This window comes from Gymnodraco acuticeps, unplaced genomic scaffold, assembly GCF_902827175.1.
Source record: "Gymnodraco acuticeps unplaced genomic scaffold, fGymAcu1.1, whole genome shotgun sequence".
NCBI lineage: Eukaryota > Metazoa > Chordata > Actinopteri > Perciformes > Bathydraconidae > Gymnodraco > Gymnodraco acuticeps.
In genome coordinates this window covers 82025-143164 of record NW_022990743.1, presented here as the reverse complement: position 1 = coordinate 143164, position 61140 = coordinate 82025, and the positions used below count along the sequence as shown (strand labels likewise).

Sequence of the window (61140 nt, the reverse complement as noted above, 5' to 3'; positions counted from 1 at the left end):
ACACAATGTCTGCACTTTGACTTGGGTGTGGTACAGTGGGAGAAGTCTCTTTTTCAATGTTGGAGGAGAGGGGTATTGTGTGGGAGAAAATAACACAGGTGCAAGGAAGTTCAGCACTCGACATTTCAACTTCTTTAGGTTAGTTTTTTTTCTCCAAATCCTTCTCATATGGCGTGGTTTCCCAAGGAGATGCTGATTCAGGCTCTCCAAGCCCTGCTACCCTCGCACTGACCCAGCCGTATCCGCAAGGAAACCCCCCTGCTTCGCTCAAGGCCTCAGGATATGGATATACCACAAGAGAGGAGCATCAAGAACCCCCCCCCCCCAACACACACACACACACACACACACACACACACACACACACACACACACACACACACACACACACACACACACACACACACACACACACCTCCTGTAGTCTGTTAATGAAGTATCACACAACTTAATGCTTGTTTTTTCTGTCTCTCTACCATCGCAACAAGTCACATCTGGTTTCCATAAGCACATACATGTCATCGCAAAGAAGAAGGGGGGGAGAGGGGAGGACTAAGCGAGGAGGGGGGAAGGGTGTGTATGAGAGTTTTGAACTTCAAGGAGTGGTAACACTGACAGTCAAGATATGCAGTCTTTCATCATCTTTCCGAACACGACGCAGGCCAGTTTTAAGTCAGTCAGAGATTCAAAGAAAAGATAAGTATCCATGTGTGAGAGCAAGTGGTGGACTCTTTGGTAAATAGGATTGAAAAAAAAACCTTCAAGTCAGTAAGAGCAACGTCAGTGAGCCATGCGGAGATCAGAAAGGCCACATCAGAGGTTGCCTTTGAAAGTGGAGCTCTGTGGGCCTCTGTGCTCAGTTCCTCGCAAGGCTGGACACAAAGACCTATGTGGTTACACCGAGGAGGGGAGGAGAGGAGGAGGAGGCGGACTGCTTACAGAGCGAAAACATATTGTTTTTACTGCCCACCCGTCAGCACGAGAGTGGACATGCTCAGCTGTTCACGGAGGCATTAACAAACGACCTGAACTCTGCACCTGGTCCACTGAGGTATTCCAGCTGGTACTGGCGGTACTACAAAACACCCTCACATGCGGAAACATTGTTTGTAGTCATCTCTTCATCTGCGCTATCTTTCTTGTCATGAGCTGACCAGAGAGAATCCTGGGTAAAGCTGCAGTAGGAGTTTTTCAGCTTTAGTGGAATTAGCTAAATACAAGTATTTTAAAGCTACTCTCTCACTCTATCAGAAAACCTGCTTTTATCCTCAGTAGAAAATGTTAAAATTGACATTCATGCCCGGAACAAACGTGTCTACATTAGTCGCAGGTTTTTATTAGCGATTGAAACACAACACCCGGATGGACACGCACATTTTCGGCCCTTTTGTCATGCGATGCTATGACTTGCATTAGCTTTGAAGTGAATATATAATGAAAATGCCAACAGGGATTTGGACAATAACTTATAACGTATAAGTTATTGAAGGCATAACTTAAGCATGCTCTTTTAAAGCCACCAGGATCCATTGACGGAAACAGTAACTTCATAGTAAAATAAACTTGATTTAAAGAAAAACAAAGTAAAAGTTATCAAAAATAACTTTGTAAGTATTTTTGCTGTTCCACAAATCACAGGCTCTGTTTTAAGAGTTTGTTAGAATGAGTGAATAAGCAACATGTGGAAGAAGCAAACACTATGGATAGACACTTTGGGGTTTCGATGAAGTCACTTCCTGTAAGGCAGGGATACATCGTATGAAAGCAGAGACAAATATGAATTTGATTCAAGTGTAAACAGATGGGGTCATGTGGGACAGGGTGTTTCAGTCTGAATCATTGGTGTTTACAGTCAACAGACAATGTAGTGTGCAATCTGTCAAGAATATCATCTTGGATCTCTTGATCCAGTTGCTGCCAGTCGCAAACTATAAGATTTAATTCATTTTGTTCAGAAATACATTTGATATTCGCAACCAACGTCACTTCTGTCCAAGGTAGACATACCAGTAATGGCTAGCAAAAGGTATTGTATTAGATGGCACTGGACTAACACCACAACGTTTCTGACCATTGGTTCAGTGTACTCAGTCTATTCTTTTAAAAACACAAAGAATCTGTTAAAGTTGGTGGAAATAACCGTAACATTCGGTCCAGGCAGCGGTTTTGGGTGGAAAAATACATGATAAACCAACTTTGCTCTACCTGGCCAGTGCTAAAGGGCAGACAAAGTTATCTAGATAAAAGTGCAGAGGGAATATTGTACTGGAATTTGTCAGGTTACCAGTTTTATGAGAAATAGTTAACGGTCTGCTGAATTTGGAAAAATGGGCAGTCGTTTGCTAAACAACTTTGTATATGTGAATGTTTCAGCTTGTTTCACTGGGAAGAACAAATCAGCAACAAATCAGGTGTGGCTGGGTTGTAGCAGAACTTTTAACCTACATTTTCCAATATTGCAGACTTTCAGTCAACTTGCTCCCTTTTACTGCAGTCCTGCTTTATAACCCTAACACACTGTCCTGTCTCACCACAATCTCTTCTGACTTTCAATTTGGCCAACACATCATCACTTTGCCCTAAACTTCAACCTCTAACTCCCCAGCACACGCAGACACGTGTATGCTTTTCTCCGCATGATTGCTTGATAAAACATTCATTAGCAGATGAAAGACAGAATCTTTCTCCGTGTTCTCATTCCACCTCCTCAGTTAGAAAATGTTCTTGTTGCCAGAGAGATGGCAGGGTGAAGGATTCACTTGTCCTCCCAGAGTCCAGACATCAGTTGCATCAGGGCAGAAAAATGTTCTGCTCAGCGACCATAGGGCTGTAATTACAGAGGAGCACTGCTGAGCTCTGCAGGATCAACGTCAAGCCCGGAGAGATGGAACAGAAGAGGGCGAATACAAGATGCTTCTCCTCCCCTATGGTATTTACAGCCGAGTGAAGGAAGGGAAGGTATCACTCCTGACTTGGAGGAAACCACAACAGTGCTAATGCACAAGGCTAATCACCTAGACATGACATTTAGGGGAAAGTTCTCCAATATAGGGATAGTGGAATGTTCTGCTGTATCCTGAATAAAGCATTATTTCCCTTAAAGTCCTAGTTTGTACTTGACTGGATAAAGTCATTCCGCTCTGGCCCCGGTCATGTGGTGTGACTGACATCTTGTGGATTATAAGTGTTACCGCAGATCTAAATGTGCTTGAACTTAAAACCCAGTAATTAGTTAGAAATTCAAATGTTTGCAACCAGACCAAATGAATAATTTCACTACAAATCTAATTAACAGGGAGAATGGGGGGGGGGGGGGGGGGGGGGGGGGGTAAAAAACGTCACAGTAATTTCAAATTTCAATTTTTATTATTTGTACATTCACCACTGATAGGCGTACTCAAAGAAGAAATAAAAAACAAAAACATTTTTACTAACATGATAAAATAAAGATTAAAAAAACAATATTAAAACCATTGTTGAGAAAACTCATAATGAACATCCCCCCTTGACGCTATAGGGAGGAGGAAGAGGAGGAAGAAGAGAAGCAATGATACGTACATAATCATAACTTGTGACAGGCGTGACAAACAGAGAATTGTCTCATCTCTTAACTAAACAGAGGGAGAGCGGAGCACTGTATTAGAAGTAATTCCACACCTGTCCAAATATACCCCAGAGCTGCCTCATTTAAAAGACTTGATTTTGAATTAATCTTATATGTCTGTACAAAATGTCAAACACACCTATTCCAATATTTTCAGATTTATGCAAGCCTCTGCACGGAGGACAGTTTTCTCTTTAGGCAGGGCTGGCAAGAAGAGCCTTGGACTACATGCAGCAACAAAAGGATTCCTCATCCAGATTTCAGAGCTGTTCAAAACACAGAGGCAACGACAAGTGATTGCAAATCATAATTGGCATCTACACTTTGGGGGCGAATGGGGAACATATGGCGGGAAATTATTAAAATAACCCAGCGTGTCATACTGCGAAACCGTCAAGACAAAAAACTTAAGAAGAAGAGAGGCAAACGTATAAAGAAAATATATCGAATCTTGACAGAAGCGCCACGCACGGCACTCTGGGAAACAACACTGCAAAAAAACCATGATCCCTTTTAAGCCCGACTGCGTGTAGGTGTGGATGTGCTTGTTTAAAAAAGGTGACAATTTGAGAGATGGTGGCGACATCAGTTGGTCCTCTATTGGATCTTAGTTGTAACAAAGTACATGTAGTGAAAGGCAAATGGAAGAGGGTGTGGTCTCAGTCCCGTCAGTTGATTGGCCGTTAACGCCGCCTGTCTCGAGGGTCGCTGCGGCTGCGGGAGCGTCGGCCCCCGCCAGCCCCGCGGCCTTCTGGCCTACGGTAACCATCCCTCCGTTTGTCGTTCTCCCTACCTCTGTCTCTCTCTCTGTCCCTGCTCTTCTCCTTCTCCTTCTCTTTCTCCTTCTCTTTCTCCTTCTCTTTCTCACCCTCGCTCCGCTCTGCGGTTTGGCCGCCTGCAGGTTTCACCCTCTCCTTGCGCTCCTCTTCCCTTTTTTTCAACTCCTCCTCCTCATCTCGCTCCTTCCTCCGTGTCTCGCGCACCTTCATCCGTTCTGCCCTGGCAGCTTCCCGTTGAGCGATCTGCAACGAAGAAGAATGCACAGATGAATAATTGAAGTCTTGATTAGATATCTAGGCCGTGTAATAATAGTTGAGCATTAAAAGAGTATTAACTTCTGTGTGCCTCACATTGTCGTCTGTAAGTGGAAGCCAGTATATGCAAGGAGCTGCTTTAGTTTTGCGGAAAAGATCATCAAGCAGCTTTGCAGGGGGATCCTCAGCTGTTTTATCTGCAAAGAAACATCAACGTTAGAGCTCCAACTGCTTATTTATCAGCCATTATATCTGAATTAAATGTTTGTTTTATAAACTAGTGACACTATCAAAAAGCTCACAGTGGTGTCTTCAACTCTCAATGAGCAGGTGGAAACAATTAACAGTTTAGCTTGGAATTTTTATTTGAATGAATTGAATTAAGCATCAAAAATAATTAAAGATTCATTTTCTGTTAATGGCCGAATAACTGCTTCTGTTAAACAAAAGTTTTTACATAATGTAGCAAATAGTCTTGTCTCTCACCTTTCTTCTCAGACTTCTTTTCCTTGCCCTCTGCCCTCTCTTTGCGGCGTTTCTCTTTGGAGAGTGACCTCTGGGGGTCTCCCTCCTTCTCCTCGCCGGGTTTCCCGAAGTCTCGGACCTTGTCGCGGTCCCACTCCCGCTCCGCCCTGGCCTTCTCTCGGCGCTCCATCTCTCGCTCGCGCTCGGCCCACTGTTCTCGCTCGGGGAAGAGAGAGGGCAGGCCGGACGCTCGGCCGCGCTCCTCTGCTCCGGGTCGGTTGGCCAAGCCTTTTTGGAAGTCCAACTACAAAGCAGAGATACGCTCAGGCTACAGATGGCTTAGCATTGTGGGAGTAAGATAAAATAAAGACAAATAACAATAAGGTCCTACCTCATCCTGCTGGCAGAAGTCTACACTAAGGACTTTTGGGTTGCTCTGAGGCCATTTCACCCCGTGGAGAGCTGCACGAGTAGCGACGGCCTCCTCTGAGCTGCAGTACTAAACACAGAAAAAGACGTTAAGACAGAGAAAAACTTCGGGGGGCCAAAAGCAGTCCGACGCAGATCTACCAGTAGCAACAACTCACGGTGACGAAGCAGTGAGACTTGATTTTGTCGATCCAGAAGCCCTCTTCCACCAGGGTGCCGGTTCTGCTGAGCAGCTCCTTCAGCTGCCCCAGAGTGAATGGCCTCACCTAAACAAATGATAACAGAGCACTTATCACAACACGTATGTTGTAAACAGCATAAAGATGAACATGAATAAAAACTGTACATTGAACCGGGGTTCAAGGAAATTGTGAGGTTATAAGAACAGGTGCTTGATAGGTGATCCGGATCAAATCTGTCCTGAACGACGTCACTGTTCTTGAGGTGCATTTTAGGGACAATCATGGCATCATTGAATTATTCTTAGATAAAAAGGACAAATCCTTATAACCTGCCAAAGCCTCAAACATATCATATGCTTCAATGCCACAGAAGTCTTTTATGCATTTCATTGTGGCTTTACAGAAAAATATAACATGTCTGTATTTGATTAGGTCTTCCGACATTATTGGTTGATACTAAAAGTATATAATAGAAATTTAGACCTTTAGAAACAAATAAGCTTGCACCTATATAAAAAGGAGGTCAATAAGCGTCTTCAGTAAAAAACCATAGCGGGTCTGGCTGTTGCATTCTGGACTATTTAGGCCAGTTTTCTCTTACCAGGTTGCTGATGTGAACGATGCTGGAGACTTTGCCGCGGGGTGGTGAGGGCTGCCGGGCCGTGCGAACAGGGTCATCGATTGTGATGGAAACACCCGTTTTCTGCTGGCTGATGGAGCGACGGATGAGGGTGTCGCCTGGGGTCACTGGAACCAAGAACATACAATAATCAACAAAATGTCAGAAAAATACAACTGGATGTCAACGCAGCATGAAAGGTAGTGTGCTGACTTTTACATTTTTCTGAGTTTAATGCTAGATGAAGAACATCTTTTAACGTTTCCATTACCAGTGTTCATTTCTACGTCACGGCTGGTGTGTGATGGAGACTGGGTTTCCATCACGTTCCTGTCCTTCTCCTCGTGCGCTCTTGTCCTCTCTTTGTCTCCCTGCACATCCTCCTCCTCCGAGTCCTCGTGTTTGCTCCTCTTCACCTCCTTCTGTCCATTCTCCTGGCTCTCCGGGTGCACCACCTGCAAAATGTTTATATACAAAAAAAGCTCTTGATGAGGAAATTCATGTTCAAATAGTGCTTTGCATTTGAAACAGTGGTATACCGACCTGTGTGACGGTTCGTCTGATCTGTAGGTCCTGGTCAGAGCGCTCCCTCTCTTCTTCCTCAGCACCGGAGAGGGCGGCTTCCTCTGGGTGCAGGTCCACTACGGCCTCCTGACCGAGGCACGGACGAATGTCTGGGATCAGAGACTGAAGGGGAAAGAACGGAGAAAAATCACAAGATGAATGTGTGCCTATATTCAACAAATAAGACAGAGACCTGGCAAGTGCCTCATCGTGCATGTATCCGTCTAAAAAGCATTACTAGCAACTACAACGCAATATAAGTGCTGTCTACACCAAGAACTACATATTTCAAGTAGGGCTGCTTTGGAAAAAATGATAATAAAACGACCACGCAAGGCAAAATAGTTATTAGTGATAGAATAAATGTTTAAAGACCAAATCCGACTTCCAGCGTTGAACAAGAACACCTATTATACTATAGAAGTATTTTTTTGTGTATATCGTTCATCATATTGCTCTTAAAGTGAGTCATACGATATTGTTTGCTACTTTTGTTTAAGATGTAGCAGGGGCTCTGACATTTCACTTGAGTTTGAATAACCAACTTTATAGTTCTTGGTGCGAACAGCCCTACTAAGATGCAAATACCTTCAGTGACTCCGTGGTGATGCTGAAGGAAGGTTTCTTGGCGGTGACGGCTGTGCTGGATCCCCACCTCCTCTTGCGCCCGGCTGCAGCCCCAGAGTCCTGCTCGCCCTCTGCACCGCCGGTGCCCGGGGACGATTTACTGCCTGGTAAGACGAGAAAAAAACAAAACCAATTTAATCCTTTGGCACATGTTGTATACAGCCTTAGCTTGCAAATCAGCGTTGTAGCAACGGTTTCTTTAAACTATGGATGTTCATGCGATCGACGTTCAAGATTTTTTAGAATTTCCTTTACGAATATTGCCCTTTAACACTTACAATATACATAATAAAAAAAGATGCACAAAACCAAACGATCAGTTATAAAGAGGCATGGCACGAAAACTAAGGGACCAAGTTGGTGTAATTATTCTGAAAATGTGGCAGTCGTTTTTCGCTCATACACTGCGAAATGGTTTACATTTAGACTGCTTTTATTGGCTCCTTAAGCAAAGTCTGGCTATGCGTCCTGGACCACAGATTTTCTCCAGCCCTTTTTTTTTTCCAGCTCTTCTCACAATACCGTGTCCAGGAGACTTTACATGTTTCCCATGTTAATGTTGTGTTGGGTTCAAATCAGCAGGAATACAGCTAGTGAATGTTAGTGGTTATAATTGGAACTAGCAGTGCTACTGACTTGTATTAAGGTGCATTGAAGCACTATTTAGTACAATTCTGTAATGTGGTCGTCAATTATAATGTTACTATGTGTTCAAATGTAATGTTGTCTTTGGCAAAAATCCATTCCAGTTTCTCTGGAATGGATTTACTGTTTGAAGAGAATTTTCTTAATAGCAACAGTACTCAAACAATAAAGATGGAGTTCATTTTGAAGCACGTGGGATGATTTTGGGTATTGACTAGTCATCGAGAATTGTGGTATTTCACTAGTGCTGGTTTAGACCACTAAATGTGAAGTTATAAATACACTACACATCCCTAATTATAATCGTTGGTAAAGAGAGCAAGTAGGGAGGGTGTACTTACTGCTGATGGAGATCTTACGAGTTGAGAAGGCCTTTGGTGTCTGTAACACAAGAAGATAAAAACAACCCCAAACATGGGTGAGGTGAGAAGCTGCTACCAAGTGGTCAAGGACAGGTTAGAAGAAAGGTGGAACAATAACAGGAAGCTGGGGCTGAGAGTGGAGACAGAAACTGCTGTGAAATGTATTTTTTAAACTCAAGCCTACTGAATGGCAGCACACGGTTTTTCTACTGTACTGGTAGTTAAGTGCATGCCATTCATAATCATTTCAAAATCTAAATGTAAAGATTATAACTTGCTTGAGGATAAAACTGTTGCAGTCTCCATCATAGAGAAAAAGTAACTGGTTTAAATATTGCAGTTTAGATTCTTGTTATTTCTATAAAACTAGTTTCACAGGAATTGACTATGGTTAAAGATGACAACAATTTTGATTGAACTGCAGAGTCTATAAATAGGATAAGACTTTTCAACGCTGCTACTCGCAGCAAAGACTATATAGTATGACTGGAAACTATGCATTTATTTTCTAAATAACTATGAAATATAACATTGAGTAAACGTCTACTTATTCCCTGGTACCACTGACACCTGATCCTTACTGGTTTGGATATGGCCCAATCACGACTGCATGTACTGTATCTAGGCAACAAGGGTCCAATCAAAGGTGGCTGAGATGTTTGGATGGAAATCTGAAAGCGTGCTTGCTGGCAGGATGAGATCAAGAGTTCATTTGAGTAGGGGCTTTGAAATGCTTTTGGCCGAAGCAGTCATCCTCAGGTGTTTTGGCATTAGTCTTTCAAAGTGTGGCAGGCTCTTGTAACAACGAGTCCAATGAGTTGAAGGCCAGGTGTTGGAGGCGGTTAAATGTCATTGTGCACACAATTCCCAAAACTTGATGTTAGTGTTCAGTTCTTTAAGGCACTGTTCATGGCGTAGAGCACGAAAAGTCGTACGTTTGCAAAAACTCTGCAGAAGGTTGTTGTAGAAACGAACCCAAAACGTTAAGTCCTTCTTCAGTTCAAATCAATCTTATTAAGTCCAGGCAAAAGCTTTGGTCTCTTTAAAAACGCTTTTAGTATCAAAGAGATGTCTTGATTTCGGAATCCCATTCCAAGAGAGTAAACCGAATCCAAAATGTCCTCTGTCAAGCATGTGACAGTTCACCAAGCTTCACAAATCACATGTCCATGATGCCCCATGTTTCTCTGCAAAGGGGTTCAGATTGTACCAAAGTGAAATAGTACAAAAACTACTGACTGTTTCACAGCAACCTTGACTTGATGTGAGAACAAGTCCTTGTTCATCTCGTCTCAAGGCTGATTTTAAGGGCACAAGGCCCAATAAATTGGTAAGGGCAAAGAGAGGTGGGCAACGTTGACTAGCCGACCCCTTCTTTGCATGTTCTAGTCCATTCAATAGCTCTTGCCAGCCATATCCATGAAAATGAGGCAGCCTTTGTTGCCAGGGATGTCCCTCTGAGCCTTGGGGGCTTATCTGTGGCCAACTCTGGATTCTTGGGGACAGTGGAACAGGTGCAGCAGTAGCAGTAGTAGTAGAAGTAGTAGTGGCAGAGGTAGTATGCAGGTACCAATAGGGGCAATGGAAGAGGCATGAGCACCTTTATAACAAAGCAATCATTTGGGGTTTAAATATCAGCCACAGTGAGAACATACCCTTGCTGTTTCAGTAAAAGTTTTTCTTTTCTTTTTACATATAGCCATATCATGAAATTTAATTTCCTAAGCACATTTTACAACTCGTGATTAGGGCTCATAAAGTCATCTAGTGGATATGTATTTTAATTGTAAAGAAAATATTTCTAACAAAAAAATATAGTAAAATGTTCTATACTGTATAATATATCCTGGTTAATAAAAACTTAACTATAAACAACTCAACTATAAAACAAATGAAATGGGTCCTTCCACAAGTCCTGAGCTACAGACAGCTTTGAGGCCCAGGATGATTCATGGTTCTTCAGGAGCCTTACCTCCTCGCTGGTCTCTGGAAGCTTCTCTGGCTCTGCCATGGCAGTCTCCTTCACCTGCCTGAAAAGTGTGAAAGACACATAAAAGAAAGTACATATTTATTTTAAAAACAAGATAGACATTTTTTTTTTTACCAAGGCAGAACAAGTGAAATTACATGTATTAACAGTTTCATAGAGTTCAGATTTATGAAAAATTGTGAGGTACCGTGTTACAAAATTAAAAATATTCAATATTTACAGTCTAAATATTTAAAAGCACAACTTTTATCTTCCTCTAAATCTCATTAAACTACATTTAAGTTACAGTCATGAAACCCTCAACATACATATTGATTTCCCTTATAAGAAACAAAAAACAGCAATTAAAAAAAAAAGGCATACAAATTCTCAGCATATGAATCCACTCTACTGAGATACACACACACAAACAAGATTAAGCTTAACAGTCACTATGTTGTTTCACTGATATGTTAATTGTTGAATGGGGTCAAAGGACAGAGGCGATGAATGCAGAGCACAGCAGACTCCTCGCAGACCGACCGACAGACACGCAATACCTGACAAAAGAGCGCGCGCCTCACGTTCTCATGTCATCCTCATGCGCGTTCATGCGAACATGTCCAGTCATTTCGAGTTAAATGTACTTCGGAGGTAACTACAAATTTAAGACAAACTGCGCCGGGTTAAAACGAAGCGTACAAATGCTACTGTAGCTAATGTGACTGCGTCGCACCGAGCCGCCTCTCCCTCCCTTTCACCGGAGAATACTCCTCTATAACTCATTCATGTCTGAAACCAACCCCTGCGGCACACAAACCCCCTAGTTTTCTGTTCTGCTAAGCCGCTGTATGGAGAACCATAGGCCAGCATCTGTAGCTAAAGCCAGCGTCGGAACACAGCCATGTTGCAACGGATGAAAAAAAGATCGTCTATTAAAAAAAAGAACCCGTATCTCCTCAGCCACACCGGCTTCAAGGCAGTCTCATCACTCGCCTGATGGGAAAGCCATTACGTTTTTTATACGACACCGTTTTATCATCGACGTAGTGTGTTCATAAAGCATACCGATTTTAAGGAAGTGGGATTATGTGATATGCTGGTAATAAACGCGTATGAAGCAGCACGTGTAAACCTACGAAAAATGTGCCACATCATTTTCTATAACAGATACATGGCGTAGTAATCAGCAGCGAACCGCTTCAACACGCGTATTTCGGTGTATTCACGGCATTCATTTTGTTATTCTACAGTATTGTTGTTTTATAGATAGTTATTTGTTAATGTGACACAATTTGTGTTCTTTGCAATCAAAAAGGATATCGCATTGTGTTTGTTACTTTCGTTGCAGTTGTATATGTCTCAAGTGTAATTTGGCTTGACATGCTTTTATTTTGAAGGAGAGGTAGCGCTGTTGACAGGAAGTTGTTGTTGCTTTGGAAACAACGTGAAGGAGATTAACGTGGAAAAAACAAACAAAACGAATATCGACATTGAAACCTGAATAGTACTCCAACGAACAAAAATTCGGATATTCGGGTACAGCCCTAGTATGTAAGGGATAATGTGCAGCAACGCGGTCATTATGGAGAAAAGAACACCGACAGGCTGATCAGGAGCCCGACGCGAAGCGGAGGGATCTAGATCGGCATGAAGGTTAGGGTTAGATCTATTACATGGCCACATTCTCAACAAAGTAACGTTAATTAATCCCAATATTAATTGAAATGCTTTTATGGATTTAGAAAATTATTTTATTGATTTAAAAAATAGTTGTATTGATTTAAATTGACATGCATCCGCTAAGAAAAATAGTCCGTTGTTACCGTTTGAACTAACGTAGCAACGGCAGGAACTGCTTCGATAGCGTTTTTGATTACAGATTTGAAAACATCGCTGCTTGCTTTAAAAGTAGCACAATTCATTATGTCAAACCTTGGAAAGTATCTAGATATCCCTGCCCTAATGCCAAAGTAACTGCACACTGAATATGTGTCGCCGTTTGATGTCCATGTCTGGACCGCTGCGTAAAAAGGAGGGTTTCTGCCCGTTACTTCTCCGCTGTTTTCTTGTCCCTCTTGTCTTTTTCTTTTCTTCACTGGGGACTCATCAGCCACTAACTATTACTCCAAATTACTGTGCTCTCCAAATATATTAAAATTAATGTTAAAATCCTCCATGTTGCTATCACACGACAGCGGAAAACTAAAGACAATCAGACAGTTTGCTTGCTTTTCAAACTGTTACATTTGAAAAACAGTTAGAGCGTCTCTTGTCTTGTCAGTTTGAAAAGCCAACGGTAGGAATAGGCCGCAAGGTGAACCTCGAAAAGTCCTTTAGAAAAGAAATCCCGCTCCACAGAAGTGGAACTACATAATCTTTAGTTCATAAAAAAGAACGAGTCATGCTTATCCACCAAAGAAAAGTTCGTCGCTAAAATTCCTGTCAATTCTTCTAGACACTGGCTGAACTAGTCCCTTCAAAGCGTAATAATATCTTGGTCAAAAGTAGTGCCACGGTTCGTCACGTGATCGTGCTACACCAATTGGGTAGCTACATATTGTCAACAGAAGTGAAAGATGGCCGCCTCCATGGTTACGCTAAACCAGACCAAATGGATTCTAAACAGTGCTGTATGCTTGTTTTATGTCATGTTTTGTCATATGTCTTAATACATCACTAAGTCCGAGGTATTTGCGTTATATACGCGGTATTTGTGAGAGGTTTTACTATCTGGGAACAGAGTTGACCATCGAATCAACATTGGCTAGCAGCGTTTATCAGCCAACTCCAGCTACAACAACATTCCTGGACTACCATGTTCGCATCGCTAGGTTCATTGGCTGAGCTCGTGAATTATTCCATTAGACTGAGGACTTTTTGTCTGTCTGTCTGTTGTTATTGTTACCCTGTACACGTTAAATGCACTCTTAAAATAAACATGACTTGATTTCATACATAGCTGCGTCCAAGAAGAAGGTTAACTTGTTACGTTAAGTAATTTAGATCAATAAAATGCAGTACTTATACCAATGACCATTGATTCATTTATTTACTCATTCATCATATAATAATTTGATGAATTACATTATTATTATTATTATAGATATATATAGATTATTATTATTATAGATATATATAATATATATATATATATTATATTATTATTATTATTATTATTGTAATATGATAATATTGTATTTGTAACTTCAAAATCAATGCCACCGTTGTAAGCTTGTCCTGTACGTATTCCATCTTGTATTGGTAAAATAATCAACCTTTTCGTGCTTCACAGACGTAATATGCATGTAACAATGTTTGTTGATAATTTGACTTTTTGAGACTTTCTGGTGCGTTTTCCTCGTCCCCGCTACTCGATGAAACCATGGCGGTCGCCATTTTTTCCAAATGTGTTTGTTGATACCGGTATATGCAGCTACCCAATTGGTGTAGCACGATCACGTGACGGACCGTGGCACTACTTTTGACCAAGATATTATTACGCTTTGAAGGGACTAGTTCAGCCAATAATTACGTGCCTAGAAGAATTGACAGGAATTTTAGCGACTTTAACTTTTTTTTGGTGGATAAGCATGACTCGTTCTTTTTTATGAACTAAAGATTGTGTAGTTCCACTTCTGTGGAGCGGGATGAAACGATAACAGGGTTCACCTTATGGCCTAGAAGGAACTGCTTGCGTTTTTGAGGAGCTTTTTTATTACAGATTTGAAAACATCGCTCCTTGCTTTAAAAGTAGCACAATTCATTATGTCAAACCTTGGAAAGTATCTAGATATCCCTGCCCTAATGACAAAGTAACTGGCAACTGAATATGTGTTGCTGTTCGATGTCTATGTCTGGACCGCTGCGTAAAAAGGAGGGTTTCTGCCCCGTTACTTCTGCGCTGTTTTTCATGTCCCAGTTCGAAAAGCAAACTGCATGCAGTTTGCTTTTCGGCCCAACTGTATACAGTTAAATCGACCCGACTTCTTTCTGAAGATGTGAGCATCCTTAACAACGGTCAATAAGTCCTTGACAGCGGTCTGTCTGTTCGGTATTAACAACGTGTCACGTGTTCTGAATTGAGTATTCAACGAAGCCATGTAATAAGTATAATTCTATAACACATAGGTGTGAGCAAGCTCTCTGATTGGTCAATAGGCGTGTTTGATTCCACGATCAAAGAACGGTCAAATAGAACGTGCCTTTTCACAACAAGTCAGTATCCCTCCGCGTCTGAGAAAAACGGTATACCCTTGGCCTGAAAAGCTGCTTTTCGAACTGGAAAAAGAAAGCAGCGGAGAAGTAACGGGGCAGAAACCCTCCTTTTTACGTTACGAAACAAACTTCCAAACATAATATGGAAACATTTAAGATTAACTTCAACCTCCGGGGGGGTCTTACTGTGGAGGACTGGATTGAGGAGTGCCTAGAAAAAAAAGCACCTAAACGACAACATGCAGAGCTACGTGAAGAGCAGGTAGACCAACTGGAAAAGTACCACAATTCAAAAGCTAACTGCAAACTGGAACAAGAAAGCAGCGGAGAAGTAGTGGTTTCCATAGCGACACACAGCCGTTACATTGTTACATTGTCTCTCTTTGGAAAATCGTTAGCTACAAAATGTCAGATTTTATAGTTATCATCTGGACAACAGAAAAATGTGGAGCAACGCGCTTTTTGCCGGTCCGGGACACGCCAAACGGCCACTGGAGGAAAGCTCTTCCGTGAACACCACAGCACCAACTGCAAAAAAGTCTGGCATGGAGTTCATGCGTTGTTTCAAAAATTGCACTTTTAATGGCAGCATGAACATTCACCTTCATTCTGAAGCCAAAATGTTAAATATGTAAATAAATAAATAAATAGCCTAATTCAAGAATTGTTGTCAATAAATTGGTTAATAATATATTATTTACTATAATTATATCAATAACTGTAAGCGGGGAAGCAGGAGTGTTCGATTGATCGGCTCTCGTTACCAAGGGAACTACTTTATAGGAACTACTTTCTGACGGAGATTAACTCAAGCAGAAAGTGAAGGTTTGGGAGCAAATTAGCCCACATTATGAAATTATTTTACGATATTGTTGATTACAATGATAGTTTGTGTTATAGAATCGCAATCATACACTTGAGGCCGTTCTTTAACGTCATTATTGGTACTCCAGTACAGGCATACGGACCTCGGCGCAAGCGCCTCGGTCCTGTCGCAGTACTGTCGTACCAATAATGACGTTAAAGAACGGCCTCTCGTGTATGATTGCTTAAATAAATACTAGTTACAGTGACGTGAGCAGTTATATGGAGATGTGACATGCAACGCGGATCTAAAGAGAATGTTGTGTTCATTCTCAGAATAAATGCCAGAAAACACCCCAGATGCTTCGCTGTCGTTTCCTGAATGATAACAGGTCGCTTACGGTTGTGACCTGTTATCCCCCAGTATACCCTAGTCAGCGCCCCTAGTTACACCAATCAGCGTGCGATTACCGTACAGCCAATCACAATGCGTGACGTCATTGGTAAGCGACTGACCCCAAACACATATGGTAGGGCGAACACATATGGTACTGACACCAGAACTTATTTGCAGCACCTTAATATTTATTTACAAATGATATTTTCTCATATTTTGCCTTTACCAAAATATGGCGCTTGCTGAGATTTTGATATATCACTAGTCCATATTGCAGTTTCGATACATTTCGATTAATTGTACAGCACTAAGACATGTTTTCACTCTCCTGTTGAGAAATGAATGGTCACAAAACCACCAAGTCTGCCTGATTAGAAGTAGAATATGGTCTATGTGGAGATCCTGTGTATACAAATATCCATACAACCTTATATTCATTACTCTTTTCCCCTGTTAGCTTCATATGAGGCTTTTAACTTCTACACATGTAATTATGCTTTCATGAGTCAGCATGTGTTTCCATCAACTAAACTCATTTTCATTTGTGTTTGTGTGGGAAGTATGTTACAGGAGTTGGCTCAAATACTCATACACTGCATCTTGTAAAGCAGAGGCAGGCCCAACAATGCCAGTAACATATATTTTCAGTTTTGTTTTTCCTCCAAAGTATAGTCTTTCTTGTCTTCTAGAGTGAGTTTGTGGTGGGAAATGAAATAATGATGAACAGGAGAGTGTAGTAAAATGTATCTAACAACCCTGTTTTCCCTTTGCATTGTTATAGGTAGCAACCTGGCAGAGAAGCCTTTTGTTGAAGCACACTGCTCTTTTGAACCAATAACAGAATGATAAATATTCTCAAAGTAGGGGGGTGTTTGATTCATAAACCTGGCTTGTACCCAACTCTGAGAGCTCAGACCAAGAGTTAAATTAAAACAAACCACCTTTCTTATAACTTTTCACAAACAGAAAGTAATTTAAGCAATTACTAAAAACAACAGATGAATTCACCTGTGTGTGTTAAAGGTGGGGTAGGTAAGTTTGAGAAACCGGCTCGAGATACACTTTTTGTTATATTCCATGGAATGTTCTTAACATCCTGATAGCAATGGATATCTGAAGTGCTTTGACAATAAATCCATAAAAAAAAGCATACTGTAAAAAGCACGACCAATCATCTGAGCCGGCCCGGCTAAAATAACTGGATGGCCTACCTGCCTGTCAGCTTTCCATCTATGCACAAACTTATCTCGTGCAGTCATTGGTCATGTGCGCGTTCTTGTGTGTTGGAGGAGGGGCTCTGTAAGGAAGTGGCAGATTTTTTTCGGCTGTGTATTTTCAAATTCTAGCGCACTCGAGCTGGTTTCTCCAAAATTACCTACCCCACCTTTAATCTGACACACAGACAATGTATAGGATGAGTTTCACAAGATTAAGACTTAAAAGCAAACCTTTGTTTGTCTGTTTCCTTCTCTCTGTCGTTGTCCTTTTTCTTTCTTTGGGGCTCCTCTCCGGTCGGTGCTTCAATGAAAGGTTTCTGGGGATTTAAAAAGGGAAGAAAACTGAATAAGAGGTGAAATAATATGATGTTTGTCAAGGACGGTGGGTAACATCACCAAAAGAGAAAAAAACAGAAAGCTAGATATTTGTTTGTAGCATTAGCGAAGATGTCGAGAATTGAGACAGATGTAATAATAAGGGATGTTTTAGTTTATGAGCAACTGACCTTGTTGTGGCCTTCTTCATCAGCAGTTACGTTTCTCTTCTCTACAGACGACCCTCCTTTGCTCGGGGAGACTTTTGGTGTTTCCTTTATGCCCTGAGCCTGATCTTTTTTAGGTTTCTCTTCCTGAAAGGACACAAGCAACAGAGATATTTTTTAAACCAAAAAACACTTGCAACATTTGCTATAACAACAAAACCTTGGTATGGACAAAAGCATACTCAAATACTAGTTTTTTTTAACCAACCAAGCTTTTATTTATCAACCCAGGAGACCACCTGGTGATAATGCCCTCTGGGTGACTCAAAACATCAGACTATTGATAAATAAGGCAGTACATCACACAAAACTGACTATAGAGAGGCGAAGTCCCTCCACTTCCGGTGGACCTCCATGGGACCTTATTTAGGAACAATTATGTATTGAAGTCAATGGCGAGAGAAAGATTAACTTTCGATCCCATTTGAATTGTGCCACGAATTACACATATGGTGTTTGTCAATTTAAAAGATAATTTTGCGAGTAAAAAAAAAAAAATGTGTCGTAAAACTGTGAAGTAACACTTTTTGTGTGTGAAACCGCTCAATGAACTACATCTCCCGTCTCGCACCAACACCAAGACGGCCGTCACGTTGGCACCATAGACTGTATATATAAATGGACGTAGTGTCCGTGACGTCACCCATAGGATTCTGCAGAGTTGCCGTGAAGCCCTTAGTAGGCGGAGTCGTCCACTAACGGCTCGACTGTGACGTCAGAGTCTAATCCCGCCTGCTCCAAATAAGGGCAAAGAGGCGGAGCCGAGGTGGGACCTGCTGCCTCCGAACTGGAAGTAAATAGAGCTAGCTCAGGCTAAGAAGCTAAGCTAACATGAAATACATGCATACCAAGTTACTGCTAACAGTGTAGTTCCCCTATATAGACGTTACATTCATAATCAAATGAGACAATCTGCAAGAGAATTAGCTATATTTTGTTATTCTTAATGCTTGTCATTCACACGTTGAGAAAAGACGGACTCTACCCCGGACCTAACGGAGCCGCAGTGGGCTAACTCCGGGACGCCGGCTGGAGCTAGCCCCCTGCGGCTCCGTTAGCTCCGGCGGCCACCACTGGGATAATCGGGTCCCCTATTAACATTTGCTCCCGTTTAGCATTATGGGCGTCATAGCCATAGACTATAAAAGTCTGACCCAAGGCTGAATCATAAACTAAAATGTATATGTATGCATAAAGGGTTACGTCCTTAGCTGGCTAATAAGTAACAAGCTAAGCTACCAAGCACACAAACACCTGCGAACGGGGTTAACATGTATAATATTATCATTTTAGACTTCTTGGAAGTTCTGTTAGTACATTCAAGCGCACAGCACGACATTTTAATTGTCTGGTATTTGTAACAATATTTCCTAAAAAGGCACAATCACCACGAACACGGCTAAAGCTAAAGGGTCAAGTACAGTACTATGACTAACTAACGTTGTAGCCTCTATGGTTGTAGCCTAGCAGAGTGGACAAGTTGCTGTTAGCTGACAGTGAGGCATGTACGTGTCCATCAAAGTGACCACGCCCTAATTTATGCAAAAACGTTAAGACCTAATATAAATAAAAGGGTCGTGTTAGAAAACAATTCCCTCACAGATTCATAATCATGAAGGTGGAATCTAACTTTATCGATAATAATATTTATTGCATCCATGGGTAGAAACTAGGGATGCACGATATTGGTTTTTTGAAACCGATAACTTCCTGCTTCTCAAGACCGATACCCGATAATAATATAATATATATATATATTAAATGTACCTGTAGTTTTTGCACACCTGGTGGTAAAAAAAAGACTAGTAGTGAGCAAATGACATGAGCATTACTACTATGAACAAAACAAAGCCAAGAACAGTTTTGACTCTCGTCAAGCGCCATCATTTCTATGATGAAGTTAGAGATCGTTTTAGCCCTGGGGTCGTCTCTGGCAAACGTCTTGCCTTTTTCAAAAGCCTCGTCGATAGGTAAAAGCCCCGGTGCCTTTGCAGCTGGCTTTGGATTCGCCGCTAGTTTAGCAGCGCAGGCGTCTTCGTACGCTTTTAACACACCATCGTAGCGATGACGATGTTTCAGGAGACAAATCAGGTTGGAAGTATTATAGCTCGTTGCCTTTTTCCCTCCTCGTGGAACTTCTGCATTGCATTTGTTAATACAAATAGCAAGCAAACTATCTAACTCTGAAACTTTGAAATAGTCCCATACTACCGGCGACATGTTTGTTTACTGTCCTGGCTTCACACCATTTACGTCACAGCCAGGCATGAGTTAAGGAGCGCTGGATTTGTGAAAAACTCCCCTCTTCCTAAACCACTAATACCACAGTACTGGCAAAACGGGAGGAGCCGAGTGAAAAACAAGCGCCCCTCATCCCAATCCACCCACACCGCAGTATTTTTTTTCTTTTTTTTTACCCAAAAAATATATTGTATATTATCGGGGCTATTAATACTGTTATCGGATTTATCGGGATGACGTCATAATTCCTAATATCGGACCGATAATTATCGTGCACCACTAGTAGAAACATGTTTTTTTCTGCTGTAAAGTTGGGCATTTTAACATGGAGTTCTATGGAAATTGCGCCTTTCTGCAGCCAGTCCCTAGCGGCCCATGTATGAATTGCAGTGTGTGGGACTTCCGTATTGGCTTCCCGGCTGTTCTCCAGAGTTTGCCGCTTGGTTGGCACATTTAACTTCTTTCTTTTAGAATGAGGTGAAAATTATTACCTGTTTTTCAGGTCTCAGGCTCAAAAATGACATTCCCAGAACAAATGACCATATCTTCCCTTCTAAAAGGGTTAAATTAATAACCTTTTTTCTCAAAGTAATGATAAACCTGTGAGTTGGATGTAGAAAAGTCAGAATCAATATAGATGTTTTTTATTTTAAAGAAAATTCAAATTAAACATAGTAAAAAACTGTAAATTATAGTGTCTACCCTTAAAGAGCCTGTGACAGCCTCCCAACTGTTGTGCAATGAAATATTGGGCTACTAGTAATCTTGAACCGTCAGTTTAAAAAAATAAGGTGCGATACCGTTCCGATAAATATCAATAATTTCGAACATCGCGGGGAAATTCCTTCGACTCATTTTGAAGTTTTGGGGGAAGCCGGAACTGACGTCAATGCGGGAACGCTTCACTGTGTTGTCATGCGTAGAAATGGTGAATTACTGAGTTTAGGCACGTTAATAACGTTTTAATGAAGTTGACTACAGTATATTCATATTTGTCAGTGCTTTCATGTCAATTCGGCGAACATAAACATAAATGATCATGGTGAAGATGATTAAATTAGGATTAAAATCGGAGCTGCTGAATTTCCTCTCTTCGGATGTGATATAAAAACAAATCGATTATTTTTGTAGTTGTAAACTCAAGTGGATGAAACTACATTTATTAGTGCTTTCATGTCAATTCGGCAAACATATGATACATTAAATGATCGTGAGGATGATGATTAAAATCGTTTGTTTGAGCCGGTCTGCATTTCCTGGTGAGAAAACAAACCGATGCTTTTTGTAGTTGTAGTACACCAACATGGATTAAACGTGTGTTTTTTTTACCACAATGTTGGGGAAATTAATGGATAAAATGCACGGATTATTATTATTCCCACTCCGATCGGGACACTAGGTCCACCGTTTCCCCGCAGCGAGGCTCCCCCCGTTGACAGTTTACGTGGGCTGGGCTGGGTGCAGTGGCGGACTGGCCACTGGGACGAATCCCGATGGGCCGGTACCGAAGTGGGCCGGTCGGATAAGTCACTAGCACATCCCCACTCCCCCCGTTGACAATTTATTAGCGGTACCGAAGTGGGCCAGTCGAGAGTCCCGGGATGATTTTTAGTCCCAGTCTACCACTGGCTACATGACCGTATGATCGCCCATATTGACGCACCTAATTCCTAAACTTCTAACTGAGACAACATAAACCGATCCTTCAGCCTCATATGAGCTCTCAGACACGTTCAACATTAAACTGTCATCGCTGTCTGAGCTTACTGCTGTGTGCGCCATCGTGCGTTTACATGCAGATGCTGGGATCCTGAACGGTGCAGCTGGAGCGCTGTGCCCGCAATGACGTCACACGTAATTTGGCAGGACTTGAAGAATCCCCGAGCAGATCCAGAAAATTGTCAACATTGAAGGGCAGATTAATGGTTATCAAAGTACAAATATCCAAAATCAGTTCAGTAACGGTTTTCAAGGGGACAATATTTACTCAAATTGATGGGTTTGGATGATGGGGGAAACTCGTGTCACAGGCTCCTTAAACTACCCTTGGAATCCAAAGTACAACATATAATAAGTACCCTGTATCAAGATTGATGCAAAACAAGTGACATTTGACCTTTTTAGAGAGGTTTAGCAAAAAAAACTCCACCTCTGGGGTGATTTGGGTGGAAATAGCCGTTTTTACCATTTCTCTGGAACCCATTGGTCGATTTTGGTGATTGACATCTCTTTTTGACCGTTAGAGCCAATAGAATCAATGGGGAATTTCCCCATACACACACATGGGGGGGGGGGGGGTCGTAGTAATCAGCAGCGAACCGCTTCAACACGTGTATTTACGGCATTCATTTTGTTATTCTACAGTATTGTTGTTTCATAGTTATTAACCCAATATGTGTTCTTTGAAATTGAAAAGGATATCGCATTGTGTTTGTTACTTTCGTTGCAGTTGTATATGTCTTAAGTGTAATTTGGCTTGGCTTCCTATTTATGGACATGCTTTTATTTTGAAGGAGAGGTAGCGCTGTTGACAGGAAGTTGTTGCTGCTTTGGAAACAACGTGACGGAGATTAACGGAGAAAAGTAATATCTACATATAAAGACGGAGAAAGTAAACGATAACGTTTATGGTTAAGTGTTAGCACCCCCAAAGAGGCACAAGCTCTTACGTTGATATTGGAGATTTCAATAAATTCAATTTGGAAAAAAAACGAGAAAAACAAACAAAACGAATAACGAAATTGAAACCCGAATAGTACTCCAACAAACAAATATTCGGATATTTGGGTACAGCCCTACTCTATAGTGCCTAAAACTTCAGAGGCTGCGTATCAGTGAAAAAAAACAAATTTAACACAATTAAAAATGGCCAGCATGATAAGCCCTGTATGCCAGGGACCAATTAGAGGGATTCTTTTCAAACCACTTACCCTTTTACCCCTTGTAGTGTCACGGGTTTTCTCTCTAGAGGATGTTGATGAGCTGGAGGAGCCGGACGATGAAGACCCAGAGTCGGATTCTGAGGAGGAGGAGTCATTAGACGATGATCGTTTCCTTGCATGTTTTTCGTCCTTCTTTGTCTCTCTTCCCCTACGCGGTGCAGTATCCTCTCTTGGACCCTTGCTTTTGTCCACTTCCTTAGCTGCATATTCTGTCTCGATCTTTGCTGAATCCACTTTTTCTTTGTCCGCCAATACAAGACTTTTTGCCTCTTCTTTTTTGGGACTCGTGGTCTCCTTCTCGGGCGCCTTGGCAGCAACCTCCTGCTTTTTCTGTGGGCCTTCCTGTTCGGTGGAGGACTTGAGTCCTTCCTGCTGTGAAACTTCTGTTAGCGCAGAGACGGTTAAGGCCCGGGGCTGGGGGGTGTCTGAGAAGTTACGGGGCCGCTTGATGACCATGGAAGGCGAGGACGATTGAATTGGGGGCTCCCGTTGGAAGCGGAACTTCTTGAATGTGGACTGAGGCGACAGAGGTGTTGGTGAGATGCTGGATTTAGCATGGGCATCTACCTTCTCGCCTTCCTCTGCCGATGACTTTGCGGCCGGTCCAGTGGAGAGGAGGGTAGGAGTGGGCAGGGAGGTGAAACCAAGCTCGCGGCCGCGTTTCAACGGAGGGAGGTGACTTTCCCTCTCCTTTTCGGCCATTCTAGCCCTCTCTTTCTTCTGTTCCAAGGCTGTCTCCTGCTCCTCCTTTTCTTTCTGCAAGGATTTCTCCTTTTCTAGCTTCTCGTGTTCCAGAGCCCTCTCCTTCTCCTTCCTCTCGAGTTTCTCCTGCTCAAGAGCTTTCTCCCTCTCAAGCCTCTCCTTCTCGAGTCTCTCCTGCTCTAAAGCCTTCTCCCTGTCCAGCCTTTCTTTTTCGGCTCTTTCCTTCTCCTTCCTCTCCCATTCCAGAGCTTCCAATCTCTCCTTCTCCTTCCTCTCCCGTTCCAGAGCTTCAAATCTCTCCTTCTCCTTCCTCTCCTGTTCCAGAGCATCAAATCTCTCCTTCTCCTTCCTCTCCCGTTCCAGAGCTTCAAATCTCTCCTTCTCCTTCCTCTCCCGTTCCAGAGCATCAAATCTCTCCTTCTCCTTCCTCTCCTGTTCCAGAGCTTCCAATCTCTCCTTCTCCTTCCTCTCCCGTTCCAGAGCTTCAAATCTCTCCTTCCTCTCCCGTTCCAGAGCTTCATATCTCTCCTTCTCCTTCCTCTCCTGTTCCAGAGCTTCCAATCTCTCCTTCTCCTTCCTCTCCCGTTCCAGAGCTTCAAATCTCTCCTTCTCCTTCCTCTCCTGTTCCAGAGCTTCAAATCTCTCCTTCTCCTTCCTCTCCTGTTCCAGAGCATCACATCTCTCCTTCTCCTTCCTCTCCCGTTCCAGAGCTTCAAATCTCTCCTTCTCCTTCCTCTCCTGTTCCAGAGCTTCAAATCTCTCCTTCTCCTTCCTCTCCTGTTCCAATGCCCTTTCCCTCTCTTTCCTTTCTTGCTGCAACACTTTCTCTCTCTCGATTATCTCCTTTTCCTTTCTCTCGAGCGCCAACCTCTGTTGCTCTTGGGCTCTCTCCCGCTCCAACCTTTCCTGCTCTATAGCTCTTTCTCTTCTCTCCTTCTCTATGGCTTTCTCCCTCTCGAGTCTCTCCTGCTCCAGAGCCCTCTCCAGTCTCTCTTGCTCTAAGGCTTTCTCCCTCTCAAACCTTTCCCTTTCCAGCCTCTCCTGCTCCAAAGCCATTTCTCTCTCAATCCTCTCAGCCTCCAGAGCTCGTTCCCTCTGTAGCCTCTCTTGCTCCAGAGCCCTTTCTCTCTCTTTCCTTTCCTGCTCTAAAGCCCTGGCTCTTTCCTGCTCTATGGCCCTCTCCATTTCTTCCCTCTCTCGCTTCTCCCTCTCTTTCCTTTCTCTCTGCAGACGCTCCTGCTCCAGGGACCTCTGTCTCTCCAGCTCTTGTGCGAAGGCTCGCTCTCGCTCTTCCCTCTCTTTAGCCAAAGCGAGTTCCCTCACCTGTCTCTCTCGCTCTAGAGCAAGCTCTCTCTCGCGCTGCAAAGCCTTTTCTCGTTCCTCTCTTTCTAAAGCCAGTGCAAAGGCCCTTTCCCGCTCTTCCTCCATGGCCTGCTCTTTTCTCTGTTTCTCTTGCCTTTCCAGCTCAAGGGCCTTTTCTCTTTCTAACTGAGAGTCCCTCTCTCTGTCCCTCTCTTCTGTTGCGGTGGCCTTGAGCACACTCACGGGTGCTTGAATATGGGCCGGATATGCTCCTGGGATGCCTGGAATTGTGGAAAATGACATGTGCCCTGCCGCATTGGCTGTGTGAGTTATGGCAGAAACCAGACCCTCTAAAGGCCCTCTGCCATCGCCTTCAACACCGGCGGCACGGTGCCAACCTGCTCCAGAGAAAGCACCTTCTGACTCCATTTTGCGGGCCAGAAGGGTCAGTGGGCCGGGCTTGCGCTCGGCACTCCTCTGCGGCTCCGGGCTGCTGCTGCGGCTGTCGCTGCTGGAGGAGCCGGAGCTGGAAGTACTGGATGAACGCCCAGCTGCGGCTACATCTGGACTTGGGGGGCTCTGTTTAGGGGTGTCCGGCAAGGGGAATGATAACTCTGGAGGTGGGGAGGGAGGAGGTGTAGGCTGGCGGAGTTGAGGGGATAGAAGGGAAGGCATGTGTTGCTGAGGGGGTTGACAGGGTACTCCGGACCTCTCTCTAGACGCGGGAGCTCTGGCCGGCTCTCTGTTGCTTCTCCTGTGAGCGCCTCCTTCCCAATCGTCGTTGTCGCCATCCTCGTCTCCGTCATCACTGTCGTCATCGTTGCTGTCGGCTGCGACTTGGTTGGAGGCGGACCCCCTTTCTGGTCGGTGCTCTGCGACAGGAACGCGCATGGCCACAGAGCCAGACGCAGGAGGACCGGACATGTGGGCTTCCTGGTTTCTGTTACCCTCTGCCTCGTTCGCTGCCCCAAACAATCCCTCTCCACCGGAGGGGCCGGGTGGCTTTTGCTGCTCAGCCAATGGTGGCGGGGCTTCCTGGTGAGGAGAGAAAGGGGTTAAATTGATGGTATATGGACTGCATTAATATAAAACTTTTCCAGCTTTTCTGAACCCTCAAACCACAACATTAAGCCATTCATCTGGGCAATTTGGGGGTAAGTATCTTGCCCAATCAACATGTGGATTGCAGGGGCTGGGTATTTAACCATCGACCTTCCAATTGGTAGACAACCATTGCGACACCTATTTTGGCATTGCAATTCATACCAGCACCTTTCAAATGGGCTAAATATTTGAAACTTCAAACAAAAATCGTTGTTAAAAATATGAAGAGAATGTGACCTGAATGCAACAGGTAAGAAAAGAAAGTGATGACTGACCTGGGCTGGAGGAGGGCATGGTGTACTGTTATTAACTTCTGTGTGGTCCTCTTGATCTGTTGACAAAAGACAAAAACCTATAATTACGCAAAAAACGTATGCACCCTAGATGTAAACAGTTTCAGTACCAAACTGGGTTGCAATGGTGGATTCGTACAACACTTACCATTAGTGTCATATGCTTCACGGGCCTCTCTCTCGAGCCGCTGCCTCAGGAGCTCCTGTTGTTTAGCCAGATACTGCTTGATGAAGCTGTTCTGGCTCATTTCTTCTCCAATCTACAGAGAACATTAAAAATAATGATGGGTAGAAGACTTCAAGGCCACTATCAAGTTAAGACATTTAACAGTATTGGCGGAATTTGTCATATATATTTAAGTGCCGATTGTATGTGAACTGGCTTAAGTTGTTGACACAAAGATTAAGGCATCTTTAAAGACACTTACCTGTGAGTTTGGCTGTAGTCCGATGTGATTGGTTGAGGTCCTCTGCAGATTCTCCAGCATGAGGGCCTGTTAATGAGATGCAAGACATTTTATTAGGTGTAAATAGATATCAGTTATTTCCCAGGGTTATTACAGTTGACACTAGTGCCTTTGAACATTAAATATACAGAAATTATACAGGTGTGGAATATTTTTAACCACATAGCTATTGTCTACTTTATGAATTACTCGTTTTCCTTATAAATGCCAATATTTCCATTATTTGCCAACTTGTATGTGTCGTTCTTTTCAGAATGCCATCATCATAGATGGGACCAACTTTTTTTTAAGCCACTCTCTAAATTATTTAAAATGTGGTGAATGCAACTCTTGATACATGGCATAGAGAGAGAAGAGAATAACATTTAAGTGAGTTTCCTGGTCTGAAGCCAACAAGAAACATACGGTTAAATGAAACAAGGCATTGGAGACTCAGTCTATGAGGGAAAGCAAAAAGCAAGCTCTTGTGAAGTGTAATGTTATAATCTCCAACATCTTGAGCAGTGATAAGCAGTAACACATACAACACACGTGACATCCAATATACATAATAATAATAATAATAATAATAAGGTACATCAATTTGAGGTCAGTGGATGCTTCTAGTGCTGGTAGGTCTAATGTATACACAATTGCTGCTTCCATGGCGCAAATCAGGGCAGATATGGTAATGAGAGATGAGAGAGATGGTACTTTATTGATCCCAATTTGGGAAATTGTTGAAATTAATTACCCGGATCCCCCGCTTAAAAGGAAATTAATTCCCCTACTGTAATGGCGCAATGTAAATGTAAACAAACGCGCTCATCCAGGGCCTTTGCAGCTCATGGCTCTGAGATTCATTTGAGAGCAAAACTAATGCACATTTTGGCGGAAAACAGCTACACTTGTCGAATTTAAAACATTGCAAATAACGTTCAATTTACATTAATAGTTAGCCCATTGTTCACTAATAAAACACTTGTGTAACTTCAACCTCCCGGCTAAACTAATGTACAGCAACATTGCATGGGACCGATTCTGTAAACGGTAATATAGCTAACCAGGCCACCGCTCAATCACAGCGTTAGCCAAAGGAGCCAACGAGCTAACAGGACAACATTAACCCGAAAAACACTTTGAAATTAGCCCCTAAGTTGCTTAAACTCCAGGTCTTGCTACGGTTGGTGTAATTATATGCATCGAAACAACTTATCAGCCACAGCAAAGTGCATATAGAAGCGTTTCTCTGAGTGCTGGTCGTTAACCGCGGTAACTCTCCTGCGCTGCTCGGCAGTAGCGATACTCAGCCGTCGGCCCTCGAGAGAACATCAGCCCGTCTCATCGTTAACGTTAGCTCGTAGCAGCCGTGCTCTCGTTTTTCACCGCAGAACTTACCCCTTTGAGTCTTTTAATGAGTGCATTCTTCTGCCCGCTTTTAGAGAGTCCCCTCTCCTCAAGAGCAGCTTTTAAATCCGCAACTCGAAGGGACTGGAGCGGTCTACCGTCCAGCGTAACGTCTTCGAGGTCCGCCATTTTCCGTTCCTCTAGTCAGCGAGAGCAACGAGCAACGCCTTCCTCCACCCAGCGTCACCAGCGACAACTTCCCCCTAATCAAATAAATAAATAAAATATTTCTTGATAGTTAAAGCACAACACACGCATAGTTAATGTCCACTCATGTTGAATGTATTTTATAAATCAAACACAAATCTATAGGTTTTATTTGTATTTCGTTAACAAACTTTGCGCAAAACCTGCGCAAGCTTGATTTCCTGCACACCGATGCTAATGAGCTAACTGCACTCTTCCTGTGTGCATTCGTCAGAAAGATAAGTGCGACTCGTTTATCGTCGCCAAACCTCAAATATGACGACAGTAAGTTAAGTTTGGAAACAGATGGATACTCGCAACCATTTATGTCAAGGGCAATTGCTGGGAAAGGTCTACATTCAGACTCGAACGGCTTAAAAATATAAGCTAAGCTACATGTTAACGTTGCAAAGACCAGGGTAGTCTCTCAAGGGGTATAGCTGGTCAACTCAAAACAGAGTTTTTTTTTTCTCAGACGGAAATAAACTCTCTTTCCAGAGATGTCGTGGTTCAATCACGTCAGTCAAGGCTCAAATCAGCAACAGCAGCCCACTGACAGACTCTCAGCCACAGACATGTTGTGCAGCACCCTTCACTCAAGGCAGAAAGAGGGGTCACCGACCATGGCAGCACAACACTGGACCGGCTTTTCCACTCCCAGCCCAGAGGACTTTCCATCAGCTCCACGGGGAGTAGTCAGCCCTCTCAGCCTTGAGAACATGCTCTGCGCCTCTCACAGCGCAGGTAGGATGAGAGAGCTGGAGCCCATCTCCTATGTGAGCCTCCAGGAGCAGCGGTGTGTCCTGAGTTGGTTCCAGGGCTGGACCCCTCCTCAGAGGGAGCGCTTCATGCAGGACCTCCTGGGGAAAGCTGTACCCGGGAAAGTGTGCACCCTCCTAAATTCACTCAGCACTCTTCAGGTCTGCACTGTCACCTCTTAACAGTGTGTGATGTTATGTGAATAATATGTTCTTAAACTACTCAATTACAGTCCTGAATAGATAGGTGCTGTAAGTAGAAGTACAAGTGTCGTATTAGCAAAATGAACTCCAACTATCACAAGTTAAAGTAGCCTACTCAGTATGCAGAACTGCTCTTTTTACAGTTTTATAGAATATTATTATTCTGTTTTATCACTAACAAATACATGTCATATAGTTGTAACTCTATCATAAGCATATGTTCTTTACGAGGTAGCTAGTAGCTTTAGAGTTACATTTCTTGGAGTGAAATTTAAAAAAAATGAGTTGAAGTATGTGTAGAATACATTTAAATATTAAAGAAAAGTACAAATATGTCAAAATAGTACTTAAATAAAATACCTGAGTACATGTTCTTTGTTATGTTCCACCACTGTTTCGAACATATCCATCTTGGGAGCCATCTGTCATACTGCTACCTCTTTTAAAATGTTCAGCTATTTTGTCGCATTATTATTTTTTTGTACTCTTGCAATTCTTGTAAGCATTTTTTTATTTTAAAATAGTGTATTATTTGATCATTTTGAATTCCTCTAACTTTGTGTTTGGTATGCATGATCATAGACCAAAGCAAACAATAACCCTGATTCTGATTCACATATAACAGCAGATTATTTTTCTTTTATTCACCTACAAGGTTATGGACAGACTACCAAACATCTTTGAGTGCCAGCTGCGCCTGTGGTCCCAGTGGTTCGAGTCTTGGGGAGAAGAGGAAAGGAATCATTTCCTGCACATTCTGGAAGAGCGGGACCCAGTTTTTGTTGCCCACTTTTACAGGAGCGTAGCCGGTACAGCAGGAAGAGATTGACCAATGTGATGGGAAAGCTAACAAAATGTGTGGGGAACGTGTGTTAGGTTAGGATAGTTTTCTTACAATAAATGTTTTTGTTACTGTGAACGGATGTAACGTTGAAGGCAAACCATTTTGTTGTAAACACAGAAGTTTTCTTTTAATTTAAGCTGTTATTATTTAGTTTCCTTCATCAGTTTGGGCTACATCCAATGTTACACCACTTTTTTCTTTTTATAAATCAAGTTCAAAACTTTTTTTGCTTCAACCCTGTATAATGAGTAGAGCTCTGCCATTTAGGGACCCAATAGAGTGGTGCAGTGACGATGTATTTTTATAGGCTGACCCGGAAGTTAGCATTGCAAGGGCTCACTCTAAAATAAGCAATGGGATTTTTCCACTGGATTTGGAATATTGCTAAACAAATGTAATCTTTGGCCAACACGTTTATGATACTTCCACGTGTTGTTCAGCAGGATAATCTCCACATATTAACACCACTTTTATGATTTTTGAAGCGTAAATGCAATCACCAGAAGCAAAAAGCTATCGTTAGGGCTATAAACAAACCACATCACTGTCAGAGGACTTCACGTAACCATCGCTAAGCTTCCGTGTTCGGCATGATAACGTTTATTGCTAATGAGACTCTCTCCTGCACTACTCTATGGTGTTCACTTGGTTGAAACATAGTTACGCTTACAAGCTTACTATCTTTGTACAGGGCCTGCTGATTGAAAGACCTTGAATTACATGGACAAGGGCACACATGCTTTTTGAATATAGAAACAATAAACAAAATCCATTTTATTGTCTGAAACATTCTGCAGCATGTAAGTATGTCTGAAGGTGCAGGGATATTTTTTTACAACATACTGAAATACATAGCTGAGATTTGAAACAATGGACAAACAAACCTTGCCCTGTTCTCTATTTGATCCAGTCTACTGATCCAGGAGAGCTTATCACTATAGGTGTCTGACCTTCAACTTCCTCAACACAAAAATTGATAAATGGATAGATTTTGTCCGTATAGCTTTGCTGCACAAAGGAGTACAAGTGAGATCTGGCGCCAGCGTCGTAAAACGAGATCTGGCCCTTTTTATAGTCCAGCAGAATCCCCAATCTAAGAGGTTGCGTCTCAAGTGGAATAATAGCATGTCTTCTTTCAACAGCTTTAAACTAATCCTGTTTGTCGAGGACTACAGTCCCGAAACCTTTTGTCGGACTGAAAATGATCGTTCCTCTTCTTTGGGCAGATTCACTGGCCATACCGAGGTGGTAACAAAGCTTTCCGGCTACAGACACCTCCCAGTAATGTCTGCCAGAAGAGAAGCCGACCATGCCCAGGACAGCGAGAGCGATATTAAATCTGCCCGGGTGGTCAGGGACATTTTGTATATGCTCAGTAGTGGACATCTCTGAGTTATCTGCCGACAGCAATATTCGCGGGTTGGCTGTGTTTGGATCCAAGGTCGACTTCGCTGTAAAACGGAAGAAAAATGTAGTCTATCATATGTAACTTAACATGAATTGAAAGTGATTAGAAGTACACCAGTGATATTGTTTTAGATAAAAATGTCCAAATAATCCTCAGGCTGACAGCTTCAAAGAAATGAAATAAAGTCTTGTGTGTGACTCACTGGCATAGATCGTCTTATCATCCACATCACTCAGTTTGTTTTGAAGATCTGAGGAGAAGAACAGCACGTTTTTTTCTCCAATAAGGGGTATTGATTGACAGTATTCTCTGCACTGTGGAAAATAACTAATAGTTACCTTGTACAATATCTTCAAGATTGTTCTTCTCATTTTGCAGATCTAGCATTGAGACAAAAAAAGACAGCAACATGATATCAATAATCAAAAGAGCAATATGTAATTATCTCTATTTCACTGAATGAATCCAATTAATTCCAGACGGTTGAACACACTGCTAGGCGCCCTGCAGCTTGTTTTTCTCCCTCCTCATTTCTTCTAACTCCTGCTGCAGCGTTTTATGGTTGGCGTCCTTTTCATGCAACTGCCGCTGCAGACGATCTGCGTCCTCCTGGCTCTGTTGCAGTTGCCTTTGTAAATCTGTTTGATTAAATATTCGGTTAAAAAAAGCTACTTCAAAACACTGGAACACTAGCATAATAGTGAAAATGAAGTCATACTGAGGATCTCACCGTCACACTGGAGGTTGACATCATTACTGCAGCTCGTTTTCAGTTCTTGGACCTCTTGCTTTAAGTCTGATAGAGGAAGGAGTTTGAAACACTCAATCTTTTAAACACCAAGTGTCAAGGTTACATTTTAAAGGTCCCCTATTACACTGTTTTTCATCAATATATTATAGGTCTCAGCAGGGGCGGATCTAGACAAATATTCATGGGGTGGCAAGAGGGTGGCAGGAGATTTTGAGGGGTGGCATCCCCTGGCAGAAGTATATGCTGATTTAATTGCAGTCATATCAATCAATGTTAACTTGGAAAGCCACAATATTAATATGTTAACTCAATAAAATTAGGTGAAATTATTGTGGCACATCAGTAAAGCCTTAAATAGAAATATATAAGGTGGCAGACGTAATTTAATGAATTTTAACTGAATGAGTTTGTTTCACTCTTAGACCAGCAGGGGTACCATCTATGCAGACTGCTGCAATAAGTACATGAATTAACTGTCTCATCGATGTTTGTCTGTATGAATATGAAAATATTAACAATCATATTATTCCTATCAGCTGTCAATCACTGTTATGATTCACATATTCATTTATTATTGAATAAACTATATTTTTTGGAGAAGTTAATGATGAATGTTCCTCAAGATGCTTGCTCACCCTCCTTCAAATTTGAAGTAGCCGGGCCGGCTAAAATAATTGGTTGTGCTTTTTACAGCGCTACGGCTTCCACAGATGAATTTTTTAATGTATTTATTGTCAAAGCATTTAATATATTCATTGCTATCGGGATGTTAAGAGCATTCCATGGAATATAACAAAAAGTGTTTCTGAAATATATTACATACCCCACCTTTAATATGTTTATTAGAAGCAGCATAGTTTGAGTTTGGCATCGGCTCGGGCCTCATCATCATGATTAGACAACTATCCCCCGAGCCTACAGGCAGAAGCTGGGGTGGAAGCTGGGGTGGTGGTGGGGCAGGCGAGCAGTAGCAACATGATACACAGCAGCAGGAATATGAAAGCAGCAATAGCAAGTGAACACAGCAGTGGCAGCATCAGCACAGCGAGGCAGAGGCAGGAAGACCTGGCAGCTTAAATAGAGAGGCATGTTTAGGAGAATGTGTTTGGTTGGTTGTAAGACGGACGAGGTGCGTCACGTGTTAATGTATCATTGGTGCTTGAGTTGACTGCCTGAACTAGCTCGCAGGCTTCGCCCCATTAATGTAACATATATCTATGTTTTCTTTACTTTATAATCACCTGAAAGCGTGAATCTTTGTGTGTTTGTTGGCTAAGAATGAGCACTTCATATCTTCACGTTGTGGGCAATTTTGCAACGCCATGTTTTTTCAGTAGCCCCGAAAGCTCTGGAGAAGGCCGCTAGCTTATTTTACGTTACTTGAAGGTCACAAAAGCTATCTGATGCGCTTGTAAAGGGAGGGTTGAGGGGAGGGGTGTTTACTTGGTTGCAATCTGCTACCTCACCTCTAGATGCCACTAGATTACTAGATTAAAAGGAATGTTTTCTCACTTTCACGCCTAAAGACAGATAATTAATTTAACCCACTATAATTTCTGCATGGTAAATATGCAGCTAAATTAAGAAGTTGCTTGCCTTAGCACAGGGCCGTATTCACAATATTGGGGGACACACACCCCCCCCAATATTCAGATACACTCAAAATGTCCCCCCCAATAAATAGCACAAAAAAAAAAAAGTTTTTCTTTTTTTATTAAAATAAAATTGCTATTCTATGACTTCTTTATTTTGGTTATTTGTATACTTGAAAATCTATATTTTCTGTTATTGTGAACTTCACCAAAATGATATTTCTTTTCATATGTAAATTGGTTCCTTATTTTGTACCCGGGGGTGTATTTCGCTGTTGCACGTCTGAGTCCACCTTCAGTTAGCTTGATGCTCCAAGCAGGTCAGTCATGTTTTAATTTGCCCTCCATCAGTTCTGGTATCTTTTCTAGTTAGCCCTAAAGTAATCTATACTATTTTATTTCGTAATGGTAATGTTAATGAACCCTCCGGTTTAGCTTCTTTGTGTAAGTAACTTGTAGTTCTGATGTTAAAACCGAACTCTTCAGGAATAGTAGCTAACTAGCTGTGGGCTAGCTGGTTTCAGTTGTTAGCCAGGGTTTGGCGGGCTAGTGTCAGCTATGTGGAAAATGACGGTGTCGTTTTGGATGTAATCCAATAGATATTTATTCATGTGGATTATTTCTATTTTATTTTGTAATTTGTAGGGTGTGGAAAGATTTAAAACTGTGATGTGTGACATCTATGGAATATCAAAGGTGCCAGAATTAATTAAATAATAAATACTCTACAATTATTATGAAATAGTATTTCATAATCGTCAGAAGCATTTAAAAGATACTCACACGCAGGAGGTTTGCAGTGTGCATCATAGCTTGTGCTGGGTTTAGAATGCTCAGAATTGCTAATAAACATGTTTAATTATCTTATATCCAGCGCTGCTGACCCGTATTCATCACATCAGCAACTGCAGATCGCCGAGGTCAAGCTGTAAGCATGAGCAAGAGGAAGGGTGGGAGTGACATTAGACAGTTTTTTGGGCAGCCTCAGAAAAGAAAAAAAGTAAGTTAAGAGCAGTGAGAAAGTGAGTATTGTTACCAGTCAGATAGCTTGTTTACTGATAATATTTCTTCCATGTTCACTCTGGTGTGTTCAGAGTAAAGAGAGAGAGAGGGAGAGAGAGAATGTGAGCATGGCGACCAGACAGGGAGAGTGTGCGCTGGTGACATGGAGGTAAGTCAGAAAGGAGCTATATTGATGGTTAAGACAGAATAATGACAACATAGCAGTCTAATGTTAATGTTAATTTAAGATGAGATCATCCTCATATGTATTTCAGATAATACCATCAAGCAGGGAGAGTGAGTTTGACAATGAGAGAGAGAGCAGCAAGGCAGGCGAAAATGAAGGTACAGGAAAGGAAGGGGAGGAGCTTGGACTTTGCCCAAATCATCCAAATGTGAAAGTCATACCCAGTCAAACCCTATCAAATAGAATACTCTACTTTCAGGAGAAGTGGTTTGAAGATCATACATGGCTCCATTACAGCCCCTCTGTAAAAGGGGTCCTCTGTTTCTATTGTGCTAAATACTTTGCAGCACAAAAGTCTAAGCTTGCGTCAAAAGCAGATTCAGCGTTTGTCAAGACTGGTTTTAACAATTGGAAGATGGCACTGGAGAAATGTTGTGTGCATAAACACAGCCAGTGTCACAAATTAGCTGTGATGACTAGGATTCAGGAGCCAGAGCCTGTTAATGTGCAACTTTCACGTGAGCTTGAAAGACGGCAGCAACAAGCAAGAAGAAATCTGATGAAGATTGTCGAGGGTGTGAGGTACTTGGCGCGGCAAGGTTTTTGAGGTGATCAGAAGGAGAGTGGGAATTTAAGCCAGCTTCTAAAGTACAAGGCAACGGGCGATGCAGAGCTGACCTCCTGGCTAAAAGGTGCCCTCGATTTCACCAGTCCGGAATTGCAGAACGAACTGTTGAAGGTGATGGCCAATACAATCATCAAAGAAATTGTGTCGGAAATAACATCAATGCCAGTGGTCCAGTTCGCAATTATCATTGATGGCACCCAAGATATATCAGGAGTTGAGCAGGAGTCAATATGTGTGCGCTCTGTAGATGCAGATCTACAACCAAAGGAAGAATTCCTGGGAATCTACCAAGTGTCATCAACAACAGGGCAAAATATAGCCAAGATGGCATGTGATGTGATGACGCGCCTACAGCTTCCTCTGTCTCAACTCCGAGGACAAACTTATGATGGCTGGACGATTGCAGGGAGTACAAGCCATTTTAAGGAAAGAACAACCGCTGGCTGTGTATTGTCACTGTGGTCCCCACTGCGTGAACTTAATTACGCAGGCTGCCTGTGGAGCCTCTCCACTAGTAAGAGATGCAATGGGTCTGGTCCATGAATTGGGGGGCTTCTTTAAGGTGTTATTACTGAGAAATGTCAAACAAATTCAAAACCTTACATTTGAAAACAGGTTTGCATTCCTCCACTTAAGGTGACGTTATCATTAGAAACAATAAAAACGAACTGTTTTGATGTAGAATCTATAAATTGAATCGTTAGAGCAGAACAGAATGGTTGTATTGTAACCTGAGTTTCGTGCAGCCTCTAGTGTCACCAGGTGGAAACATGGTCCATATAATGTGAATACATGCAGAAGTAGACAGTAAGAGGCCCCTGACATTAGGCCTATACTAAAAATAGTAGGGGCTTTTAACAGCTTGCCAACTTACAGGCATCCTCTGCATAGCAGTATGAATAGCCTTAAAAAACAAACAACCCACTCTGTGGTAACAAGAGTCATATTTCTGACCCATATGCCCTAAGTGAAGCCGTTAGTCTCATCTGACTGACCCCAGGGTTGGTGCTGGTGTGACAATGAGGCTTCCAAGTGTTCAAAGCAGATGTCAAGCTTTCAGTTCATGGCTCGGTGGGGGGGGGAGCAGACCCATGTGAGACAGTATCAACGGCTGTAAAGTCCAGTTTGAGGAGCGTCATTCTCTCTGGGAGCATGAAATGGTGCCCATTCTCGGACCAGACCATTAGGCCATAGACAAAATGGAACCACGTACAACAAAAGGACACAGGGTCATCAATGTCTCTCTTTACCATTGGCCTAATCATAAAACAAATTAGTGGGAAAAATGTGGAACACTAATCCATCATGTGAAATGTAGAGTTAATTTAAATAATTACTTATGGGTTGAAATCAAATTAACATTAACATTAGAACTAAAGTCAGTTAAAATTGGACATGCACGGATCAGAATCTAATCAATACACCATTTTCCCAGCTCTGTGATGAAAAGGATAACAAGCAGGGATGCAAACTTGTCACCTTTCGGCGAAATTTGCCGTTTTGAATCCAAAATAGGTCGTTTGTGTGATTCATGTAGATCTGCAATAAAAATATTATTGGGGTAGGGGGGGGGGGGGGGGGGGCGTCTGGAACCGGAGTAATCTGCAGCCGCGTGCTGTTATGTGCCATCATGACACGCATGGTGTTCTCTTTTTTTGTTATATTATAATGAATGCTCGAGTCTTCCTGCCCGTCGGCTCTGCTTTTGGATGTATAATAAGGCTCTGCTTTTCCGCTAAGATTGTCTAGCTTCAGCAGCTATATTACCTACGGATGCGTTCGTTAATATTAACTGTGTGGTCCGGAGTGACTGTGGCACAGACTGGACCGCTGGTGAACAGCTGTTAGAACGGGGCGTTCAGGTGTTCAGAGCAGAGCTCCCTGTCGGAGCGGCAAAGCGTGAAGTGAACTGAAATTTTTTTCTGGCTAACGTTAGCTTTAGTACTCAGATCTTGTTCTTGAGTAAAAGTAGAAGTACCAGAGTGTAGGAATACTATGTTACAGTGAAAGTACTGCATTCAAAATGTTACTCAAGTGAAAGTAGAAAAGTATTCTCATCAAAATATAGTGGAAATAGCGACAGTAAAAGTAGTCGTTGTGCAGATTGGTCCATTTCAGAATAATATATATGATGTGTTTTATAATGATTGATCATGAGAGTGTTCTCAAAGCTGGTGAAGGTGCAGCTAGTTCGAATGACTTTGTATACTGCAGGGTAGCTGGTGGATTTACTCCAGGTGGAACTAAAGTCTGGTTTAACACTTGATTATATTTCACATCATTCATCCAGATCTGTAAAGTAACTAAAAGGTATTACATACATGTAGTGGAGTAGAAGTACACCATGTACCTCTGAACTGTAGTGGAGTAGAAGAACAAAGTAGCAAAGCATTTAAATACTTAAATAAAGTACAAGTATCTCAAAATTGTGCCCAAGTATAGTACTTGTTGAGTTTATGAACTTAGTTACTTAACACCAGTGGCTATACAGATAGAAAGACTAAGCCTTGCAGAGGCATGAAAATGCATTTTCAAAATGCTCAACAGTGCTGCCAAAATTATAAACTGACTGCTACACAATTAAAATAAATTTAGATTTAGATATTAGATGTGACCCAGGGAAAACAACATCTATCTTGGAACTGCAATTACTTATCTTAAAGAGATTGCAACATTATACTCCTTTAAAAATTGCTCAATTCATTTAAACACATTTATTATGTACACAATAAAAACCTCAACAAATATATTGATCCTGGCTTAACCAGCTACCTTTACTCTATTGTTCATAAGCTCAGTAGTTTAACAACTATTAGAATTGTAGTAATGTCTGTAGACCAATTGTACTATAAATAATTTGAAACAGTTTAATAAAGAATGTTAAACTATATTTAAAACTGTAATTGAACTTCAACTTATATCAATTATCCAATTCCAGTGGCCAGTTGGAATAGACAATCAACAAAGTTTTCATTTTGCAGCAACAGCGCAAAAGGTTTCAATCACAATTATGTCTGAGTCTAGTTCTGTCTTATCTGCTTTGTTTCGGAATGTGTTCAATACATTACGTTTTTTTTAATTCATTATTATCATACAATACATAGATTAAGAATAAATGAAACAAATAATACAACATTGACCTATTTGAGCAGACAGATTTTTTTTGCAACCCTGATTTCCTCAGGCCGGTATTTATGACCAGCAATGATGCCTCTGAGGGTGCAGACAGATGCAGGACATAAAAACACTCTTTTGCTATTTATTTTTCCTTTTGTAGCACATTTATACTACAATGTATAATTTTTCTTTATATCTTTACATTATTTATTTTTCTCAAGTCATTTACTTTTGGTGAGATAACTAAAGTTTAGTTCATTTTACCCTGGCTATGGACTGATTCATTATTAGTTGTTACAAAGCATACACAAGACGGCGGGTAGGCAAACCAATATAGAAACAATTAGACAAACAAACATGAACTCGCAACAAACACCAGCGTGACAGCAGAGTTCATTCAGCTCAATTTAGTCCGAATTAGGTTTCAGAGGAGGTAGGGAATTATAGAAATGGAGCACCTACTCACGCATCCACCCTTGTACAAGTGCTAAGATCGTGCCTGAAGACCGTCCAAAAGCGATAACTAGCTTATCCTCTTGCGACACCACTAGTTAGTGGCGCTATGATCCCCCGACCAGGAGAACATAGACTTTTTTTCTCTACCCTTTCTCTCCAAAAACAGCACAGTTAATTGTAGTTCTACACGACCAGCCTATACACCCGCCATCGAGTTCATCACAACGGTGAAACACAGCTTCTGTTCCACACTTGCTTGCCACTGCCCACCTGTGATCAATTAGCCTATAATTTTTATGTATGCACCCCGGACCACCACCAGCTGGTCCAGCAACGTAGGCAACACTTCCAAGCAACGTAGGAAATGTTCCTCCAGCAGAGTAGAGAGCTGTGGCGCATCAGGTGATGCACGCACCTCGTGCTGCCCCAGCCTTACCAGCAATGCAGAAGACGGTCACAAACCACGAGTGCTTTTAGACCATCCCGTTTTTAATAGAGATGGCGGTGGTGTGAGTTAAAGATATAGACAGAAACTGTGACTTTCTTCCTCTCAGCTGCACGGCTGCAGCCACCCAGACACGGGGGATGTTTACACACACACCCGTGGCTGCTGCTGGAGCCGTGCTCACAGAGGCAATGGGGGGAATATCTCTGGCTGCTTATTTTTAACTGCTGTTTTGGCCGCTGAAACCCCAGAATTCGGCGATTTGTTCAATACAAATCTTTACATTGCTTACATACAGAAGCTCCACTTTACTGATGTATTTCTTTAAGGTTACTCTGAACATAAGCTGTGCATGCTTGTATGGTAATTTCGTCCCAAGCAGCATGCACAGAGGCAATCAGCCAAATGTTCATCAACCAAAAATGAAACAAAACCGCTCAGTTTCACAGGTAATTTTAGGATACCGTCAATCACAGATTCTGGTAAGGCAATGTCCAAATGTGGATTTGAAATTACACTTACCAGTTCTGAAGATGTATTGGTATCCTGCCGACAACGCCAATTTGTAAGGGAAACTTCTGTAGCAATGGAGAGTCAGGACTCAGAGAGACACGGGACGAGCAGGAGTTCTGATGTCAAACACTGGCAGTTTATTACACGCATCGGCCGGAGAATTCATATCACAAATCACAGCAGCAGAAAGTTCTGACTGCACCGGTGGGTTGCCATGTCAATTCTGAATCCCTTCTCATCTTGGCAGACCTTTAATTAGCTTCACTCAGAGTCAACCCCCATATTGGGGAAAGCATCTGTGAACACCTGGGGGGCACTGAATCACTTTATCTGACTCTATGGCTCTTGTGACCGAGAGTTGACCGGTCATAAAACTCATAATGTCAGCAATAGCTGACAGTTCCCATTCCTTAAGACAGATAACAGACTTCGGCTTCGTCGTAAAACGTCAACAGACCGAAAGGTCAAATATCTTAGGAGTAAGGAGAATTATTCTTTGACACTTAGGAGTAAAGACAAAATTAATCCCTCACACAATACACATTCTGTTTGGGGCTTCTGAGAGATGGCGTCGTTAGCTTAATCAATTAAAGGTCTTTGAATTCAAATATTTGATCTTGCAGGGCTGGAGAGAGAGCTGCTGGTGAAGACCCATGCACTGAACGTAAAGAAGCCACGCAAACTCTGCACTTAGTGAGCACCATCTTTTTTCTTTTTTGTTAACAATGCATTTGTGGAACAGCTGTGTGAAGGGATGAAGTTTCAAGACGTTGATCTATTTTGATGTTCACAGACTTTATATATAAACATGGTTGTAAATGGTTCTGATTTTACTTTTTCTGTGTGTGTGTGTGTGTGTGTGTGTGTGTGTGTGTGTGTGTGTGTGTCTCATTGCAAAATCAGATCTGGAATCTGGAATGGGCAGAATCAGGAAGAGACAGTACTCTTCAGCCTGACAGGGGAATTCTGGGTAAATTGATGCAGACTTGACTGAAATATTTTCATTGTTAAATTGAGAATTTCAAAAGAATGACGGGATATGAACGTTTTGAATTGAGTTTGAATGATATAAATATATACAGCCACTGTGAACATAATATCTAAAGTCAAGAAAAAGGTTATGTAGGAAAATTTCAGGCCGATGGTTGTAAGCAGTATGATTATGAAACAGGTTAACCAATGGAAACATATTTGGAAAAAAACCTTTCTTAGAACATACAACTTTTTATTAATTGACTCTTTTTGCCCATGTAGTAAATACAATTTTGTCATTCAGTATAAATAAAAAAAACCTATTTTTTATAATAATTAATGATATAATAAATAATAACTATACTAATTAGTATAAAATAAATTGAAAATAATAATCACATTAAGTAATATAATATTTGTTGTCCATAATGTGTTCTACTTAGAGGATTTTGAGTTGTGGAAAAAGCATCCTGGGGACATACACTGAAGAAATTGAACAGTGACTTTAATTAAATGTATTATGTCAACAGGTTCCACATAATTGTATTATAATAATCTCACTTTAACATCATGTCACCTTATTTTTCCTTCGTTTTTTGTTGTTTACTTCATCAGCTCTACAAGAACAGCTGGACAGGAAGATCATTGAGCTGCGAGGCAAAGGAGATGCTCACTCCACCAGTTCGTAAATCGCTCCATATCGGTCAATATTTTCTTTGTAATAGAATTTGAAAAGCTTCTGGATAAAACGTTTCCTCTGTTTGTCTTCCAGTGCTGGAGCTGATCTCTGTGAACAGTAAGATCACAGTGATGCAGAGGCGTATCACCGTCCACAGCCAGGTAATCAGGACTCAGGCTGCTGGTGAGTCCTTATTTTGTGTCTGATGTTTCTCCCCTCTACTTTAATTTAATGTATTATGTCAACAAATTTCACATGACTGTATTAGACTAATATTAGGTTCAACTTAATATTACTGCTCTCAGCTAACCTAATACAGTTATGTGAAATCTGTTGACATAATACATTTAATTAAAGTCAAGGATTAATTGTTTTCATTTAAATCTTGATGCATTATACCAGTGGTCCCCATATTGTGTCTCATGTATGAAAATGTATGAATGTATGTATGAAAATCACTTGTATAACTCACCCTCAATACAAATGCATTAAAACTTGGCCTGAACTAGCTCGCAGGCTTTGCCCCATTACTTGGTGGGGTGCAGGCAGCAACCTCCGAGGCCGATAAATGAAGCCAGCGTGGAACTGCCAAAAACTGCAATTCCTTAAATGGCAATTCCTAAAATGAGTTAATCCTCCATGGAGCACCATTTTAAAATGCCAGACTTGACACAAAAAATAAAAATGTTTAAAGCTAATTTTCCCATTCCTGACAACTGCTTTTTGTCTTTGATCATATAAAGGTGTGCCTTGGAAATACTTGTTTTGCATCAATCTTGATACAGGGTACTTATTATATGTTATAGTTTGGATTCCTAAAGCTTTTAGTCTACTAACCCATCATTCAAGGGTGGTTTTCACAATAAGTAATGGTTTATTTTTTGCACGGACACTATCATTTACATTTTTTTACTATGTTCAATCTGAATTTACTTTAAAAACATCTATATTGATTCTGACTTTTTATACATCCAACTCACAGGTTTATCATTACTTTGAGAAAAAAGATTATTCATTTAACCATTTTTAGAAGTGAAGATATAGTCAATTGTTCTGGGAATGTCATTTTCAAACCTGAGACCTGAAAAACAGGCTTGGGGCTTAACTGGTTAAAATGTTTTACCATAATGTCTAATTGTGCATTGTATTACATCACCCTATTTTATCCAGTTTAGCTTTTCTTGTTTTGTTGTTTGTAATGGCAGAGATTAGGGATGAATAAAGTACAACTATAACCATAATCACATTAAAGCATTTCAATCCATAGAAAGGTCTGTGCCACGCAATTTCAGTAGAAACAGGAACACTTTATTGCCCTTTTGTTTTACAGCCACGACTCGCACTAGCTGCTTGCCGCTCATTCAAAATCAAAAAGACCCCCAACTTCAATGAGGTGAAAGTTGAACCATGCTCTGATTTTGCGATATTCTGGAACATCAACTTGAACTTGCCAGATTGATTAAGACGCCCACTATCATTCATGCTATGCATTCAGTGGTAACTCAGATGTTAAGGGGGTTGAAGCTTTTCCTCCCAAATCAGCTATGCTTTGTGTTTTCAACAACGGTGTGCATTTCCTGCATAATATATGTTTCTCACAATTGTTTTTTGTTAGCTGCGCACAGGTGATACTGAGTCTTCTTGAATGGATTATGACCTATACCATGCTTACATGGACTTGTATGTTTTATTTCATATCTAACAGAAGTAAGAGAGAAAGAGATGGGGAAGTAAGAGAGAAAGAGATGGGTAAGTGAACATATACAAAAATGGGGGAAGTGAGGAAAGAGGGAGATGAGGATGAGAGGGAGATGAGGAAGAGAGAGGATGAGAAAGAGAGACTAGACAGAGATGGGGAAGTGAGGAACGCGGGAGATGAGGATGAGAGGGGAGCTGACGGAAGCGAGAGGGATGAGAAAGAGAAAAGAGAGAGATGTGGAAGAGAGGGATAGGAAAGAGAGAAGAGATATTTGCGAGTTGCATACTGATACTGAGTCTTCTCGATTAATAGCTTACATAGACAATACCATGCTTAAATAGACTCCCAAGTTATTTAATTTAATATGTGACAGATGTAAGAAAAGGGAGGGGAGAGTAAATATATTGAGTAATTGATTTCATATTGGAACATTCATTTCTCAAACCTATGTTTTATGGAGAGGAATGTACTTCTGATAAACTAATCTTTTATCAAACGGGTAAAAGGTGAATTAATATAACATTTAGAATCATTGAGAAAGGGTTTATATCCACAGGACTAGCTCACATTAGGGCTGACGATATACCGTGTCATGGCGATAACCGCGGTATGCGCATGCGCGGTATTCACACCGCAGGGACGTGCGGTTTTATTCATTTTTAAAAAAAAATGCTAACGCACTTTAGCACATAATTCAAAAATAAAGATACCCTTATTACTTATCGAAACTGCACATACAATATATCCGATTAAAGCTGAGACTCCACGGATTATTTAAGTATAGTATCTAAGCGATCCGATCTCGCAACAGGGGAAGCAAACACAGACATCACAACACGTACCTTTTACGGAGCTTTTACGGGAGATCGTCTCACCGTAGCTGTCAATCTGATCAAAAGACGTGTTCAATGGCATTAAAACGAGAAAGAAAAAACGCGGCTGAATCGGTTGATCCATAGGTTGATAATGTATCTGTGGCTTTGAAGCAATTGTTTATAATCCATAATTCCATGTTTATGTAAAAATCGGATCACAAAAGTTAGCTGCTAATGGTAGCCACCTTGGTGGTATTCAGCTTCCGGTTTTGGCTACTCGTCGTCACTCTCACTCCTTATTTATATTTATATATACATATATTTATATATTTATATTCCTTATGTGTTGGTGTGTGTAGAACTTCCCCTGATATTTGACCTTTTTAGACAGATTTAGCACCAAAAAAAACCTCTTTTGGGGCCATTTGGGTGGATTTTCCATATCTCTGGTCCACCTTGCTGGATTTTGACATGTGACATCTCTTTCTGGAAATCACACAGTCCTTATTTGGTAATGTGTGTGTGAGAGACTTCCGCATAGCCAAGACCGGAAGCAGCAGCCACTCTGGTGGCTACCATTAGCAGCTAACTTTTGCTCTGAGATATTTACATACAAATGGAATTATGGATTATAAATTAAATCATTTTTTTATACAGAGACGTTAAAAACCTATGGATTAACCGATTCAGCCGCGTTTTTTCTTTCTCGTTTTAATGCCATTGAACACGTATTTTGATCAGATTGACAGCTACGGTGAGACATCTCCCCTCGAAGCTACGTAAAGGTACGTGTTGTGATGTCTGTGTTAGCTTCCCCTGTCCGAGTTCAGATCACTCAGTGATGATACTATATACCTAAATAATCGGTGGAACCTCAGCTTTAATCGGATATCTTGTAAGTGCAGCTACGATAAGTAATAATAAGGGTACTTTTATCTTGAGTTCTGTGCCAAAGTGCGTTAGCATTTTTCGCTCAGGGGTCATTTAGATCCTTCTTATGAGACTTGTGTTTTGTTTTGGTATAAAATGGTTTGTATCGTCAGTTAGCTGAGATTATTTCCGTTAATCTGGTATAACACATTAATAGGTTCTTAAATATTACGATCCCCTGAGACACTGTCGTGAAAAAAAAGTAAAGTACCCGCCGGGACTTTGGGGTTTAACAGGTTAAAAAAAACGCAATATATACCGCAGGGGGGGAAAAAAACCGCGATGTCAGTTTTTTTCAATACCGTGCAGCCCTAGCTCACATTTAACTTAAAATAACATTTCTCTGCTTTGGACTGAAGAGTATATGATTATTGCATGTTAAATGACTAACACAAACCTTACATTTATGCATGTGCATGTGTCAGGAAGGCTCCCAAATAATTCTGAGGGGCCTATCCTATTTTTGTAATTGAATGATAATGTGCTAATCCATTACTTTGAGTTGTCTGCACTCAGGAAAACATCCCTATCAAGTGTTAACCCAATAACTAGGACAGCTCTGAAGGCCAAGGGTCAGAGAGAGAGGGTCACACTCTCCGGCTGCAGAGAGCACCCCAGCCACGGGCAAGAAGGCACAAGGTCATTCGAGATGAGAGGATTATAATCTTCAACTTTCTGATGAGATGGGATGCTTCTTCATCTTTCTGCTCGGGGGGGGCCCAAACAGACAACTCTGCAGGACGAGCGATGGCTTCAGAGGCTTCATACAAGGTTCCATGTTTCTTGGAGGAGCAGATGTCTTCCTAACCTCTCCCATCACGGGGGGAGACATGGATGTGCCACTTGGAATAGGCACAGCTCTCAAGCAGATAGAAGAAGGAATACAGGCAGATGAGCCTCCATTTCACTGGGGGACCATACAGTGTTCACTGAATGAGCCACAAAAGCAGAGCAATTGGGGGGGTGAAATATGGCGCTCTGATGAAGAAGAGTTTTGAGCCAGTCAGCACCTCCGTGCTAATCTACAGTATAGGATGCCTTTACACACCAGACATTCTGTGTCATAAAGAGAGGAGGAGAACGAGTCAGGAGGACAGGTTCTTCCAGCTCTTGTACAAAGATAAAATTTGAATTGAATGACCAGATGTTTACAGATGTACAATTAATGATTGTTCTTATATTTCCGATGAACAGACATGTGTTAAATAGTGGTGATAAATACATTTTGTCAGATCAGATTACACTTTCACACTAAACAAATTAATTAATTGATATATTCAGATTATAAAGGTATTGAACAATAAGATATTTCTAATATTATAACAGATAATGTTAATATCCTTAATTGTCCAGCAATCAGGTTTAACAACACTACTCTTCAACGTATTACCCATGCACAGAAAGACCTACAATGATGTTTCAAGTTTTAAACATTTAAACCTTCCTTTCCAGGTTTTACAAAAGTCTTTGAATATTTGCCTAACTTTTCCTTTTCAGATTGTTAAACATTTTGAGAATTGTTTAGTTCTCCCTTCAGATTTTGAAATGACATAATGATTGATAGTTGAAGTAATGTAATTATGTTATCATGCCATAGTCTTTTGATTTAATATGTAATGAAGTAAACGTAAAGTAATCCTGAATTGAGGACAATGTAATTTTGCAGATTACGAATTGATCAAATCACCACTGTGAATTTTATACCTTAACTGTGATTTTATACTTCACCTGGATCTCTTATGATCCTATGTTTTAAATGCATTTGACTAGTGATTGCCTTAAACTAAATTGCAGGTTCAAATTAAAGTGAAACTGCTGGGGCCAATTTTGAATATTTCAAGATCATATTGATATTGGAGTTTATTATGGACAGAAAAGAGAGAGTATGGTGCCAAATTGTAGAGACTTTGCCCGGAGATGTAAAACAAAGCAACACTAACCCCTGATGTCAGCAGTTTCAGTCGCATTAGCAGCATGTTGAACTTTCTCATTCACTGTATCCATCTCTCTGGTGAGTGCAATGGTTTTCAGGACTAGAAGAAAAGCATTCATATTAGATAAACTCATTGCAATGTGAAAAAAAAGACACGAAAAGTGTGACAAAACAAAAACAATTGGTTTAAATCCAAAAACCTACTCAGAAATGTATCATTGTCAGATGTTTTCAGAAGCTGTTTCAGTTGGTTGAGTAACTGGGTTTGATAGGCTGTCCAAGAAATACATATGCAGTTAGTTATTGTCCTTCCATGTGTATCATCTGAATGTATTTAGTTTACAATCAAAAGTTTACAGCCAGTAATAGCTGAAGCTGTGGAGCTGCATGTGGAAAGCTGCAGTTTCAGCGCTCGGACCTCCCTCCTCAACCCGAAGGCTTCATTATCTGTCAGAAAGAGGGCAGGTTATATCGGAGCAACAGCACCTAACTAGTGATGTACGGCAGGTTTTTAAAGGGATTAATACTCACCCAGCTGGCTGTTACGGACAGTTGTCTGCTGAAGCTGAATGTTAAGCAGGGACAGCTGTTCTTTCAAACCTGACCAAGGCATATTAAACATTCAGGCACAGACCAAGGCGCCATACAAAAACAACCATAAAAATGGCTTAGCCAGAAAATGTGTACAAATAAATAGAGACTCACAAAATGACTACAAAGAGAAACTCAATCACTACTAAAGTCAACAGATATTGTTTTAAACTGTATTAAAGTAAACGGGTATTATTTTGAACTGTATTGAAGTAAACATGTATTATTTTGGACTGTTTTAAGTAATCCTATATATATATATAACCTTCTCACTTACACTCAATGACCCAGATACCCTGCTACACACACATACACCTCCTTCCACCAGCACACACACATATTCTTTGTTCACCTACACTCACTGACCAGATACCCTGCTACACACACATACACCTCCTCCCACCAGCACACACACATATTCTTTTCAAGGTTCAATCTGGGCCAATATTGTCACGATCTGTCTTTATGGTGTTTTGTCTTGTCTTGTTTCATGTTTTATGTTGAAAGGTCTTCACTTCCTGTCTTGCCTGTTTCTGTCTGCGTTGTGTCTTGTTTAAATCTGTCTGTGGTTCCCGGTCGTTAGTTTCCCTGGTGTGTCTAATTTACCCGATTGTGTTCACCTGGTGTCCCTGTGTTTTCTCCTCCCTCCTCACCTGTGTCTTGTTTCTGTGATTAGTCTTGTGTGTATTTAAGTTCTGGTTTGTCTGTCTGTCTTTGTCGGTTCGTCTTTTGTCATGACTTGTTCGTCGGTGAGTGTTCTGTTTTGTCGTTGTTATCACCTAGCCTTGAAATAAAGGAATTGTCACTTTATTCTGCATTTGGGTCCTACCTGCTTCACACACCGTGACAGAACGAACCGACCACAAAATGGACCCAGCAGATGATCCATGGGAGGTTGAATTACAGCATTTAACCTTCTATCTGGCTTGCTGCTTCGATTGGTGGAAGGGAGCGTCCAGTGTTCGGCAGAAGAGGGCCGCTCTGGTAGAGGCGCTCCGGTTGGCAGCAGAGAAACCATGTTTTGTTGAGTTTTTACCTGACTGGATTTTGGACTTCCTTCAAGCATGTGATTCCAGGCATGCTAGCTCCCTGTCTCCCAATTCCCAACCTGGCACCATACGCCTTGGTGGGTTCCGCCTGAAGTCAACCCGTGCTTCTGCCCCAGTTCCTGCTCCTCCTGTCCAGGAGTCGTATTCCGGAACTCGTCAGGCTTATGGAGGTCCACGGAGTATTCAGGAGGCTGCTAAGAGGAGTCATCGCAAGGCCAGGCTAGCAGCCCGAGCCCCAGCAGCCATGGTTCCGGCTCCAGTACAGGCCCCAACAGCCATGGTTCCGGCTCCAGCAGCCATGGTTCTGTGCTCCAGTACCATCCCACATAGCCATGGTACCGTGCTCCAGTACCACCCCACACAGCCATGGATCCGTGTTCCGGTTCCTTGCCCAGCAGCCATGGTTCCGGCTCCAGTGCCGACCCCAGCAGCCATGTTTCCGGCTCCAAAACCGGCCCACACAGCCATGATCCAGGCTTCCGGGGGTCCTGCCAACCCTTTGTCCTGTGCCGTTGGAGGCCCCGCCGACTACTCTCCTGCCGGGGGTCCTGCCAACCCTTTGTCCTGTGCCATTGGAGGCCCCGCCGACTACTCTCCTGCCGGGGGTCCTACCAACCCCTTGTCCTGTTCCGTTGGAGGCCCCGCCATCCTCTGTCTCGCCGGGGGTGATGCCAATCCCGTGTCCTGGTCCTCTTCCGTGGGGGATCCTGCCGAGGCCTGTCCCACCAGCTCCGGTTCCTGTCCGGCCGACACCGGGTCCTGCCCGGCCTCCGGCGCTGGCCCGTCAGCGCCTTGCTGCCCGGCCTCCGGAGCTCTCTGGTCTTCGCCCTCGAGCCCGGCCCCTTGAGAGCCCGGCCCCCTGAGAGCCGCGGTCTTCGCCCTCGATGCCGGCCCTCTGTGAGCCATGGTCTTCGCCCTCGAGCCCGGCCCTCTGTGAGCCGTGGTCTTCGCCCGCGATCCCGGCCCCCTGACTCTTCCTGTCGCTGCCCTCGTCCTCGAGCCCGGCCCCCCTGACTCTTCCTGCCGCTGCCTTCGCCCTCATGCTCGGCCACCCGAGTCCCCCACCTTAGTCTCTGCCTTGCCCCCGGGCCGTCCGCCCGAATCCCCCGGGCCGTCCGCCCGAATCCCCCTTTTTGAACTCTACCTTGCCCCCGGGCCGTCCGCCCGAGATCCCTTCCTGGTCCTCTGCTGTGCCTCTGGGCGGTCAGCTCAGTCCCGTCCTCCTGACCCCCCCCACCCACCCTGGTGGCCTAGTAATACAAAATGCCCCCTGTTTCTGACTGGCTGGTCCCGATATCTGTATCGCACGGCAGTAGAACTGGTAGTCCAGAGTACTCTGTAACTTGTATTGGTGTTTTTACCATTAAAATCAGATTATTGTTATAACTTTTATTCCGGTGTTTTGAACTCCTTCTCTTATTAATCTGACCAGGCTCATCTAACGGACGGCGCGGAGCGGAGGTGGGCTTTAAGCCACCACCACTGTGTTTGCTCCTACAATTCTGGTGACCCCGACGTGATGAGTGCTGGTCTCTAGAAGGACCACCGACAGCCAGCGGACGGAATTCAGTACAGGGGAGGACACCCCGGATACCGTTGACAACTAAACCAGGACGTCCTATACAAAAAGTGAGCAGACACCTGTTGATTACCAAAATCTGTAATTGGCTATACTACAACATTTTAGAGTTGTCAGCGGCGTTCTCAGTGTTCTTAGTCCCGGTAAAAAATACAATACATATTTTAGTTAAGTAAGAAAGCGCTTAGAGTCAGGTAGAGCAGTCCTGTACCTAAGGCACCAAGAATGTAAGAGTCGGGTAGTGCATTCCCGTACCTCCACTCACTAAAGAAAGTAAAGTGAACCAGTGAGGTTCCCGTGAGGTAGTCTAGTCCTGCACGGCTGACTCGCTGGGGAAATTCTGTGGACTATAGGCTGACGAAAAGCTGAGGTCGATATTATATGTGGGTATTCAAGAGGAGATACGCAACTTTCAAAATCTATTTGAAATGACCGGATCTCGCAAACTCTTGCTGTGGGGTTGATCTGAACGGCTAAACGTGACGATAAAGGATTTTTGTGGTTTGGGATTAAACTCTGTGATTTTTTACGTCAAATCTGTGTAATAATTGAGAGGGTCACAGGAGTTTGCAGAGCTGAGAGCTTCATCAGACAGAGGAAGCTCATTCGTGGTCAGCTGCTGCCGTCTGGTGGCGAACAGGGTGTGTAACAATATTCTGTGTTGTTTCACGCTGGAAACTTTGGATTTTGGATTCAGACTGTGTGCACGTCTGAATTAAGGACAGGGCATTCAAATAAATAGAATAAGGACATTAAGAGTAACGACAAGAATTGTCCAGTATATTAATAAATACAAGTGAACAAATATCAACCTAGTCAGATAATAGATACGAAGTCATAAATATAATAGTGGATTTTCCCACCTAGTGTGATTTATGAGAAGCTTGTGGACAGGAGCAGCTGCAGGACGCAGTGAGGAAAGAGAGAGAGATAGGAGAAGTAAGATGTTCTCAAGAGTGGGAGTTTTCACAATGCTTTTTAGTTTTTATTGAAACAATTAAGTGATAAGGAAAGTGATGATTTCTTTAGGTTTTAGCTTTAGTAATAAAGATTACATTTTGTAATAATTCCTTTAAGTGTTCCAAAAATATATTCATTAACTGTAATCAGATTACTTGTTTTTCAAATATAGCGCTAAATACAGTTAGTTTTGTATTCTGTTACAAACCTAACCAAGGTTGTCACACAACTTAGATAAACAATTTGAAAATGAATAGAATAAGCAAGAAGATTAAAGATGAATCTATAGTGGTTAAGGAGGGTGTCTTTGTTTTGCCTATTAACTTAGAACTGAAGTAATAAAGAATAGACTACTACCATTAGTTTGTTTTAACATCCACATGTTTCAGCATTCCTGACCATATAGACACTCAGCCGTTTTATTTTGTAACCCGTTGGGGGAGAGATTTAAATAGAATTTTTCTCAGTAGCTGATTTGCTGTGATTACAGCAGCATTGGATAGTTGTGCACCACCTTTTGGGTTATCTGAATCAGTGTGTTGGTGAAGAGTTGCTCACTACAGAAACAGAAGAACTGTGCAAATAACGCATCTTTGAGGAGGTTTTGACATTTTGCTTGCGCTTCGTTGTCAAGACAACAGTGGTGTGAAGAGGAACTGCAGTTTTTGGTGATTTCTATTGTGCAGAGGACAACGTGGGTCTGCTGATTGTAACACATTGATCCAAGAGTTTCCATCACAATGCCAGAGAGAGTTTCCTTGAGCCCACTGACCAGGGCCGTTTCTAGCTTTTTGGGGACCCTGCCACTGAATACAGCTGCAGAGGACAACGCATCACTGACTGTTCTCCTTATGACAAGATCTTGAGACAGGCTTTATGCAATGATTTTACAGCATAACTGTGCAAGAGTTTCCAGAGGGTGCTGTAGAACGATATGTTTAGTGCTTAAGCCTCCCTACACTTCTTACAGTGCAGACGTTTTTTCTGCTTGCTCCTGCCTCTGCTTACTTTTATGCTGATTTTCCTATTCTTATTCTCTGAAAACTGCATTGTTATCACCCAGGAGGAGAGCCTCTTCAACCCTTATTCATACTAGGAAACAGCAGTGGACAGCTGCTAAAGGGAGAACTACAAAAAATCCTCCTAAACCACCAAGTGTGCCAATCCAGAACAGATACGCTCCGCTGACCGAGAACCGGAGATCTGATGACCTGGATAACCTGTCCTCTTCACACAGCAGGGTAAGGACCAATAGCTACTCCAAAAGTAAAAGGCTAGAGGGAAAGCTAACGACTGGGCCTGAAACTCTGATTGTGGGTGACTCTGCTGTAAGAGATGTAAAAGGTCTGTGTAATAAGAACAACACCAAAGTACTCTGTTTTCCCAAGGATGTGGTCTCTGACTTGGCTGAGAAGATCCTGCATATTGGGGCTGAACATCCGACTGTGAAGAATGTGGTACTGCACATTGGAACAAATGATGTTGTGAAACAACAGTCAGAAGTGCTGAAAAAAGACTTTAAATGTCTGTTGGAAACTGTCAGCTCTCTAAATGCAGAGGTGTTCATCAGTGGCCCTCTACCGCCAGTCAGAAGAGGAGTGGAGAGATTCAGCAGATTGTTTGCACTGAACACCTGGCTTTCAACTGTCTGTACTGACCATTCTGTTCATTTTATTGACAATTTTAACTTTTTCTGGGACCGCAGACATCTTTTCAAGGCAAATGGAGTTTGCCTGAACAAGTCAGGAGTGAAATTGTTTATCTCTAACATATTCAACTGCCTGCGTTATCAATCTGTTCCCTCTGCCAAGGACAAGCGGCAAGAGGAATCAAAACAGGAGAAAGACACAACACATCGTGCAAAAAACCCTGAAGAATTATCACTGCACCCGCCTGAGGAATGTTCTGATTATGGGAGACCTATGACACACATGGAGGAGTCTCCACCGCCCGTCACCCCCCCCCCCTGTCAACGCCTTCGAGGATACTCCGTTCACCCTTTCACCCTCGCCCACCCTCCTGGAGATCACTGAACACACAAAGGAGATACAGAGGGTTGGCACCGATTCCTTCCTGGAGTTCAAAGACCAAACTAAGGCGATACGCAGGGCTGGCACCATGTCCTTTACCCCCGCTCCTCAACGACGCCCACCAAAATCACTGCAGAGACGCGCACCCTCTCCCCCGTCTTCATCACCGCGCCTACGTCAACCACCTCCCCCCCCTGGCAGCATGTCCTCTACCCCCGCACCATCTCCCCCGTCTCCATCACCGTGCCTACGTTAATCACCTCCCCTCCCTTCAAGAAAGCATCTGCAGTCTCCGAAGCCTGATAAGAATGTGTGTGTACAAAACACAACAAACTCTTACTGATATGTGTGGGGTCCAGGCTCAAGGGCGTATGGCATTCTCAACTCTTTCCAGGACATGTCGGGGCCCTGCCTGCCAGTAGCTTTGCCGATATCTGTGTTGATAGGTAATAGATTAAGAGCGGTGAATCATCTTAGAAACAGGAAGCGCTCAAACGTTTGTGTGAGTTTATCTAATTTAGCAGTGATTCCATGTCAGCCACAGCTTGTTACAAAAAACATGACTGATAGTGTGTTTAACAAACTTAAACTAGCTTTATTAAATGTCAGGTCTTTGGCAGGAAAAACATGTTTAATCAATGATTTAATCACTGAGCACAATCTCGATTTTATGTTTTTAACAGAAACTTGGATTGAACAAAATAACAGTGCAGCTGTTCTTATCGAATCAACCCCTCCCAACTTTAGTTTTATGAGTCAGGAAAGAATGCATAAGAGAGGAGGTGGAGTTGCTATTCCGTTCAATGCAGGAAGACATCGTATGGAAACTTTGATTCTTTTGAATATGTGGCCCTTCAGCTGAAATGCTCCTCTCGAGCTCTGTTCCTAAATATCTATAGACCACCCAAATACTGTGCAAGCTTTTTTGATGACTTTACTGAACTGCTGTCTATAGTGTGTATTGACTTTGACCGTCTAGTCATTGTTGGTGATTTTAACATCCATGTTGACAACCCCCAGGACAGAGGGGCTAAAGAACTGTTTTGTGTTCTTGATAGCTATGGACTGACTCAGCATGTGACGGAGCCCACGCACAATAAGGGGCACACTCTGGACTTAATTATCTCAAAGGGTCTGAATATCTCTAAGGTTGTGGTGACTGATGTTGCACTCTCTGACCATTCATGTGTTTTCTTTGAGAGCTCTATTTCTGTTCACAAAAATGTTCAAAAAGAGGTAACCACAAAGCGATATTTAACTGAAAATACTAGGGAAATGTTTACTCAGAATTTTTCTTCCACACTTGCCCCTGCTAACATCTCAGTAAATGAGCTAGTAGATCATTTTAATTCAAAAATTAAAAATGTTATAGATGCCATTGCTCCAACTAAGGTAAAGGAAGTGTCTGGCAAGAAAATATCTCCATGGAGAAAGGCCATGAGCGTGAAAACAGAAAAAAGAGAATGTCGAAAAGCTGAACGCAGGTGGCGAAAAACAAATCTCCAAGTTCACTTTGAAATCTATAAAGAGAGACTTGGCCTTTATAATTTGGAATTGAAAAACGCACAACAATCGTTCTTCTCTGACATCATTACCAAAAACAACGCACATGCCTTGTTTGCTACCGTCGACAGACTAACTAACCCCCCAGTGTCAGTAGCCTCTGAATTTCTATCCACCAGGGCGTGCAATGATTTTGCCTCCTTTTTCACTGACAAAATTCAGAAAATCAGACAAGCAGTCAGTGACTCTGCATCAGGAACAGCAAATGTGTTGTCTCTGTGTCCACTTAACATCAATTCAAACACCATGACACAATTCCATCAGATTAATGATAAAAACCTAGAGGACATTATTCAACTTCTGAAATCCTCCTCCTGCTGCCTTGATATTATTCCAACAGGATTTTTCAAAGATGTTTTGCCTTGCATGGCCTCAGATCTACTTCATATAGTAAACAAATCTCTTCACTCAGGTATTTTTCCACAGGCCCTGAAAACTGCAGTCATTAAACCGTTCTTAAAAAATAATAATCTAGATGCTTCAGTAATGAACAATTACAGGCCCATATCAAACCTCCCATTTATAGGTAAAATCATTGAAAAAGTTGTTTTTCAACAGTTGAGTAATTTCTTGCATTTAAATAACTGTTTCGATGTGTTCCAGTCAGGCTTTCGTCCAAACCACAGCACTGAGACTGCTCTTGTAAAGGTCTTTAATGACATCCACTTAAACACAGACAGTGGCAGAACTTCAGTGTTAGTATTATTAGATCTCAGTGCTGCGTTTGACACTGTTGACCACAGCATATTACTAGACCGACTGGAAAACTGGGTGGGACTTTCGGAAACAGTTCTAAATTGGTTTGAATCCTACTTAAAGGACAGAAACAACTTTGTTTCTATAGGTAAATACACATCTGAGTTGACAAATATGACATGTGGGGTTCCTCAAGGCTCCATCTTGGGGCCTCTTCTCTTTAACATCTACATGCTACCACTGGCTCAGATAATGAAAAACAACAAAATAAGTTACCATAGCTATGCAGATGACACACACATTTATGTAACAATTTCACCAGGAGACTATGCTCCAATTCAAACACTGAGTAATTGCATTGAACAAATCAATGACTGGATGTGTCAGAACTTTCTCCAATTAAACAAAGATAAAACTGATGTAATGGTTTTTGGAGCCAAGTCAGAACGTATAAAAGTTAGCGCTGAGCTTCAGTGTGCATTGTGCAATGTTCAAAACAACAGATAAAGCCAGAAATCTAGGTGTAGTCATGGACTCTGACCTGAGTTTCAACAGTCACATTAAAACAGTTACTAAATCAGCCTACTATCACCTAAAGAATATATCTAGGATTAAAAGACTAATGTCACAGCAGGATTTGGAAAAACTTGTCCATGCCTTTATCTTCATGAGACTCGACTACTGCAATGGTGTCTTCACAGGTCTCACTAAAAAATCTATTAGAAAGTTGCAGCTGATTCAGAACGCTGCTGCTCGAGTCCTCACTAACACTAAGAAAGTGGATCACATCACTCCTGTTCTGAAGTCTTTACACTGGCTTCCTGTGTGTCAAAAAATAGATTTCAAAAATATTGCTACTGGTTTATAAAGCACTGAATGGTTTAGGCCCAAAATACATTACTGACCTCCTGCTAAATTATGAACCATCCAGATCTCTCAGGTCTTCAGGGACTGGTCAGCTTTCTGTCCCCAGAGTCAGAACTAAACACGGTAAAGCAGCGTTCAGTTATTATGCTCCAAATATCTGGAACAAACTCCCAGAAACCTGCAGGTCCGCTGCAACTCTTACTACTTTTAAATCCAGGCTGAAGACTTTTCTTTTTGTCGCTGCTTTTAATTGAACTATTCATATCTTAAACTGCACTGTAACTTTTATCCATGTATTTTTTCTTTTAATAGCTTTTCTTTTTAATGACTGATTTTAAATGCCATTTTCTGAATGTCTTTCATTTTTTGTAAAGCACTTTGAATTGCCTTGTGTTGAAAAGTGCTATATAAATAAACTTGCCTTGCCTTAGGAAAGGAGGCTGATTGTTTAAAAGATGGTTTGGAATACTGAAAAGATTAAAGTTTAATATCCTTGTATAGCAAACAAGACATCTGATTATTATGTCGCACGGAATAATCTTGACATAGAAACTAGCTATGGGTAAAACGTGTGGTTGTTATACCATTGTTATCATGAACAAAAAATAAATAGGGAAATAGTATCTGCTTAAAGATGAACGGATTTCATATCCTAGAGAGGATTAGTTATTGTGAATACTTCCCAAGGTATTTACTAATGTATTTTAAAGAACCAAATTTAAAGAAATTGAATTGACTTGATAAATAAGTGAAGATAAAAAGTTGTATTATCCATGAATTAATCAATTGGTAAATTAAAAATAGCAGTAAAGAGGAAACTATTAAAGTAAAAGGAGGAAATAATCCTAAAACACTGAGGGTCCATCCATCCATCCATCTTCTCCCACTTATCCGTGGTCGGGTCGCGGGGGTAGCAGTTCCAGCAGAGAGCCCCAAACTTTCTTTTCCCTGGCGACATCAACCAGCTCTGACTGGGGGATCCCAAGGCGCTCCCAGGCCAGCGAAGAGATATAATCCCTCCACCTGGTCCTAGGTCTACCCCTTGGTCTCTTCCCAGCTGGACGTGCCTGGAACACCTCCCTAGGGAGGCCCCCAGGTGGCATCCTAACTAGGTGCCCGAACCACCTCAACTGGCTCCTTTCGACGCGAAGGAGGAGCGGCTCAACTCCGAGTCCCTCCCTGATGACCGAACTTCTCACCTTATCCCTAAGGGAGACACCAGCCACCCTGCGGAGAAAACCCATCTCGGCCGCTTGTATCCGCGATCTCGTTCTTTCGGTCATGACCCATCCTTCATGACCATAGGTGAGGGTAGGAACGAAAATGGCCCGGTAGACAGAGAGCTTTGCCTTCTGGCTCAGCTCCCTTTTCGTCACAACGGTGCGGTAAAGCGACTGCAGTACCGCTCCCGCTGCTCCGATTCTCCGGCCCATCTCACGCTCCATTGTTCCCTCACTCGAGAACAAGACCCCGAGATACTTGAACTCCTTCACTTGGGGTAAGGACTCATTCCCTACCTGGAGTGGACAGTCCATCGGTTTTCCTGCTGAGAACCATGGCCTCAGATTTGGAGGTGCTGATCCTCATCCCAGCCGCTTCACACTCGGTTGCGAACCGATCCAGTGAGTGCTGAAGGTCGCAGACCGATGAAGCCATTAGAACCACATCATCTGCAAAAAGCAGTGGTGCAATCCTTAGTCCACCGAACTGCAGACCCCCTCCCCCATGACTACGCCTCGAAATCCGATCCATGTATATTACAAACAGGATTGGTGACAAAGCGCAGCCCTGGCGGAGGCCAACCCTCACCGGAAATGGGTCCGACTTACTGCCGAGGACCCGGACACAGCTCTCGCTTTGGGAGTACAGAGATTGGATGGCCCTGAGTAGAGACCCCCTCACCCCATACTCCCGCAGCACCTCCCACAGTAACTCCCTGGGAACTCGGTCATACGCCTTCTCCAAGTCTACAAAACACATGTAGACCGGATAAGCGTACTCCCAGGCCCTCTCCAGGATCCTTGCGAGAGTAAAAAGCTGATCCGTCGTTCCACGACCAGGACGGAATCCGCATTGTTCCTCCTCAATCTGAGGTTCGACAATCGGCCTGACCCTCCTTTCGAGTACCTTAGAGTAAACTTTCCCGGGGAGGCTGAGTAGTGTGATGCCTCTGTAATTGGCACACACCCTCTGATCCCCCTTTTTAAATAGGGGAACCACCACCCCGGTCTGCCACTCCTTCGGTACTGTTTCCGACTTCCACGCAACGTTGATGAGACGTGTCAACCATGACAGTCCCTCAACACCCAGAGCCTTCAGCATTTCCGGGCGGATCTCATCCACCCCCGGGGCTTTGCCACTGTGGAGTTGTTTGACGACCTCAGTGACCTCCCCCCGGGAGATTGGTGTTGATCCCCCGTCATACTCCAGCTCTGCCTCTAACATAGAGGGCGGAGTTGTCGGGTTCAGGAGTTCCTCAAAGTGTTCCTTCCAACGCCCTAACACTCCATCAGTTGAGGTCAACAACGTCCCATCCTTACTGTACACAGCTTGGATGGTTCCCTGCTTCCCCCTCCTGAGGTGTCGGACAGTTTTCCAGAACAACTTTGGTGCCGCCCGAAAGTCCTTCTCCATGTCTTCTCCGAACTTCTCCCACACCCGCTGCTTTGCCTCGGCCACGGATGAGGCTGCTGCCCTTCGGGCCTGTCGGTACCTTGCAACTGCCTCGGTAGTCCCCCGGGATAACAAATCCCTGAAGGCCTCCTTCTTCAGTCGGACGGCTTCCCTGACCACCGGTGTCCACCAGGAGGTTCGAGGGTTACCGCCCTTTGAGGCACCTAGGACCTTGAGACCACAGCTCCCCGCCGCGGCTTCGGCAATAGAGGCTTTGAACACCGACCACTCTGGTTCAATGTCCCCAACCTCCACAGGAATGCCCGAAAAGCTCCGCCGGAGGTGTGAGTTGAAGGCCTCCTGAACTTGGGCCTCCTCCAGACGTTCCCAGTTCACCCGAACTACACGTTTGGGCTTACCAGGTCTATCCAGAGGCTTCCCCCGCCACTCGACCCAACTCACCACCAGATGGTGATCAGTTGACAACTCCGCCCCTCTCTTTACCCGAGTGTCCAAAACATACGATAACGAAATCGATCATGGACCTTCTGCCTAGGGTGCTCTGGTACCACGTACACTTATGAGCATCCTTATGTTCGAACATGGTGTTTGTTATGGCCAATCCATGACTAGCACAGAAGTCCAGTAACAAACCACCACTCCGGTTCAGATCAGGGGGGCCGTTCCTCCCAATCACGCCCCTCCAAGTGTCTCCATCATTGCCCACATGTGCGTTGAAGTCTCCCAGCAAGATTAAAGAGTCCCCTTCAGGAGCCCCATACAGGACTCTTTCCAGGGTCTCCAAGAAGGCCGTATACTCTGAACTGCTGTTGGGTGCATAAGCACACACAACAGTCAGAGTTTTCCCCCCCATAACCCGCAGGCGTAGGGAGGCGACCCTCTCGTCCACTGGGGTAAACTCCAACAACGAAGCACCTAACCGGGGACTTGTGAGTATCCCCACACCCGCCCGGCGCCTCACACCTTGAGCAACTCCGGAGAAGAATAGAGTCCAACCCCTATCCAGAAGTAAGGTTCCAGAGCCGACGCTGTGCGTAGAGGTGAGCCCAACCAGATCCAACTGGTAACGCTCCACCTCCCGCACAAGCTCCGGCTCCTTCCCCCCCAGAGAGGTGACGTTCCACGTCCCCAAAGCCAGCTTCTGTCGCCCGGGTCTGGTCCGTCACTGAGGGTACTGTGGGATAAAGGGGAAGACACATGATGGAAATATTCACTACACTGTAAGCAGTGGGTGTTTTGGAGTTAGGAGTACAGAGTAGAACAGATTCTTCAATCTTTTCAACATGTGGACAAATTATTCTTATAGAGTTTTTATTCATGTGTGAATTTGGTAGAGATTTAATTTGTTACAGTATTAATCTACAGTTTAAAGGGAGAAGTTTTAGTAACCACTCTATAAAATCAGACAAATATTTATTTATATAGGTCATGTTGAAGGGAAAGCTAGTTCTAAGCAAAATTTCAATTTGAGGTATTGGTTTCACCATTGTGGCATATATTACTACAGGAGAACTTTTTATGGGGAAATAACTGTTGTTTGTAGTCCAACATTTAGAGTTTAAAATTAAATAAAAATTAAAAACAGCACATTTAATTTTGAAAAACCAATATAATTGGCAGTAAACAAATGCGGGGCCTTGGTGCATAACAACCAATAAGGAGAATGGGTCACTCAACCAACTCTGAAGTGGTTTTTAAAGCCTTACTTGCAGCTTCACAGGAAGCGCACGGCACCAGATTATGAGTTTATAAGACAAGCGTCACCACCTCCTAATGGTCATCCATTTAATTAGTAATAACCTGAAATTTAGAGATGTTAAAAAGTAAACGTTTTTCTTTAAGTGGACCATAATTGAAGATAAATTAATATGAGTTATGAAATACATGGCAGAGCTTTACAGATCCTAATAATGTTTTGACTCAAGAAAATAATTATA

General features: G+C 42.5%; 2 protein-coding genes and 1 long non-coding RNA gene across 4 annotated transcripts; 2 read left to right on the top strand and 1 right to left on the bottom strand.

Annotated features, from left to right (window-relative positions):
* Positions 1-3347: 3347 nt before the first annotated feature.
* acin1a (apoptotic chromatin condensation inducer 1a) lies at positions 3348-28316 on the bottom strand. 2 transcript variants are annotated; one of them, XM_034232044.1, is made up of 19 exons: positions 28107-28316; positions 26691-26756; positions 26411-26522; positions 26245-26300; positions 24321-25900; positions 22850-24203; positions 17643-17765; positions 17368-17453; positions 10504-10561; positions 8511-8550; positions 7486-7628; positions 6877-7020; positions 6605-6788; positions 6316-6461; positions 5691-5798; positions 5495-5602; positions 5125-5407; positions 4735-4835; positions 3348-4626 (listed from the first exon to the last, which is right to left on the bottom strand). In XM_034232044.1, exons 1-19 carry the CDS (start codon positions 28242-28244, stop codon positions 4288-4290), a joined length of 5169 nt encoding a protein of 1722 aa, XP_034087935.1. In that variant the 5' UTR covers positions 28245-28316; the 3' UTR covers positions 3348-4287. The 2 variants fall into 2 exon arrangements, with proteins under 2 accessions (XP_034087935.1, XP_034087934.1); XM_034232043.1 differs by having other exon boundaries at positions 22850-25900.
* Positions 28317-28373: 57 nt separating this feature from the next.
* Positions 28374-31716, top strand: cunh14orf119 (chromosome unknown C14orf119 homolog). Its single transcript, XM_034232046.1, has 2 exons — positions 28374-29221; positions 29919-31716. The coding sequence occupies exons 1-2, from the start codon at positions 28802-28804 to the stop codon at positions 30090-30092; spliced, it is 594 nt and encodes a 197-aa protein (XP_034087937.1). The 5' UTR covers positions 28374-28801; the 3' UTR covers positions 30093-31716.
* Positions 31717-40825: 9109 nt separating this feature from the next.
* Positions 40826-42646, top strand: LOC117556618. Its single transcript, XR_004570604.1, has 4 exons — positions 40826-40899; positions 41110-41176; positions 41794-41859; positions 41951-42646. It is a non-coding gene; the product is annotated as an uncharacterized LOC117556618 (long non-coding RNA).
* Positions 42647-61140: the final 18494 nt, after the last annotated feature.

Bases quoted from the DNA above. Each gene is read 5' to 3' on its own strand.
- cunh14orf119 (XM_034232046.1), top strand. From the start codon at position 28,802: ATGTCGTGGTTCAATCACGTCAGTCAAGGCTCAAATCAGCAACAGCAG. The intron at 29,222-29,918 runs GTCTGCACTGTC...TTCACCTACAAG, and splicing joins ATTCACTCAGCACTCTTCAG to GTTATGGACAGACTACCAAA.
- acin1a (XM_034232043.1), bottom strand. From the start codon at position 28,244: ATGGCGGACCTCGAAGACGTTACGCTGGACGGTAGACCGCTCCAGTCC. The intron at 17,766-22,849 runs GTAAGTGGTTTG...GTGTCCTTTCAG, and splicing joins ACACTACAAGGGGTAAAAGG to GAAGAGAAACCTAAAAAAGA. The intron at 5,603-5,690 runs GTGAGTTGTTGC...TTCTGTGTTTAG, and splicing joins AGTCTCACTGCTTCGTCACC to TACTGCAGCTCAGAGGAGGC.